Source organism: Chanos chanos, chromosome 7 (assembly GCF_902362185.1).
Source record: "Chanos chanos chromosome 7, fChaCha1.1, whole genome shotgun sequence".
NCBI classification, from domain to species: domain Eukaryota; kingdom Metazoa; phylum Chordata; class Actinopteri; order Gonorynchiformes; family Chanidae; genus Chanos; species Chanos chanos.
Window position 1 is genome coordinate 20,520,933 of NC_044501.1, and position 60,948 is coordinate 20,581,880.

The 60,948-nt window shown below is 42.0% G+C and overlaps 6 protein-coding genes across 7 annotated transcripts; 1 reads left to right on the forward strand and 5 right to left on the reverse strand.

The window, feature by feature from the left end:
* Window positions 1–4,843: 4,843 nt before the first annotated feature.
* On the reverse strand, window positions 4,844–14,079 carry gtf3c3 (general transcription factor IIIC, polypeptide 3). Its single transcript, XM_030780642.1, has 18 exons — window positions 13,981–14,079; window positions 13,601–13,706; window positions 13,115–13,359; window positions 12,464–12,587; window positions 11,651–11,842; window positions 11,194–11,359; window positions 10,735–10,882; window positions 10,367–10,502; window positions 9,834–9,934; window positions 9,434–9,605; window positions 8,725–8,927; window positions 8,225–8,326; window positions 8,006–8,135; window positions 7,414–7,639; window positions 6,827–7,017; window positions 6,361–6,485; window positions 5,475–5,627; window positions 4,844–4,972 (listed from the first exon to the last, which is right to left on the reverse strand). Exons 1-18 carry the CDS (start codon window positions 14,077–14,079, stop codon window positions 4,850–4,852), a joined length of 2,742 nt encoding a protein of 913 aa, XP_030636502.1. The 3' UTR covers window positions 4,844–4,849.
* Window positions 14,080–14,835: 756 nt separating this feature from the next.
* On the reverse strand, window positions 14,836–20,101 carry fastkd2 (FAST kinase domains 2). The gene is made up of 11 exons (XM_030780683.1): window positions 19,416–20,101; window positions 19,213–19,316; window positions 18,973–19,081; window positions 18,443–18,566; window positions 18,062–18,201; window positions 17,268–17,440; window positions 16,590–16,753; window positions 16,172–16,396; window positions 15,728–15,818; window positions 15,355–15,469; window positions 14,836–15,253 (listed from the first exon to the last, which is right to left on the reverse strand). The coding sequence occupies exons 1-11, from the start codon at window positions 20,043–20,045 to the stop codon at window positions 15,116–15,118; spliced, it is 2,013 nt and encodes a 670-aa protein (XP_030636543.1). The 5' UTR covers window positions 20,046–20,101; the 3' UTR covers window positions 14,836–15,115.
* Window positions 20,102–21,335: 1,234 nt separating this feature from the next.
* mdh1b (malate dehydrogenase 1B, NAD (soluble)) lies at window positions 21,336–25,592 on the forward strand. The gene is made up of 8 exons (XM_030779066.1): window positions 21,336–21,357; window positions 21,483–21,595; window positions 22,728–22,862; window positions 23,196–23,338; window positions 23,967–24,496; window positions 24,581–24,722; window positions 25,061–25,236; window positions 25,420–25,592. The coding sequence occupies exons 1-8, from the start codon at window positions 21,336–21,338 to the stop codon at window positions 25,590–25,592; spliced, it is 1,434 nt and encodes a 477-aa protein (XP_030634926.1).
* A 4,245-nt stretch (window positions 25,593–29,837) lies between these two features.
* Window positions 29,838–44,449, reverse strand: prkag3a (protein kinase, AMP-activated, gamma 3a non-catalytic subunit). Of its 2 annotated transcripts, XM_030779586.1 has the most exons (11): window positions 44,351–44,449; window positions 44,074–44,155; window positions 43,830–43,888; window positions 43,679–43,724; window positions 43,103–43,157; window positions 42,802–42,928; window positions 42,360–42,525; window positions 42,109–42,146; window positions 41,733–41,879; window positions 41,136–41,237; window positions 29,838–31,413 (listed from the first exon to the last, which is right to left on the reverse strand). In XM_030779586.1, exons 1-11 carry the CDS (start codon window positions 44,429–44,431, stop codon window positions 31,393–31,395), a joined length of 924 nt encoding a protein of 307 aa, XP_030635446.1. In that variant the 5' UTR covers window positions 44,432–44,449; the 3' UTR covers window positions 29,838–31,392. The 2 variants fall into 2 exon arrangements, with proteins under 2 accessions (XP_030635446.1, XP_030635445.1); XM_030779585.1 differs by lacking the exon at window positions 29,838–31,413 and having other exon boundaries at window positions 41,082–41,237.
* retreg2 (reticulophagy regulator family member 2) lies at window positions 32,580–39,282 on the reverse strand. Its single transcript, XM_030779584.1, has 9 exons — window positions 39,032–39,282; window positions 38,382–38,485; window positions 38,097–38,127; window positions 37,520–37,649; window positions 36,570–36,654; window positions 35,960–36,097; window positions 34,520–34,608; window positions 33,883–34,018; window positions 32,580–33,500 (listed from the first exon to the last, which is right to left on the reverse strand). The coding sequence occupies exons 1-9, from the start codon at window positions 39,280–39,282 to the stop codon at window positions 32,752–32,754; spliced, it is 1,713 nt and encodes a 570-aa protein (XP_030635444.1). The 3' UTR covers window positions 32,580–32,751.
* Window positions 44,450–47,117: 2,668 nt separating the features above from the next.
* Window positions 47,118–54,017, reverse strand: cnppd1 (cyclin Pas1/PHO80 domain containing 1). The gene is made up of 8 exons (XM_030779834.1): window positions 53,895–54,017; window positions 53,186–53,288; window positions 52,379–52,460; window positions 51,942–52,062; window positions 51,539–51,667; window positions 50,887–50,948; window positions 50,176–50,293; window positions 47,118–49,967 (listed from the first exon to the last, which is right to left on the reverse strand). Exons 1-8 carry the CDS (start codon window positions 53,955–53,957, stop codon window positions 49,371–49,373), a joined length of 1,275 nt encoding a protein of 424 aa, XP_030635694.1. The 5' UTR covers window positions 53,958–54,017; the 3' UTR covers window positions 47,118–49,370.
* Between the last annotated feature and the right edge of the window lie 6,931 nt (window positions 54,018–60,948).

Consider the following 60,948-nt stretch of genomic DNA (forward strand, 5'->3'; position numbering starts at 1 on the left):
GAACTGGCAACAAATACTGCTGGTTTCAGTTTCAGTAACTTAGTGAAGCATTATTCTGATAGTTGATTGGTCAGTCTCCTACAGTGAGGAGTCCTGCATCAAAAATACACAAATACAGAAAGGCTGCTTTCCATATCCGCAGTTTAAATGTGACAATTCAGTTTAAGAGACTGACCCATCAGCTTTCAGCAAGAAGTTAAGCTTTCACTGACACAGGTAATGGTACTCTTAAAAATGCTAAGCTTCACATCTCAGTGTCCTAAAAGATCTGGCGCCAACTGGTCCTTGATGGGTCTACTCCGGCATTTACCCTCCTTACCCATCTTATGATAAAACAGGAAAGAGGAGATGGTGAAGAAAGGGAGGTGAAGGAGGAGAAAGCTGACAAAAGTAGAAGGATGGACAGAGATGAGGAAAGACTCAGATGAGAAACGGGGGAGGGACAGAGATTTGTGAAGAGGAACAGCATTGCTCTCTGCCATGAGGGGTCTATTTCTGGACACCAACGATCCACATTCCTCTCTTCACATTCTTTTCTTCCCAACAATCCCCACCTCTGCCTTTCACTATCTCCACAGTGCTCTCTCTGATGTTTCTACACAAATCTAAAATAAGGCTCCATTTGTGTGGTCAGAGGAAAATCTCAGATTCTCGCTTTTAAGCTGCCAAATATTACCTGAATCTCTCTCCAGCCTAGAGGGTTTTTTTTTTTTTTTTTGAGGGGGGGGGGTGTCCATTTGCTTTAACTCCAGTGCTGCTTAAGAGATCATGCCAGGTAAAAGTAGACTGTGGCGGGCTGACAAACCTTCTAATCCCTTAAATAATCAGGTCGTTTATCTGAGTCCAGTACATTTGAACCAGTGAGATTTCTGACTCCAACTTGCTGGTTCTTAATGCCCCTATTAACTGATCCAGAGTCAGTGTACACATTTTCCTTTGTGATGATTTTATTGAGTTGCACAGTAGAAAAAGCTGGTCCTGAGTCAGATCTGACAACAGTTCAAAACCTCTGACAAGTGGTCACATCTTCTTCTGTGTGGCCCTGTCTTGGCCTCACAATCACTTCCTTAAGATAAGCCAAAATCTTGCCAAATCATCCAGCTATTCGTCTATTTAACCTTTCCTGTCTCTTTTCCTGAAATTTCATCTTTTCATCTTTCCTGAGTGTGAGATCATAGGCAAGCAGAGTGTCAGAGAGGAATACAGAGGCAGGAAGAGAGAGAGAGAACAAGAGTGCTGGCAGACAAACCTGACGTTTTCACACATAGAAGACTTAGTCTCGTCACAAAATTTGACACGTTTTTCTCTAGTGACAGGAATCCACAGAGATATGAAGCAAGAACGGAGCATTCAAATCCTTTTCATAGGTTCTTTAAGCTATAGTTACATGGTAATAACCGACAATTACACTAATCCAACAACTTTCCCTATTTTCAAAAATGCATGTTTTTATTATCAATTATGAATCCACGAGCTGTACATTCTCCCTCACAAAATCAGCTGTCATCCGGGAACTGTAAGAAGATTACTAATTTTAAACTGATGAGCAAGTCATATAATGAAGCGTGGACCATGACTAATGCAGTTCCAAACAATGATAAAACCTGTGAACTCATTAGCCCAGGAAGCAGGCCATATATGTGACCTGCATTCAGTACTTAGGGTTCTGAATCCGGACATGGTTCAGAATATGAATATCATCACTAATTGGAGCTGCCAGGGAAGCAAGTATACGATCAAACAAAAACCAGGCCACCCTGAAATTGAGTTTGTGTCTTTAGATCTGTATCAGTGTAGCATGTTTAAATCAACAGAAGCAGAGCTGAGCCAAACCAAATCTGTGTCATTGCCTGTAAAACGCAAGTGAATGGCTAACTTAACTAGCACGTCCAATGCATACTATATCAGAGAAAAAGCAGGCAGTCACATTTAGAGTATGTTAGTTGCTCTGATAAGGACCATCAAGATGTAAGGTTGTCCAACTGTGATGGGCCAAAGTGGACAAATGCGTGGACAGGCTTGGATGAGATGTTTCAATAACAGAAGGACTGAATGGATGTTTCGGTGTCACATAAATGCTGTAAATAACCAACATTCACAAATTAAAAGGTTGATCAAGTTTCAGAATGGCTACTGTTGAGAACGGCTAGAAAATCCCCTAATTAACTAAGTATCTTTCTATGGGGGAAAGCAGATCTAATCAATGGCAGTCTGTGCAGTGAGTGATGAAGATAAGAGCAGTGTAAATATTGGTGTTCAAACTGTGCTGTTTAACGTTGTGGTCACATTTTCTCTTTATGGAGAAATGGTGTGCACAGACATCACATGTTTACAGTTTGTAGTTAATTAATAATTCTGAGCTGACCTAAATCAGGTAAATAAGCTATTCACTAACCAGTGATATTTTCTGAAGTTTTTTTTTTCTTTTTACTTTCCCAAGGGTAAGCAGTTGAACTCCCTATGTTACTTTGACTACTTCCAGAAATTCTACATAAAAATGGAAAATATCCCCATCCCATTTTTGTGGGTAAAAAACCATTTCTAATCGTGATTTTAAAGTTCAGTTGTAACATATTCATTCACACTGACTGGGTATTTAAACTGAAACCGATAAAATTCCTCAGACCAAAGACACATTGATTATCTGTTGGAGGGGAGAGCATCCGTGGCGCCAGAGGTTGAGAGATGTTTGAACTTGAAACCAATGTATAGTATTCTGACGGGATGGTGCGAGGATAAGCTATATGAGGAATGACCATATCAAGTAAGGGAATTCCCTGTCAATTCAAAAGACGATTTCACGCCCCAGAATGACAGGAACCACTTTATACAAGTTACATCTCAAATCTTTTTCAAAATGAGGGGTTCCATTACGCGCAAGAATAAATCTGCGTCTTTGGTCATTAAAATGCATATTCGTACATCATCCCCATATTCAGCTACACAAGCCAATATTAGAAATAATTATATCATAAACAATTATATCATACCTCTAAAAACCCAACTGACTTACGTAAGCACACATCTCATTACTTACCGTCAAATTACTATCAAAATATTTGCTCAAACCACGGATATAAAGCGTGAGTGTCGAGTCCGCAAACACTGGTCTCGGGAATTAACTCGTCCACAACTATAATCCGAAAAAGAGGGCCAAGGCCCGCCGCCAGTCGATCGAAATTCGGTAACGTCGGCAGCGGCTCTCGTGTCTGTCCTCTCCCCTCTTAAATGGCTTGCCTTGACGGCAGCGGTGGATATGGTTAGGTCCAGGGATGCAGTTCGTCTTTTACAAGTAAAGAGGAGGAATATTTTCTGTCTTAGATGAAGTAACGTCGTACCGCTTGCCGTGCAAGTCTGGATAAAACAGAGCTCATCTCTTATTTATCTACAAAACCCCCATATCCGCCAGATTGTTTCCGCTCCTGCAACGACACAAGCTTCTTTCCTGAGCGTTCCATGCCATCTCTTTCTCTCCTCCTGACGAGCTGTCTAGCTTCTTCTTCGCACTGACATAACTATGAGCGAAAACATAGCGAAAATATACCCAGATAGTGGCTGTATCGGGTATTATTTTGCGTTATATCCCTTTCAAGCGAAGTTTCTTTCGCGTTTTGTCACGGTTCTACTGTGCCCAGCAATTTTTATGAGGGGTGCCTTGTTTTGACTGTGGGCAGCAGTTCGCTCGCGCACTGTTGATTGGAAACAGAGACGACGAGGGAGGCGTTCACTCTGAGGGGGGATCAAGAAGGGCGGACAAGGATTTCTAGAGACGAATTCTTTCTGTATCCTTCAGTCATACAGAATACAAAGAAAGATCCATACTGTGTACCTTATAGGCTTTTGGTGTGCACTAAATTTCGAGCACGGGTCTCAACACGTCACACTTTATTTTAAACAGAATGATTGTGTTGACACATTTTATTAAAAATGGAATATTCTTACATTCTTACATATTTGACAAGGTGTAGCTATCTGCACATGTTTGAATATCGTATGAAATATGACATACAATAAGCATTTCAGTTTTACACGTTTGGTTATTTGTAGAAGTGAGCGAATTTAGCCAAAGCCGCACAGTTATGGATCTTACGACCCCCAACTCCAAAGAAAGGCCCCGTTAGTCTTGTGACTTCGGACTGCCAACGATATGAAAGCCGGGCAGTCTTTTGAGTACACAGCTATATATTGTAATACTTTTAATAGTGTGTTGACACCCGGCTGACATTGTTTAGAATGCCATTAGAGCTGTTTCTATTATTACAGGACACTATCTGATACCCAAAAAACAGCCATCGCACATTAAATTAATTCAAAACACATCGTTTTCCAATCTGTGTCCAAGCGCTTGAAATGATGTAATCGGAACTGCTGCTTTATTTTCACAACAAAAATTGTTGAACAAAGGCACGCACTATCATTCTGTAAGAACAAATATTTAAAGACATCAGTAAATACCGTTTTTTCTACACGGCTGTACTTGCTGTGTGATTTTTACTGAAGGTATTGCATGGAATTGAGTCATTTAATTCCTGATGTTAACTAGTCTGTGCTAGTGACTCCTCGTGGTCAAGTTTCACACAACCCACGGACTCCCTGCTGTGAAAAATCCATCCAAAAACATCCAGTCATACAGCACAAGCGGATGAATTATTTTGAAGAATTCATTTAAAAAACTAAAACAAAAACATTTTTTTTAGTTTACATATTTAACACAAATATGTTTTCAGTCTGCCATTCAAGATCCAAATACTTAAATGTGAACATCCCTGATGGCCAAAAAAGCTATTAATTTAAACCATTTACTCACACACACACACACACACACACACACACACACACACACACACAGTCAGACGGTGCAGTAAGTATAGATGAGACTGCGTGCCATCTCTTTGTTTCCACTGGACTGGTAGATGAGGGCCAGGTTGTAGGCGATCTCTCTGCGCAGGTCTACCTGGTCTCCATCAATCCCCTACAGCAGGAGAAAACCAGCACAGAAAGGAAGGGTTAATACACCTTTATAACAACACAACTACACGGCTGAAGTCTGTGTTATCAGAGATCTATACCACATCCACAGGGTTTCACATCTGAATATGAATGTATTGTTGAATAGTGCAACAGGCCTCGAAAGTCCTCAGAACATGGCCATTGTTGGTGACACTTCAGCCATTACATGATGCGCAGTAACGACTATGTTTTCCCATATGGACACTGACATGGGACTCATCCATGACAACGTGGCACAGGTCAGTGAGACAGTCAGTGTGTGTTCAGAGCCTGAGGCCAATGAAATGGGAATGACATGAATAGTACATTAATGCCACCTGAAACAACGGCCACCTACTGAACTGTTTAGAGCACAGGTGTCATGTTGTGTGTGTGTGTGCGTGGGGTTGTGTGTTCTCTGTGTGTGCTGTGCATACGTTGTGTGTTTGTGTGTGTTTTCATGTGTAATGAGGTGTAGCATGTACCTCCAGTGACGGAGGGGAGAAGTCCAGGGCTTTCTTGTAGTAGTGAATGGCTAAATGACTCAGGCCCAGCTGCTGTAGAGCTCTGCCCAAATTATACATACTCTCCTGGCACTCTCCCCTCAGTTCCACATACCTCCACAGGAAGGAGAAACCCTGCCCCACACAGATGGAGAGAGATAAAGAGACATCCAAAGAAACAGGAGGTTAGACAGACAAACAGAGAGAGAGGGAAGCAGTGAGAAAGGAGAATGGGAGAGAAAGAAAGGATGGAAAAATTACAAGGGGAGATTTAAGAGGACAGCTGCAACATTCAGTAACTGGAAGCAACCAGATGAAGCCTAACCAGACGACCTGCGCTCAAACGGAAGCGCTGCGGTCTGTTCTAACTGGGACATGTGTCACTGCATGTCTGAATGTTCTCTTATCCAAACCATCATGACAGTTAGCTGACTGAGTTACGCAATCAGCAGCTTTTCAAGGTGTTTTCCGTTCTTCCAATGTATGTCAAATGATGAAAAATACAAAATACAAACAACAACAACAAAAAAAAAAGCATGCCACCCATACAGTGCAGTGGTTTTTAACACTGTAACAACTGAACCAAACTTTTCATTCTATCAATCCAATGTATCGACTTGTTGGTGCCAAAGACCTTAATTACATACACACATTAAAGACAAGTTACAAATAATGGACAGCAGCATACTACTACATAGTAGTACTGCTACTACTGCATATTACATATTCCAATGGTTATGTACCACAAAAAAAACCAAAAAAAAACACAGGTTCAGACGCACACACACACACATCCACACACGCACACAGAAGCCCCAGTGGATGGTGTTTTACGACTAAAGAAAAACACAGGTCCACACACACACACCTGCAGCACCAGTGGGTGGCGTTTGACAACAAACTTCTGTGAGGCCATGTGGAAGAAGGTGAGACCCACACACAGACTATGGAGAGGATCATTAGGATGAGTCCTGAATGCCTGAATGTACTGACCTGTCAGAGAGACAGAGAGAGAGAGAGACACAGAGAGAGAGAGAGAGAGAAAGGGAGGGAGAGAGGGAGGGAGAGAGAGAGGGCACTGAACTGATGAATAAGCCAAGTTGCCAACTGAAAGAAAAGAAAGAATGAAAGCAAGAAAGAAGCCCTATTTCAACTAATAAATATTGAAATCCAGTAATACACTGGCTCAATATTCAATGAAACAAACAGAATAAAAAATTCTTGGTACAACATGGCCAACGTCCAATACTTCAACGTCCAGTTCAGTCACGCATGATCGGCAGAGCTGAGCTGTACAGACCGATAGTCTGTGTGAGGCATGTGACGGCTCGTACCCAAGGCGTGTTTGAAGCTTCCCGACACCAGGGAGGCGTGTCCGTTGAGGAGACCGAGGGCGTGGTTCTCAGGGTTCTTGAGCATGAGACGCAGGCAGAAGCGATGATGTCGTACGTCCTGAGAGTGTAACGTCACCTGATTAAACACGTTCCACAGCTGGTTACACTCCACGTTGTCCATCAGCATCAACCTGAACACACACAGAAACACCCAAACACACACACACACACGCGCGCGCAGAAACACACACACGAACACAGACACACATGCAGACACACACATGCACAAACACCAAAACACACACACAAGCGCACACACGAAGAAACGTACACACCCAGACAAACAGAGACACACACGGAGACAGACACACACGTAAATACACGAACACACACAGAGCAAACAATCAAAACTACATAGAAGAAATGCCCAAATAGTGAGTGCCATGCTATAGATTTGAAGCATTTAGCTACAGGCAGCAAATCTAGTCAAAGCCAAAACAAATCTATAAATCTTTGATCCACCCTGAAGTAGCACAGCTAAAATCAAAGCCCTGGAGTTAAAGGTGAGTCTGAATAATCCCTCTGACCTGATGTAGTCGTAGGCTTTACGGAAATTCTTATCAAGGAAGGCGGCGGACAGCCCAAAGTACTCCAGCTCTTTCCTCTTGACCCGGTCGTCATAGAAAGAGTAGAATTCCAGAGAGGAGTCGACCAGCAGCTCTGCCTCACCATACCGACTCATCTCACACAGAACACGGATACAGCACAACAAGATCTGCCACCAGTCCTCACGAGTCAGCACACTTGTCTTACCTCCAGACAGACAGACAGACAGATGGAGAGGGAGAGAGAGAAAGAGGAAGAGAGGCAAAGAGATGGAGAGTGAGAGTGAGAGTGAAGTGAGAGACTCTGTATGGAATGGTCTGGTGCATTGGAGTTTTATAAAGGGAAGTATGTGAGTACTCAAACCCAGGCAGTGGCATTACCATATGATGCATCTTTACCATTGATTTCCCATGCCTGACTGAACCATTATGATGACTACACCATTGTGACCAACGCAGATCTCAGTTTAGAGTCCAAAACGCTGCATTTTCCACCATTTTAACTCTGCCATGTGGAAATGAGTGAATGAGGTGTTGAATGGACAGATGGATGGAGTGATGGAAGGCAGAGTACCTGTGACGTCCAGGTAAGCAGCCTCCTGGTCAGCGATGTCAGACAGCTGTTCCCGGGACACTTTGAGGAGACTCAGGTGCTTGGTAGATGAGTTAGAGATCAGACACACCTGTGCTCTGTTCATGGCCACCTGCAGGAAGAAAGAGAGAAACAATAAGAGAATGAGAAAGAGAGAAAGAGAGAGAGAGAAAGATAAAAAGAGAGAGAGAGAGAGCTTACCTTGAGAAGCATGGAGAGCATAGTTAAGAGACTGTCCAGGTAGTCGTCCAGCCGCCCCTGGGCACGCAGGAGAGTCGAACGATGTAACAGCAGCTTCAGTTCCTGAAAGAAAAGGTTTAACACCAAAACACATGGGTCAAAAAGATTTAACGCCACACACACAAAACACATGGGTCAAAAAGGTTTAACACACACACACACAAAACACATGGGTCAAAATGGTTTAACACCGCACACACAAAACACACGGATCAAACACAGAGTGTCAGTTCTCACAGTGTTAGCTGCATAGTTGCATTTGATGATAAAACATTACAACCAACAAAATCACTCTTGAAGGAGAGGTGTTTGCTGCCACCTCTGGCCACACTGAGTACTGCACTTTCCATTTTGTGGCTTACCACAGCTTAGCCATAATAGCTTACAATAATAACCATTTTCTCAGTAATCGGTTCAATAACAGAACTGATAGCATTAACAGACGGGATTAGAGAGCAGACCTGCTGGGCGGCGGCAGAGTCCTGTGTGAGTGTATCAGCGTCATGCATGGGCTCCAGAGCCTCCAGGGCCTTCTCAGGCCGCCCCAGCTGCTGCTGCAGGGTGGACAGGGCCAGGCGAGCGTCCAGATGGAGAGGAGCCATCTCCACCACCTTACTGTAGCTGGTCACTGCCACTTCTAAATGTCCCAGAGCCTTCAGACACTCTGCACACGCACGCACGCACATACACAAGCACACACACACACACACACACACACACACACACACACACACACACACACACACACACACACACACACAAATATTACACACACTTACTTTACACAACCATTTTACTCTGGTCACTGCCAATTCTAATTGTTTCATAGCTTCACACACAGAACACTTTTTCAGAGACTTTCACACACAAAGAAAGTTTTTACTCTGTAGGTCAACAGTTGTCATAAATATTCTTAATCACACACACACACACCCACACACACACACACACACACACACATACTCAAACGACTCACTGGAAGTGTTTTTGAATGAGAAGTGAAAGAGAGAGTGCGTGTGTGTGCGTGTGTTTGTGTGTGCATATGTGTGTGCATCTATGAGTGTGCGTGTGAGAGAGAGAGAGTGTGTGTGTGTGTGTGTGTGTGTGTGTGAGAGGGAGAGAGTGTGTGTGTTACAGAGAGAGAATAAAAGATTATCTTTATAGCTGTACCCGCGTGGCGGAGCCACACCACGGCTAGGTTGTATCTCTCGGAGCAGACGAGAGCAGAGAGTAGAGGCAGTGCTGAGTTATACTCTCCCTCATCCAAAAACGCCTCAGCCACATCCAGATACAGGTCCCCCAACTCCTCTGGGCTCTGCTCCATTAGTGCTGTCAACATGGGCTAGAGAGAGAGAGGGAGAGAGAGAGCTTAAGAGAGACAGAGACTGATTGGTACACTAAATTAAACATCATTTGCATTTTTTTTATCTTATCTTATCTAACTGATATACTGACAATTAAACTAAAAATGACAGGAGAAAAGAACAAAAGAATGGGAGACAGAGAGAAAGAGAGAGAAACACAGAAATACTTGTGAATGTGTGTGCGTGCTTGTGTGAGAGACACTCACATCAAGGGGTTTGTAGATGTGCTGGTGGATCAGACAGACCATCAGCTTCACACGAATATCCACTGGTACTCCATCAGGCACCCCCACCTCCACAATCTCCCCTACACACACAGGCATCACCATATTTAACTCTTAGTTATGACTCCATCTATTATCTCTGTTTCCTTCTTAAACACACAATAGTTCTCCTCTGAAGTTGGGTAAGTAAGAGAGTAAGAGAGAGAGAGAGAGAGAGCGCGCCATTGGAAAGGCTCTGACCTCGTGAAAAATACGTTATGTCTTTCAACATGTCATAGCATGGGCGATATCGTGAGACATGAACATCTTCATTCACCTTCCCCATCACCTCCACCCTTACCCCCCTAAACTAACACTCTCAGAGTTTGTTTGATTTCCTAAACTGTGTACTAGCTCTGCTCCACTGGCTGTGCACACATCACTGTTTATTTAAGTGTTACACACTGACTTCACTATCTGTGATGTTTAGTGCCAGTGACTCTTGTTGTGCTGGTAAAGCAGTGAGCATCTCTCACCCTTTTGTTCTTCTGTCTCTTCATTCTTTTTGTCTTTCTTTTCCTCTCCGTCACCTGTTTTCTCAGCAGACTCCTCCTTTGTTTCCACTTTAGACTCCTTTCTCTTCAGTGTGATGTCACAAAACTTCACCAGAGCCTACACACACACACACATACACATGTACACAATGAAGTAGACTTTCATAAACACCTTCAGGCATTTCTTAGTTTCCACTGGCCTTTCAGACATTCTTATTCTCACTCTACTCACTCACAACACTGACCAAAGCACCACAAACACACATTTATAGTGCTGAAATCAGAAAACATAACAGTCCCCCTGTGTCTGTGTCTCTCTCTCTCCTTCTCTGTCTGTCTCTCTCTCATACCTCCAGGGCCTTGCCGTGTTGGTGGTTAGCGATGTACAGTTCGGCTGCCATGTTAACACACTCGTGTGTCACCAGCTCTGGGTGGCGGTTCAGGGCCTCCTCCATGACCCCTATTGCAGAGGACAGCTCACTGCTCTCATAGTAACTCCTGAGACAGAGAGGGGAAAAGACAAGATCTGTCACCTCAACCGCTGCAAACCGATTCACACACTGGACATCTGAGGAACAGCACTGTGCTAGTTAAATTCATCACAGGTAGGTTTATAGTGACATCAGCTAAACTGCATGTGACTGCAATACACATTAATGCAGATCAGAGTGAGGCACCTGTGTGAGTATGTAGATGTGCAAGTGTGTATGCATTATCTATGTGTATGTGTCTGCTACTGTGGACTAGAGTGAATTCAGTATTTACTTACATGGATGGGGGTGAAATTTGTGTGTGAGAGAGAGACTTACTTGGCCATGTCTCTGGAGAGCTGCATGAACTGTTGTCCGTCGTGTGGGGGGAGCAGGCTGAGAATGCGCCGGTAACCATCCATGGCCTGTTTATGTTCCCCCACCTGCTCATAAAGACTGGACCTCTCCCACAGGTAACGCACATTAGTGGGTTCATACTTAATGGCTACACACACACACACACATACACATGCAGACACAGACACACAAAATGGAAGTTGAGAAAATGTGTGTGATAACACTGAATCACATAAATAAAGCAACAAGTATCTGTTAATAATTAGTGCGGTGAGGCAGAGATGTGTTAAGTGAAGTGAATTAGTGGAGAACATAACTACAGTGCAAAGAAAAGAAGGAGCAGAGGATGGAGAAAAGAAGAAAAGAGTGCAGTGCCGTAGGAGAGCATGAAGAAACCAATGAAAATCATGACGAAAGAGTGAAGAGCTGCAGTTCTGACCTTTGCTGTAACAGAGGATGGCTTGTTTGATGTTGTCCTGTTCCAGAGACATGTCGGCCAGTTTGACCCACTCCTCACAGTCACTGGGGTTGAGGTGGGCAGCGATCAGGCCGAACTGGAGCGCCTTCTCCATGTCTCCCTGGTCCTCATAGATCATTGCCAGGGTGGAGAAAGGCTCGTACGCCAGTGGAGCTGCCAGGGGCGAACAGGAAAACACATACATAAAGGTCGTTTTTTTCCTTCATTATCGCAGAATCCACCTAAGCAAAGGAACCTGCTCAACCTTTGCTAAGTGCTGGAAGCTTTCATGTTGAGAAATACTGATGCTCTAAAAAAACCGACCTTGTTCTAATGGCTTATTGCTGTTTTGAGTTAACAGGGTGATCGATTGATTTGGCCTTTTATTGCATTGATTTCTGTCACCCCAAAAGGCTGGCTTCTCACTTCACACATGACATTACATAAAGAGGCCAACGTCTTATTAAACTTCTGTCCTATTACTACCATTCCAAATATAGCAATATTTTTCTTGAAAGTTGTTTTTTATATGATATATAAGCACATATATATGACAACCCATTCTTTGGTCCTTTTTCATGTCTGTTTATGAACAGGGCTCCAGACTACATGCACAGAGAAGACACATTACTTACCTCTGAATGTTTCACTGAAAATTACTATTCTGCCTGACGTCCGGGGCTTCTTGGTTTGTGTGTGTGTGTGTGTGTTTCTAACTCTAAGTGTAAATGCTGACTTTACATATGATTAATAGTGTAGTCTGCTGGTGATGTTGCTGTAATTCTGAACTCTCACCCTGTCTGATGATCTCCATACACATTAGGATGGCCTCCTCTTTGTCTCCACGAGCGTAGCGGATGTTGGCCTCTCCCATCAGTCCCCTGAGAGCACGGGGTAGCTTGCTGCGTGGCCGTCTCTCCTGAAAAGAAAAAAAAAATGACGCAGAGCCCCTTTGTGTCAAACTGTGTGTCAACAGTAAGCACTGGTAGTGAAAAGCAATATAAAAGCTGGCTTTTTTTTTTCTTTATGTCTATAATGTGTAACTCTCTGTTTTCCCACTGCTGCCAATATGAGTCCTATCACCGAATTTGAAGATTTCACTGGAAACATAAAGTTTTCTTTCTCAAGGTGTTTTTTTTTTCAAGCAGTCATGACAGCCAATGACATACATCCACTTTTTTACTTTTTTAATCAACCTGACACTGTATGGAAGTCATAAGCTTCACACAGATTGTCCAATTACATCCATAATTACATCCAAAGTATAATGTAGGAAATCTAACATCAGTATTTTCGAACTTTACAGTAAACTTCACAGAAAATCATTTTGAATATTGAAGATTCAGCAGTGCTGTTACTAATGAGAAGCAGTAATTCTGTGTGTGTGTGTGTGTGTGTGTGTGTGTGTGTGTGTGTGTATGCTTTAGATTCAAAGTGAAGTCTAACCCTCATCATCTTTTTGTTTTCTCGGTTCAGTTCCATCTCCAGTGCGAATACGTCCCCGGCCGACACACCCTCATTTCCTCCTTCCTCCTCCTCCTCCTCCTCCTCATCATCATCTTCCTCTCCATATTCTCTCCACTGATCTTCATCCTTGTCATCATCTTCATCCATGTAATCCTCCAGGGCCTCCCCAAGCATAGAGGCAAATGCCTTCTGCAAAGAGGGGCTCACTCCTTCTTCACAAAGACCTAAACACAGAGGGGGAAAAACCACACCGGACTGTTTCCATGCCAGTGACTGAAACGTTACAAATGCCCTGACTAATCACTGGACATGTAAGTGGCGATGCGAGACCTACAACAATTTGCTCATGTTGATAGAATCACTTCGATTCGAATTTGCGACCAGCGTTTTCATTCACGTTCTACGGTACTGGGTCAACACATATGAGTAATGATAAATATACCCAAAGGGAGGACCAATCCTTACCTGTCTGGCGTCTGTGGGTTGTCCTCGGACTGACACCCGAGGTGCTTGGTACAGCATCGTCTTGCTCCGCCGCTTCATCCTCGTCTGAGCCGGTTTTGCCAGACTCCTAAATCCAAGAGGTTCCATGAGTTACTAACGACTGTTATACATACCTTGTAATATTTCTTTTGTCTATTTATGTACGCGCTTATGCGCCTGACAATAATTAACAGAAAAAAACATGGATGTGATGGTTTACATCAAACTTGGAGCAAATAAAAACTGGGTTCAGGGCCAATAACACTAATTACATATTACCGTAAACAGAAGAAGTAACCAAATGATGCGACAACACCAATTTGATGTGGTTAACATCTTAGTGACAGTCTGTGAAACATCACCTTTTCCTTTGCTTTTCTTTCTTCTCTTTGTCTTTCAAACTCCTCGAATGAAATCTTGCCCTCCAAGTAGTCAATGAGTTCGGGAGTGGATTCCGACATTATGAGAACATTTTGTTGTATACTAAACAGGATGAAACAGTTTTTCGCATCAGATTGTCCAAGTGATAAGCCAGCATGCAGTATGCGCAAACTGACCAAATGACTCTAACCACAACATTAGTTCATCGAATGAATTTGCTCCATTTTCTTCTTTTATGGATTCTCGTTACCTGCAATTCGGCGGTGTCCATACTACACCGCCCCCTAGTGCAATCAGCGTTGCAGAACTATCCAGGCTGTCGACCCGAAAAAATACCAACATACGCTGAATCTGACGTAGAAATTGTTTTTATACATGTTTGACAGAGGTTGTAAAACCCAGCGTATATTTTGCACACCTTATAAAAGCTGTAGACCCTTAAGGAATAAAATGAAGATGGAAAAAGTCTTGGAAAACTGCTTATAGGATTTTATTTCGGCAAACTGTCGAACATTTATACTGTGTATAGTATATTCCCAGTATATTCCCTCTCCCGGCAGATTCTGTGAATTAACACCTAGTCCATGTTTACAAGTCAGATGAATTCATATTACAACTGTATAGAAACCAAAAGTCAATTGGCTTTAGTAACGCTGTCTCACTGGACAATTTAGGCAAAAGTTTTAATAACTATAATCGGCATTATCTGCTGGGGAAAGCCCAGTAATTTGATGAGGGTTTTACTGCAAAACCTTAGCACACAGAACAATTTAACAGTTAGAATCAGTTCTCAAACAATTCTGATTTATTCAATAAATAAAAAAATACATTTAGAGAGTGATAAATGTAATGAACAGAAGCTTCCAGATCACAGAATGGCTCTTCATCATTCCCTGTCCTACTCCTGTTAACACCTCCTGTCCACAACATGGTGCGTTCTTTCACTTGATAAATGAGGTACTGTTTATGTAAAATATACAACATATCACAATGCTCTGTAAAGTCCAGAAATGATATATTGGCTGATATGAGCAGTGAAAGAATTCGGGTCCTTATGGGACAACGTGACCAGTTCCCTCAAATGGAACTTTGTTAGTGTGGGCCCAGTTGCCAGTCTCACTCCACTCTCAGGCCATCATTATTGCTTAATGACAGTCCTTCCTTTTTCAGCTCCTCATTTTCTGGGAAAATTAATCTCTTCAGCACGTTGGTCCTCTCTTCCTCAGTCTGGGCTTGTAACTCATGGACAGGCACCTGAAAACACATAAAGGATTAGGACGAACAAAGAACAACGAGATCGGAAGAAAAGGATGAGCGAGCATGTGAAAAGTATGATAAAAGTAACTCCTATTTACCAGTACAGGTCTGTACTGTAAGGCTCTAAGGTGGCGAAGCTTCAGAGCAAGGTTGCCACGGGGATGGAGAGAACCAAAGCAGAAAGATGTTGGGGGAGCACAAAGCACTGCAATCCTGAAATCACAGAAAATTATTAATGTATTTCCTATTTTTATCAGGCAGTATCCCTTAGTTATTTCAGCCTGGTAAACCCCGCACAATATCAGACCCAGGTTTTTCATTTACACAGAAAAATCAACAAAATGAGCAGATTAATGGTTGTCTTTGTATATGTAAGATAATAAGATTCTTTAAGTAGTTTCAACCGCAAGTTCAAGCTACGGTTCAGTCTGGGAGGTGTAATGTAGTCAGATTTGAACTTGTTGAAATTACCGTTCTGTATGAATATCTTCAGATGAGAAAGATTCTTCCCTCCCAGCAGAATTAGCCTCTGTAGTTTGAGCAGGTAATCTGACCACACAGTCTAAAAGACACAAGACCACATATCACACAATAAAATCTCGAATCCATTCTCATCTGCAGTTCTCCTGACCTGTACTCAGTGTAATCTCAGTGTACAGACTCAGTGTGACAAACAAAACTGTAATGTGTTCTGCTCCCTTGCATTTGTGAGACTCACAAATTACAACAACTTTCCTTTGAGGAACAAAACAAACTATAATAGGTTCCAAGGTTGCATTTTGTGATCCTTTCACAACCAGATGAACCAAAAACAACACAGACATAATCATCGTTGATAACCAAACAAATAAACCTCATCATACAATACGCAACCAAATAAACACTTAAATCCCATTATATGTACTCTTCACTTACCAATAAAATAGACATTCTCTACAACCACTCCCTCCTCCATTACTGCATCCCCTACTACGCTCTTCAAAGTGCTGACCAGGCCTGGGTTTACTGGGAGCTCAGGTGGGGCGAGAGAGAATGTGTCTGGAAGAGATGGGAAGTCTGGAGGAAGAGGAGGGTCGTCCAGGCGCAGACAGAGTGACACTGTGTGTAACTTCTGTCGGAGACCTCGGTGTGACTGGCCATCTGAGAGGTGATATAGCAGATTGTTATTACTACAATTCAAATGGAGAAAGGACAAAAAAAAATAGCTTTCTCCTCTCATCTTCCAAACAGAAGACTCCTTGCTCAGTCTAAGACAAAGGATGCTGTCAGCCAAAGTGAATCAACTGTAATGGACCATTAGAACTGTTTAGAGGTGGTCGAAACTGATTCTGACCTTTGTCTAGGAGCTCCTTCAGCACCTCCCTCTGTAGGAGTTTCTCCAGCGGGGCCAGTGGGAAGTGGTCCATGGTGCACAGACAGAAGACGGCCTTCAGCAGATCTGCTGGGGGTATCTTGGGAAGGTAGGACTCCAGCACGCTGCTTACACTGTCCAGAAAGCTACACAGAGACACACAGCACATCAACAAAGCAGCAGTATGGGAAACAACCATGTGAGTTTTTATACTCAACAGGCAACATGTTAAGGCCACAGAAAGGCAAACACAGTTCAGCCTTGCCAACGGTCTCTTGAAAACATATTTCCCCTCGTATGGGCACTATGATATGTGCCAGGACCACATTAAATAGTTCATTAGTGTTTAACTGAATCAAAGACAAAAAAAAATATTATACCCCTCTGACAACTATAAATAACTAAAATGTCACACAATTCAGTCTGTTGACCTGACGGATAAAAACCATAGAAGAGATTATTAAAACTGCATAGGCTAACAGATCCAAACTGCCCAGAGACAGCTGTTGAGTTTGAGTTTACGAGTTTGGTTAGCAGAGCCTGAGGTAAAAAAAAAATAAAAAATTGAGGCACAAAGAAAAGTTCCATCTATTTCTCTGTCAGCTTGCATTTTTTCAGGGATTGAGGAGACTGGTGGGGGAGTGTTGGATGGAGACTCACTCTTGTCTGGAAGCTTTGAGGTCATGATTGAACTGTGAGTAGACCTTTAGAACGCTCAGGATGTCCTTGAGTTTTAGAGCGCCCGGGTTCTGGATCACTCTGTCAGCAAACACATCCAGCATTTTGACTGGACTGAAGTTTAGGTTCTCAAACTCCAACAGAAGCAGGACCACCTGGGCAGGACAAAGGTAGGGTGAGTGAAGTCCAATTTAAATAAAAAAAAATAAAAACAGGACAGATGTCCGGGTCCACCAGGCACTGCAGCATGATGAACAAACAGTAAAAACGAACAGCACTTAACACAGATGCTCGAGGTTTCGCCCCATGAACAAACCTGCAGCATCAAAAAGCTTTTGACTGGCAATTAGCAGCCAGCCTAGCCACTGTGCTAGTGTGATGGTTGAAGGAAAGAGGGGCATCACTTTTGCAGCACCTTTGGGACAACTCAAGGTTAAGTGCCTTGTTCAAGGGCCAAATGACAGCTGCTAAAGGGAGGTCAGGAGACATTAGAATAAACAGCCCAGCAGTCCTAAGTCAGGATTCCCATCACTCCACTGCTTATCCATAAACTACACCGAACCCATCAGCTCAGAGCAGGCAGAAGAAAAACAGGTCCAAAACCTAATCTCTAAATTTAAAATTTTAAAAAATCAACCTAACATCAAAGCCTAAATTAGTTACTATATTGAATTGTTGCACTTCTGAACGAGAAGGCACTTGGCTCATTCACGTGGATCTCATTTCTCCTGTGTTTATTTCAGTGAGGTTTAAGTTGGCGGGAGGGTAATTCTTACTTGCTTGTTGCTCCACATGTCGAAGGTGGAGGCCACATACTCAGAGATAGAGGAGAGCAAAACAACGCTCCTGTAATGCAGCTCCTTAAAGGCCTTCAGTACCATCAGCAGCCTGTTAAAGGGCACGCTGTGAACGTTGTCTGGGAGAGAGGACAAATTATTACAAAAAACATGAGAAAACTCATCAGCCTTAAACAATCACTCATCTTATGAGTGGTTCTTCTCCAAGCTAAAACCAGTGTGAACATTCTGCAGGGTTTGGTGCATTTGGCTCTACTGGTTTATGACCAAACTGATTATCTTCCTCTGTTTACTCTGAGGACACTAATGAAATGAATGCTCAAAAGACAGAGAACTGTTTCACCATGGATTTTCTCTCACCTGCTATCCTTTTGCTGCAGATGTCCAGGAGTGGTTTGGAGTTCAGACCCATGGTAGCCAAAGTGGTGATCATGTACTGGGCATTGGGAAGGGTAAAATCATCCGCCATGGAAAGAGCTTTTTGCTGTAACAACCACAAAAAAAAAATATGTGAATTTTGAAACAACTGATGGCTATTCAAATGTCTTTATTTATCCCTTTCTGGCTATGTAAAGTTGTCAGCACCACCTGAATGGTTTAAAACCTCCCTCAGTATTAGAGCTTGCTTCCTATCCTCTAATTTCACAGATAAGAGAAATAAGAAACAAATTCAATACATCTGAATACTGAATTATATAATGTAGATGCCTACAGAACAAAACAAGAATTGTCTGTTTCTCAGAATTTTCTCATGTTCGTCACACTGGTATCAGATATGAATCCAATAACTAGCCTAAGCCTTTTTTCTCAGTCTTCATCTGGTGAGAGAGGTTGCGAGGTAAACATGTGCTATGACCACCTTTAGTAAAAGAGAAAAGCTATCTGCTCACCTCCAGCTTCTTCTTCAGCTCAACAGGAGCTTTCTTCCCCACCATACGCATCATGGTCTGGAGAGGGACCACCCTCTGGATCTTGGGAATTCGGTCCTCAAGGATGAGGCTTTGGGGAAAGAGGAGACACACGCCATTCAATAACCAACACTGATGCTGACCAAGAGCGTGTGTTAGTTCACGCAGAAGAAGTACCGCACGAGGCTGAGGAGCAGAGGAATGAGATTTAAGGAACCAAACCTGAAACCTTCCTTGAGGGCTTCAACATTTGGGCTTCCCTCCATGTCTTCCAGACACGCCGCCAACACCGAGAGGGGTTTTTCATCAAACTCATTCAGGTTTTCCTGCAAGACATGAATGACCAAACACAGATTGATTGGGGACAGTGATTATAAAGACGACTATATAAGCTGTAAGGAATGACGGAATCAGGTGAGACTCACCTGGACGACTCGGAGAAGCGTCTGCACGACGCGACTTCGATGTGACACACCGAGTTTAATGGTTGCCAGCAGGCTGTAGGCTAAGTCGTCGTTCCGCATGCGGTGCGCATCCACCACCGCCCTCTGACACAGCTCCTCGAAAACTGGATGTTCAAACATCAGCTGCAGCTCACAACGCCGCTGATCCTCCGTCATCTTCTTGGTGGTCACCCAGATTCGAATTAAACTGTTACTGATCTGTGTGTGTGAGTAGGCATGCTCTCCAGCCAGGTCCAGTACGTCTGTGGGTGATGAACACTCCTGGAGCATGTCGTAAAAGGACAACTGCCTCTTTGTGTGAGCAGAGGTATGCAAAGGTGTGGGTTTGACAGTGGAAGAAGGGTCCTGGACGCTGACTGGTTGGCTTGCCAGTCCTTCGAGAGCCTGTCCATGTGTTTCACCATGAGAGTAATATCTGAGACCTGTCTTTGCACATCCTGACAAAGGCCTCCCCCTTCGCAGAGAAGTAAATGCAAAGATATTGTTAACAGGACTCTGGGCCAGAGAGCCACACTGTTTCCTTAACGATGAACTCTTGCCAATGAGCAAAGCCCGTCGGAGCAGTTCCTCCCCTGACCGACAAAGGTTCATGATCAGGTTGAGATGTGGTATGACTTCAGCAAGGTTTCAGGCAACGGCATTGAGTTTCAACCTGAGGGGAATGGGAATATTTTATTCCATATTAACCGGTAATATATATAAAGGAGAGAAAAACGTCCACGCTGGCTAAAATCACATCAAGGGCAAATGACCAAACTAACTGAAGGAAACCTCTGATTATTCTTGAGGAGAAATGTCCGTATTTACACCGTTTCAGTGAATGAGACCGCTCCGCGCGTTACAGCCAATTTCCCGATACAACCGACACGGGGAAGGGGGGGGGTGTTCTATCGAGTTGTGCTACCTATCGATATGTGCTACCTAGAGCACAATCTTGGGTTAGGGTTAGGGTTGGGGGCGGGGTTAGACTCTGCTATCGTTTCGCGCTATGGTAGCATTTCTCGGCAACGTAGCGCGACTCGTCAGAACACTGGCACATACTGTACACAGTGTACGGAAAGGGAATTAGTCCTGTGTTTCACACGAAATTAAAAGGAAACTCACGAGACACTTCGTTTTGCCACAATGAAGCATTAATGTATTGATTAAAATTACAATACTAACTGTGTAAATTATGAATTTTGTCTTGTTAGTACCAAGTGACGTTTCAAGCAAATTACACAACAGTCCTTGTAAAGCAACCTACATCGAATTAGCGCAGCGAGTTACCACTAGAAAAACTGTAAAGAGGATAGGCTAACCACGTTTTCGGACCTTTCGCGTGTAGTTCTGTCTTGCTGTGTCTGTTCATAATGAGTAATATGCGCTACACGTGATTACGGACAATATTACGATGACAAGTTTCTCATTTCACGACAATTAAACATCATGACAACTAAAATCCTGCATTACCTCAGCATGAGGAGATGTATTCTTTCTTGTGTTTACGACCTATCACCATAGCTGACAATGACTTCCCAATAACAGACATAAGACACAAAAGATGCTCACCCTTCACTATGTTATCCAACCCATTGCATTCACATGCAGGTCGACATTGTGTGCAATCATAATGGGTCTTCGGAGAGGTGTTCCGACAAAAAGGTTCCCCTTATTTTAGTTCCGACAACAACAATAAAAAAAATGCTTCATTTCATCTAAACAAAGTTTTATCCCATGCATGGGCGTGAAATGATATAACCTTGACATGTGTTCCTGACACAACCTGACACTTTAATATGGTTTGCGATGAAAAAATAATATAAATACATTTCCAACATAATGTCACATTAGGAACGCAATTCGACGGGTTACCTAGCAACAGGTGTAAACTAAACAAACATGGCAAAATTTGTTCTTGCAGGTAACGTGCCTAGCGATCGAGAATACCTCAAAAAGACAACTTTCGGTATCTCACAAATGAAGCTACTGCTGCATCAAAATATGCTGAAACCTAAAAGGTATACTGCCCGTTTTCTCACTCCGCAGGGAAGGCAGATTGCCCCCACTATGCCAAGGCTGAACATCTAGCTGACATGCTGCAAAGGAGCTTACCAGATTTCCGAATTCACAAGATCTGCGTGCATCCAAATGACTGGGAGGTCGGTAACAACACGTTATGTTCAATCAGGAGATAATCATGTCCAGTCATATCCATTCCACTCATGCTCCCAGCAACACTAATCAAAACTTAGAAATACAAACAGAAATGTTGCTTTTTTGTTCCGTTCTCAATGTTCAATTATAAACTTATGCATCTTAGAGCGGAAAGACTGATATTGAACGGAGAAATAGCTACACAGTAAGAGTGTTTGGTGTTTACAAGATTGCAGCGCCATCTGTTGGTTACAATCTTGTTTTGCATGATTTAGCACGAATATTACTGCCATGCACAGTTTCTGAAAATGTCGACCGAAGTGCATCAAACTGGTCCGAACACATACATTCTGAAGCACGTATATAATATATCTAATCTGAATTAAGTGTATCTCATCATAAATAGGTTCCTTTAAACCACCAATCACAAAAAAACTCAATCAAACCCCATCAGCAATGGGTCAAAATCTACTTAAGGCTGCAAGGTCGGTTAATCTTTTCAAATGTCTAGGATCAGATGAAATGTCTAAACATTTTCTTGTATTTGGCTGTTACAATACCACCGAATGAGCAACATGTACCCCGTTTGATATGCTACTCTGTAATAAGCCCAGGTGATAATTTTTCATTTTTAAAAAAAATTAAATTAAATTAAATTAATGATGCAAATTTAAATGACACAAATGAGTGGGACTTTGGGACATCTGAATTCTAATAGCACAGAAAAAATAGTTGTCCTTTTTTTTGGTCGCACAGAGTTATGGTGCAAATATTTTGCGTTTTGTGCTTTATTACCATGTCTGACCTGGGACAGTTAAACAGGCTGCATTTGGTGGCATTAAGATCAAACCTGCAGAGTCTTAAATTGCGCTAATTATGGTTTTTGCTCTGTAGACTTCTATCGTTATTTTTATTTCATGGAGTAAAAATGATCAAGAGCCATCACTGCTTGGAATTCCAACATTCCAAAATGACAATATATTCTAAATACTGCAGTAAATAACTTGGGATAGGAACTTTATTTTACAGCTAATTTTGACTTTGCAAGAGGAGGGGCAGGTGGAATCTAATGAGCCCCTTTTGGTTATGTTATCCAAGACCTTATGCAAACATTTCCGCTTCTGAACTTTTCCTCAGAGGTGGCTCAAAGACACTTGCTCAGCCAATGGCTGGAGACACAAACGCTCTCCCATAGTGTGGAGAGAACTGGTTGACCGTGGAGGTAAAGGCATGCTACTGGGAGGCTTCAGTGATTTTCTGGAGCATGCACAGGTGTGGCACACAGTAATGTATTATCACTCATCATATTACTGCTCATATACTATTATTTTTATTTTTGTTGTTGTTATTATTATTATTATTATTATTATTGTTATTATTATTATTATTTAGACTCAGAAATGCTGATTTGCTTACGAAAGAATGGGGACCCTGTATTGACTTAAACTTATGTTGAGAATCCCAGATCCTATGGATTAATGAACCCAGAAACCCAGATCTATGTCTGTACCAGACATCTTCTACCCTCAGTACTAAGACTATCTGACTGCATACCTTTCTGATGCAAACTCTACCTTGATTTTAATTGTCATCCGCACCTCTCAGGGTTACTATGGCATCACTCTGGATATGCAGACAGAGATGATGTTAAAGATTGCAGGAGAGAATTTAAAGGCCAAGGAGCAGTGTATGGAGGAGGAGATCCACCTTCGTGACAGACTAAAGCCACTGCACATCTGGATCAGCAGGTACAGGGTCTGGGTAATGTCTGAAAACACTTGATGCCACATTACAAATTGTTGAGTTGTAACCCTTGATTAATAAAAGTTTGTCATATATGCTAATTACTTAAGCAAAGTTGATTCTCTGCCTACCAAATATTTATTGTTATAATATTTATAACTAATTATGATAATAATTATGATATAATTCATCTAATTATAATTTATTAGCTGTTTGCACTTTATCTCTCTGTATTTGGCTTTGAAATGCATGTCACAGTGTTGACTACTGGTTGTACTGCCCAGTCTACTTTTATTTTTGATAAGCCAGTGTGGTATTAAAAATGTACTGGTCATAGTCATTTTCCAAAAGCCATGTTGAATGTGGGTTGTTCCGCATCATTACACCATGTCTGTAAAGATTATAATTCTGACACTTTTAACTAAATATTGGGAATATGGGATATACTTTACCCAATCAAAATGGACAGGCCTTAAAGACAAAGCCAAAAAAAACCCCAAACAAACATTTGCATCAGGTGATTTGTTCTCTCTGTGTAAAACCCTCTGGAGATGGGAGCTAATGTATTCCTGCATGTCTTATTAAATGCATTGGTCCTTAACTGGAGACGAACCTCTTTTATGTGCCCGGCAGTGCTCTAAATCCCACCTGCTATAATCTGATTCCCCTGCTGTTCTCCACGGGCCTGTTCAAACAGCACCCCACAGTCTGTCTCCATCTGCTGGATCTAGACGGGTGCCAGCAATCTCTACATGGACTCCAAATGGAAACAGAGGATTTGGCCCTGCCTCAGCTCCACAACATCACCTACCACTCCACCACGGACGAAGCTTTCAGTTATGCACATCTCATCGTTTTCCTGGACGACTGGCAGACGAGATCGAAAACAGAGGACGAGCGAGGGGACGAGCGAGAAGAGGATAAGAGAAGCGTGGTGCGGGGCATCGTTGAACGTTTTCGACATTATGGTCAGCTTCTTGAGGAGAACGCGAGCAAGGACGTCAGAGTCGTTGTGGCAGGAGACTCCTTCATTAACTTGAAGTGCTCGCTACTGATCGAAAATGCGCCATCTGTCGATCCCCGTCGCTTTGTCGCCATGGCAACACAGCTGGAGTGCGAGGCGAGGACTCTGATTGCTCAGAAGCTGTGTGTAAAGACTACAGGTAATAGTACCAGTTACTCACACCTGTCTTTCAAAACAGCATTTCTGTTTGTCCAAATTCGCTCTTCTCTTCATAAATCCATAGACGTGGCTGATGTGATCGTGTGGGGCAACATCAGTGGCAGTTTCCACATTGACCTACAGAGGGCTACAGTATTTAGATATGAGGGTGCCATCTGGGGACCAGCAGGTTTTTCCCAGCCTGTATTGCACATGTTGTACGACAGGTAATCTGAAACACCGTGCTTGGGTTTGATGATAACACGCAGATGTCAGGACAGGGTTGTTTGACTAATCCGTAGCACTTATCAGTAAGTTAAAGTTACATTCCACACTAGTGCTCCTTCCCTTTGTTATGTACATTGACCTTATTCCTTTGTGAGCCCTGAAAAGATATTCTTGGCTAAATCTTTGATACTCAAACATAGTAAAAATCCAAAGGGAGATTCTTGTGTGGAATATGTGAGGATGACGGTTGAAATGACATTTTGTCCTGGAATTGCATTTCCACTCACACCTTACAGGTGAGGTGTCTTTCCTCTGTTCTCATTCATTTATTTTGAAGGAAATGGCTGGACTCAGACTTCCTGAACCTTATTAGCTCACGACGAGGAACAGTGGCATCCAAGTCCAACAGGAGTGCTGCCATTTCTGCAACCAATGGCATCATTGCAGTTCTGAGGGCCTGGAACAATGACTCCAACCACAAGAAGATCCTCTCTCTGGGTGTGCTGAGTACAGGTAAAAAATAGTCAACTGTATCCTACTTAGACACACTAAATGGCTTTAAGACCAAACTGATGCACAAATAAAAGCTCCGGTTTACTGTGATACTGTTAGGGGACCATTTCAAGCATACATAAGTGAACTGTATCTGAGGAGTCTCGTTCATTGACCGTGGGTCTTCTCCTCTCCCATCCAAAGGGCAGTTTGACATTCCAGCTGGTCTGGTTTTCTCCATGCCGGTGATCCTCCAGGCTGGAGAATGGTCAGTGTGTTCGGATGTTGTCATCAGTAAAGAGCTGAGGAAAAGACTGGAGGCTTCCATCGAACAGCTCAGAGAGGTGGGTCATCGAAAGCTTACCTTACCTATATAGTAGGCCAGACGGATGAGCCCCTGAATGGAAGTTCGTGGAAATTCCTTGAAAGGTTATGGTAGAATCATAAAGACCATTGAGTTGTGCTGTGGAGAAAGAGTGAATGAGGTTGAGAGAGAGAGAGAGACAGACAGAAAAGTGCAGATGAAAAACTGAGCCAATCCAAATCGTGACTTGCATAAGACCATTGGCTTGATGAATGTACAATCCTTCAAAGCACTATTTCATTTTAATTGTTTATATCCAAAAATATCAAAACTTTATTTCAAAAAAAAGAAAAAGAAAACACTCCATTCTCCAACATTGCTCCTTTCAGACTGGCCTCACTTAAATTCTGTTTTCATTGCTTGGTTTTGTTTTTCAGGAAAAAGAATTTGCAGAGTCAGTGAGAAAGGGCAGTAGATGAAAAGCTCCCTCTACTCTACAGCCACTCTATCATCTTCAGCTCACTTTATATCTGCTTACACTCAATAAACACAGTCACTGCTTTTGTTATTTTTCTGTTTTGTTTCATTTTGGTTTGGCTTTGAATATAGTGCTGCAACCGTTTCGTAAAATCACTACACATATGCCATGATAAGAATGTCGCAAATGTTGGACTAGATGAAACAAACTAGCTGAAAATAACAGCTTTGTTTACAAGCACTGTGTTCTAGATGTGATGCAACCACATTCTTCACTGAAACCATGTAATTGTATTGACATGCTGTTGCCATGTCGGAGGAGAAGAGGTTTATTACATGTCTAGTCCAGTAATGCAAGGCATGTGAATAGCTCTGTCCACCTGTTCCTCAAATACTTGTCTCTGATTTATATCAAGTGGATCTTGTGGTTACTGAGACAGAGAAAAAAAAATCACTTCAACAATTCCCGTCTTGTTTTACTGACTCGGCTCCCACTGAATGTGCACTACAGTGATGTGACTGGTATATCATATACTTCTCTTTGTTTTTATCTCACGATTTTTACCTTTTCAGTTATTTATAGTTTGCTTGAAGGATAGTTTTTTTCAGTTCAGTGTATGGAGAAGAAGCTTACTGAAAATGCGTAAAACGAAAATGTGACTGTTTATTGTGTAGCATTTAAGAGCTTTAGGAACAGATCTTTTTGACTTCTACTCCAAATACTAATTATAATGGTGGGGGAGTCAGCTAGCACTTTACCGTAAACTGTTTTTACAGCTGTAAACTGGCTCATTCAGTGTGGGCCAGTGATTGTAGCTTATCAAGTATGCCACATTATTGCATTATTGCCACATGCAACTTCCATTAGACACAGATCAGTGTGCATTCTAGTTAAGTGGCTGGTGCATTATATAGATTGATATTGTTTTAAGGCAGCTAGACAATTCGAATTTCTTTAATAGCATTACAAACATTCTGTGCCCCAGCAACAAATATACAGTGCTGTAATGCAAAAATTGCTGTCATTTTATCTAATCCTCTAAGGCAGGGGTTTTCAACCTGTGGGGCCCGCACCCACAGTGGGGCACGAGCACCTGTCAAGGGGGGCACAAGATTAGGAGATTTTTAGACAAAGGGGGGGCACATGTCAAAAAGGGTTTAAAACCCTTGTTCTAAGGTATAGAGTGTTGTATGGTCCTCATGCCAGACCTGGAACTGTGCACCATAGGTTCTGCACAATCTGGTGTATTTGCATAAATCTTTCATCCTGATAATATTGTACTGAGTAAGCATGAAGCTGCCTCTTGGCATGTAATTCCCTAATATGAGTAATGGACAGATGAACCCAGACTGTTGACAGATTCTTTTCCAATTAGGGGATTAATTATGCTTTGTGACTGCTAGCTTGTTAAATAATCATGCTCTGAGCCTCAAGAGCAAAGCACTGCTGCTAACAACTGAGCTGAAGGATATTTTGACAGAGGAACAGAACTGGTCCATTTCGCACTAATGATTAGCTTTTCAGTGAAGTCAGTTGTGCTGGTGCTGGGGTGAAAAAAAAAAAAAACAATGTGCAGTGCATAAAAACCCTGAGGAACAGATTGGGAACCACTTGTCTAGGTCACACATTCCTTACGAGCGAGAAGACTGCAGACTGAATCATGAACTTCAACAGTCTTCAGCATAGCTCTCTTGCCCAAGGTCTCCAAGAGGGTTTTGCAAGCCAATTTTTCTGCATTTCAACTGGTGCAGACCACAGCCAGGGTCAGTCACATCATTAACAAAGTTCTGTGTGTATCCCTTTGCATACTGATGTCCAACACTGCCATCTGTGGAGATATCAGCCTCTACTCATTAACCATCTAGAGTACAGTAACCACCTCCCCACACGTACCATGTCAGCCCAACACTGACAAGTTAGTGTCAGTTAAGCATAAATATGGCAAATTTCTGCCATCTTCACCTCTTTATGCAGGGCTTTGCCTTCTTCACCCAGTTTATCTAGTTCAACCAGCTGAGAACGTGATGGCTTCCCACGATGATCCACTGTCTGAAGTGGTTAGTTGGGTGTGAAACGAAAACATAAAAGGTGGTTGAGTAGATCCTGAATGACCGGGAATGAGATCAGTGGCTACTTTGATGAGCAGATCCCCAATGACCTGAAGATGGCAGACTGTAACATTATAAGACTGATAGTGGCCAGTCATCCATGAGACCACAACCATTCAAGAGACATTTAAGCCAGTCTCAGAGCAGTACATGACACTGGCTCAGGAATGGTAGTTTTTTTCTTCCCCACATCCATTCTTTCAGACCCAAGCCCACAGCTAAATCAAATGTTAAAGTATAAAACTTATGAGACTGTTACGGTTTGCATGCAGGCTTGATTCAGTTTTGACCTTTTGGCCTACAAATATTTTAGTGCTGGTTTGCTGACAAGTGATATGCCTCTTTTTTTGTGTGTGTCTCTGGGTCTGTTTTTCTTTTTAAGATTTTTAGCAGATATTATAAGTCATCACTATGATTTTTTCCTTGAAGCGTCTGGACTAAATCTCTTTCTGATAACAGGCTTCATAGGCATCTATCTCTTTTTTTCATTTCCTGGTTACTCATCAACTTCCATTTTTGGCCACTTCTGCTTTTAGTCTACGTACCATTTCTTGCTTATCAAAACTTTTAAGACATTATAGTCTGCGAGTCTTCAAAGTTTGACACAAACTAACAAACTTTGAATGCATCTCATTTATAACTTGACACATGAGTATGCTTGCTGTGTGGCAGCTTTTAAGAGCAGACCAACTGTTTTATGCATATGTACTTTCATCATTGTAGCGTACATAATAACTTCCAAAAATGAGGTCTTTGCTGTCTTAGTGTCAGCAGTACCAAGGCGCCACTGCGTCAGGATGAGGGATCTGAGGAGACAGATTCTAAACTACAAAAGGAAAAAACTAATCCTTTGAGAAGGTGCTTCTTCCAGAGCTTCTTTGGATCATTTCAACACACAGGACAGCAGGGTTACAGCATCAACTTGGGTAAATCTTTCCAACTGTATACTGATTTAATGTTTTGCTTGTTTCTAAATGTGAATTGTGGATGCTTCTTGGTAAGATATTGGAGAGAGCCATGAGCAAGGCTGTGTCTCATTGTACGCAGGGTGTGTCCAATGCGTGTGATTCATCCCAGTTGACTGATCTGCCAATGCCTAGGAAGTGCTCATTGTACACAGGGAGTGTCCCATGCGTGGGATTCGTCCCAGCGGACTGACCTGCTGATGGCAGGTGTCAGAGCCAACACAGGGCCTATTTTTTCCTGAATATTATGAATCATGAGAAACAAGTCACAGATGGGGACTTCTAATTACTTAAATGGGCTAAGTAGCTAGTCTCACTACAATTAGCTGATGAACGAATGAATTTAACTGTCTCATTTAATTTGTTCGATCTACTTTTCCTCAAGAATTCATTAAAAAACTATGGATAGCTGAATTGCAACCTAACTCCCATATTTTCCTCACACCAATTAAAACTGCTCACATGGAGGCCTTTGACTGTTGCAAACAGCCCCTTTTCAGTTTTCCAGTGCCTGTGCACAAGCAAGACTGTTGGTGAGGTCATGTGACCACGGAGATGGAGTTAATGTAAAAAACTTGAACCATACCTGGTGGCTATTCACACAAATTTAGTGAAACAGACACAGATTTAGTGTGTGTGTGTGTGTGTTGGAGGGCGGGGGTGGGGTTAGAGTTGTGGTGAAGTATGTACATTATCAGGAAATGTAAGGGTTAATATGAAAATACATCACCTTTTCCCACTGAACCCCAGTTAAAGTACATCTTTTATAGATCAAGACGCAATAAAAGCATGAGCAAAACACAATATATCTATGGCATGTTAACATAAACCATCGCTGTAAATATTGTCTCCAAAAACAACATTGCTGACTTGTTTCATTTCTGTCTAGCAGGACTGTAACAGAAAAAAAAAAAAAGATCTTGCAATGAACAGAAAACAATATAGAACGACTGCAGCACAAAACAACATTTCCTTCTTCTGAGGACAGTTAACCATTTTGGGAACATCTGAACAGTTAAACATAACAGACTGATTGTATTTGTATCAATGTGATTTTCAGATTTCTACCTGAATAGTTTGAATTCTTAATATTTAAAATTAATTTTCCGAGAACACAGTACAACCCAGAACCTGTAAAAGAATTCAGATGAGTGCTAGTGAGGCTTCAGTCAGCAGAATTATAAATCTTTCGTTTTCATATTCACAATCTCAGTGCACAGGCATTTTTCGTCAAATAATTACTACTAATTAAACTAAAATAAAAAAGTCGATTATCCTCTCCCCCTTGCCACGCCATTCTTTACAATGAAACATTTTTCATGAGCTGTGAACGAATGAAAGAAAGAAAACACAACAGAGCTATCACCAGAATTAAAACGTCCAACATTTGTTACCTGTACATTAAAAGCATTACATTGTAGTGTGAAGAAACAATTGTTTGAACAAGGTCATTGTACGTGATTTACATTTACATATCAACAAGTTCATTTATATTCCATAGCAATGTCTCCTATCTGCTCCGATAAAGATCTTTTTTTTATTTAAGTCTTAAAGTGACTTCCAAAGACAGGGGATTTTTTTTTCCTGGAGAGCAGTAGTACATGTAATTGTGAGACGCCACTCAAAAAAAAAAAAAAAAGAAAGAAAGTGAAAAACCGGTGTCATGCAATTTTCTGTTTTTCTTTTCACTTGCACACAGTATTATGTAAATGGGATGACTAAGGAACACTTTCAAGGGTCCATTTGATTAGGTCTGCTCATGTACCAGCAGACTGCCAAACTCCCCACTCAGTAAAACATCCACTGTGCTAAAATATTGCGGTGGCAAAAGAGGACACTGTAAATCTTGTCTGGGTGGGGAGGAGAGGGGAGTCGGGGTGGGGTGGGGTGACGGGTTTAAGAAGTGCTTCCAAACATTTACAGGCTGACCGTGACCTAACCCCAGAGTTAGCTGTATGGTCCTGTGGTCAAAATAAGTGCGAAACTGGAGACGACCTCAGTTCGTTAATGCGAATCTAAGCTGTTAGACTTCTCGAAAAAGTGACAAAAAAAACAAAAACAAAAAAACAAGCTACAGTTTCACAGCAGGGTTAGTTTTTTCCAGGATATATTTTTTTTTAATGTGCCATAACTGTGCATGATAAAATGCTGTAAGGATTATATTGTTGTGAGTTAAATGGGGGAAGCCACGCAAGTTTTTCTTTTTTTTTTTTTCCCAAAACATCCCTAAAAGCAGACAATGGCACATCCCATTAACCCTCTGTCAAAAAACTAGACTTACATGAAAATCTGTATATGTAAAAAATACAAGATGTATTCAAATCATGTTTTGTTTTGTTTTTTCTTCCCCCCAGTTTTCACTGGTTCAATGAGTATTTCATGACCTTTCCATCCTGCTCCAAGGTCATCAAAAAACAATTCTTACCATTTCCCATCGGTGTCTAAATAACATGCAGTACATCTGCTGATAGCTATTACTACATACAGACCAATTCTATAAATGTGTTCATTTTCCTTCTCCCAAAATTATACACAACTGTATGTGTATGTATAGCTATATATTAATTACGCATAAAACGTCTCTTTTTTTATTAATGTCTCTCCGCTATCAAAAATTATATTAAACTTCAACCTTGCCACTCCGTCCTTCATTAAGGATCTGTCTTTGCCCCCCTGACTAAACCATTCCTCCCAGAGCAACACACACACACACACACACACACACACACACACAGAATCCATACCCAGCCTGAATGGCTTGTTCCCTTGGCTAGACTCACTACGACCCTGTAGGACAAAGTGTGCCATTAGAGGCTGAAGCACAAGGACTACCGTTACAGTGTGGGAGTGATTACAGAGGAGGGCTCTGTTTTGACAGTGCCAAACGCATAACGCAAACGTACTGGCGTCAAAATTCCACGCTATCGGTTTTTGAAACCTCAGACAACTTGTTTACCTGCAAAAGGCTTGTGTGACTGATGGCATGGACGGAGCTGAACAAAAAGAAAAAGCTGATGACCAGCTTATCGATAGAGTAATTGAGAAGAAGGTGGTTCAATCCGAGATCTGCTGTCAAAAGCTCTGAGGAAACATGATAGTGTCCTACGTGATGAATTACAGTCAAACTAAAGGCTGCTGGGTGGAACACAAACAAAGCCTGCACATGTCTTAGTCAGGAAAAGACAGCAATCCAGCAGGTTTTACACATGTTCACTTCAATCATTCTGTAAAACAGGCTGCATGCTGAAAGTTGCTCCACGAGAAATAGGGGAGAGTCATATCTACAGGGTTATCATCAGCCTTCGCCGACGGAACCTTGTGACGTTTCGTAAACATTTAGACTGTCCACGGCCCTCCAAATCAGAACGTCTAAGTGTGAGTTTTTATAACTGGCCGTTAGTTTATTAGGTTTCCACAATAATGCCATGTGTGCTCTCAAAACAGAGCCCTGAAGCAGTCACAGTGATCTAACTCCCCTCAAAACACACACGCACACACACACACACGCATACACACACACGCGCACACACACACGCGCACACACACACAGACAAAACCCACTGTAACTGGTCTACAGATCCTTCTCGTAAAGCGTACATGTCAGTATATGGTATATTATCTACACATGAACTATAAATAAAAGGGAACAGTTTAGGACAGACAGACAGACAGACGGGAGAGCTAGGATTCTTCTTGGTGCTGGTCGCTTTGGGGTGTGTCCGTCGACGAGGACCCGCCCACCCCCTGTCCGTCAAAACTCAGGCCAAGTCCCTCGTCCATCTGTTCCAGTTCGCTTTGGTCCAGTAGCTCAAAGTCCTCTTCCTCGGTCGGCATGAGCGTGACATCGGGCGGCTCCTCGATGCTCGTCTCAGTGACCACGTCAACGTCCTCTTCGTCCAGACTCGTGCCCTGAGAGAGGGGCGACTCGAGAGGCAGCTCCATGGGACAGGGGGGCGTTTCGGTGGGCATGAACTCGGCCATGGAGGGTGCTTCGCTGGCCTCAGACGAGTGCAGCAAAGCTGACAGAGTGTTCTGCACCACCGCCGAAATGGCCGTGCTAACTATCTCCTCGCTCAGAGCCTCGAGGGAGGACCGACCCGATGCCCGGGAACGTTCGCCACCCCCCTCTCCCTCCCTCTGAGAGCCCGACGCGCCAAGGTTGGCCCCCGGGGGTTGCCCGTGCCCATTGAAATGCGTATTGACGAAGTGTAGAGGGGAGGCCAGATGCTGAATGAGGAGGCTGGCAGGACTCTGGGGCTCCTCGCGGAGCTCCGCACTGGGGCCTTCTGCCTGTCCAGATGTTGGTATGCCCAAGGGGAATTGGAAGAGGCCAGGCTCCATGGACGGAAAATCGTCCACAGATGGGAACTCTGGCAGGTCCCGAGAGAAGGTCTCTTCTGGCTCACTGTTAACACTCTGTTGGTCCAGGTCTGTGAACAGGGACAGGGAGATAGCACAGATCATCTTGATGTGAAAGAAAACTGAAAATCGATGTGTAGTTCATGTCTAGAAACATCCACAAGGAAAAGGAAAGGAGCAACAGCATCAAATATCACATTGGCCAAAAGTATCGAGAAAGTGAAAACTGGTTTGTCAGACACTTATGCGGTTGATTTAAATCTAAGCAGTGGAGTTTCATTCCTTCTATGTAATCCACAGTCAACCAACAGATGGAAGATCATTTCAAACTGCACAAACATTTCAGCTGACATGGCAACACTACTGAGCACACATGAGCCCAAACCAAACATCACAACATCATTTTGGCTTGATGCTGAGGTTAACAGCAGAAAAAGGCCTGGAAGTGGGTACCTTCAGAGACGTCTGTGAGCTGGGGCGTAGTGGCTCTGGATACAGAAAAACCTCCACTCTCCAAGATGGAGGCCTCCTCGTCAGACAGCTCGGAATCTGTGATGGCCATGGCCAAGGCAGTGGTCTTCACATCCACCTGGTACCAATCACAAAAACAAAAAAAAAAACAAACAAAGAAAAAAAAAATCAGTCAGAGCTTTGTGCTACTCACACACCAGTCAAGAAGATACAAGATGCATCTCAGACCAAAGAAGTTTAGGCAACACGGTACATTACAGTACAGCAGAGTGCGAATTATACAACGTGAATGGGGTGGGGATTGGGGGAGGGGGGTTGGGTGGGGAGTCAGACCCCCACCCCAATCCCCCCTGTAATTCGAAGCCTGTAGTAGAGTGCAGTACAGTAGTGGAAAAGTATCTTAAATACAATAATAAAAAGCCTACTCTGAACCGTGCTGCATACAATAGAAGGAAGTGGTTTCGACGGTGTGGATTTTTTGGTTTTTGGCAGTGGTTATGTGTGGAATGTGTTTGGATCCCAGAGTAGTCATGAGTCAGCTGAGCTAATCCTCTCTCCTTAGCCCTCCTGTCAGAGCAGGAGGCGCAGACTGTGGGCAGGAGGGGAAAGGGTTACTCACAGTGGGAGCGAAACAGGACAGCTCCTCCTCGCTCTCGCTCTCCGTCTCCGCCCTCGGCTCATCTCCTTCCTCCACCTCCTTCTTCACCTCTGCAAGGACAGAAAACCAAAACAAAAACACAGTCACAGTCAGAAACGTAGTCATCATGCAATATACTACACACACACATAAAATTTCCCATTATTTCCATTTGCGAATCACTTTTGTCTTTCTAAGCGTTGGGACTCGAAACCTGATGAGGTGTAAAGCACTCTTAGCTGTGTCTCAAAAGCTGGGCACGCCACTAAAATACCGAGGCGTGCGTCAGCCAACTCAAACTTCCCAGACGTCAGAAGCATGAGTAATGGTCTCCATGGCAACACCAGCGGTCAGAGGCTCGAGCTATCAGGTGTGTGTCTTGGCATTTTACCTCTACCTGGAGACAGAGTGAACTATGCTAACAGTGGTCAGAGTCAGCTGACTGATAGCAAAAAATCTGACCAATGGCAAAAAAAAAAAAAAAAAAAAATCAATCAATGCAGAGCAGAGAATTGTGAAGATAAAAATCCATTTTTTACTAGGGCAATTTACTGTCTCAGGGGTACCTGTAAAGTAAATGACAGATGTAGTCTTGCACACAGGCTATGTCTGAACATCAGTGAACTTAAACCTGATGACTAGTGTATTTGAATGAGGTGCTTCTTTCAGAATAGACTGTTTTAAATAACAGTTTGCCTCAATCCTCAGTGCCGACTGGAGCTGCAGTAACTTTGATTCAAAACTCTCTGCAGACTGTGCTGTTCGGGTTCCATTACTTTTAAATGAAAGTCTTTTTCTTCAATAAAAGCCAAAAGGAGGCCGGGATGGGGGGAGGGGGAGAGGACAGAGAGGGAGAGAGAGAGTGAAAGAGAGATGGAGAGGGAGAGAGAGAGAAAGAGACAGACAGAGACTTTTTAAAATGTGCACTGTCTATTTGTTACCTTCTTTCAGACTGTATGTAAACAGGGAAATGAAACACCTACTTGAAGTTAATCTAGGTCAATAATGTGATGGGGAAGTACTGTTAAGTCATTAAGGGAGTATCAGGTTCTTGGAATGCTATGTTTCATTCAGATCACTTCAAACTTTGGATCTTGGTTCAGTGGTCACTTCCAGAGAAATGCAGAGCGTCCTTCCTACAGTAAACATGTTCTAGAGATCCAGCAGCACTTAACATGGTCCTGCCAGTCCTTCCTCCAGACTTTTTTTCTTTCTCCTTTTTTGAGCAGCTCGTTTTAAGAATTAATGTGCAAACTTCTCATCTTTAAATAACTCATTAAAGCCAGAAAGAAATTTCAATAAAAAGTCATCAAGCAGTAAAAAACAACTTAAACTCTTATGGGAACAAAAGGAGAAGAAGAAGCAGAAGGAGAAGAAGAAGACGAGGAAGAAAAAGAAAAAAAAAAAAAGAGCTGTCCTCACTCCTCTTGTCGTGTTTACGGTGTTGTGTGTCTCCCTTCATGCTGTAGTCCAGCTTCATCAGAATGGGCTCCAGTCCAGTATACATCTTCTGAATCAGCTCATGGTACACCACCAACGGCCAAAGCAGGACACTCAGCACTGGACACAACACACACACATATACGAAAAAAAAATTACCCTACAAAAAAAAACCACCCTGTAAATGTGGAACAGAAAATCTGAAAGACTAATACCACCCTCTTTGTCATCTGTTTAAAGAGAAGCATACCAGTTTGGTTTGACCCAAACTCCTATGTGGTATGTTTTTTTCCCCCTTGGTTCCAAGATAGTGGAGCCAAGGAAAATTGGGCACAAAATTCAGACATGTTTACTGTCACTTCCTGAAAGTAGGTTATAGTGATAAGAAAGACCTAACACTGGTAACCCAGTAACACAGCTGATAAAGAGTTTCAGTACTTTGAGCTTGGGTTTGAATTATGAAATTATCCGGGAAGCCTGATATTCTTGCGGCAGCATGAGAGTCCGTGGATTGGAATGAACTGTGCACCTTCTCACAAAATCGTATTTCTTGGGGTAATGATGTGTGTATATGGCGGAATGGCTTACTCACGTATAATATAGGAAATCATAATTCCTGGGATGTAATGTCCAACAACTGCCATGGTGAAACAACCAAAGCACATCATCACACAGAACTGGGGAAAGAGCAGAGAGAAGAGCCCAGGATCAATTTCCAGGTCAAAACTCAAATGTGCCAAGTGTTTGATTAAAGAAATGTAGGCCACAGTATGGCCTCTTCTCTGAGTTATTTGTTTGACTCCAAATATGCCTGGTTACGATTAAATGATTAAACTAGCCAAAGAATGAGTTTCCTGTTTCTTCCCTACTTCTCTGTGTTGTCTGATTAAAGCATTCATACTTTTACCTACCTCTAATGCCCAATAAACCAGAAATTCTTAAATAATCCTGCCACGGATGTCCAGGCTGGTCCTGATTTTCATATGAAGTAAATAATGTTATATCTGTCTTAAGAGTTCATAATCACATCTCTCAAAAAAACAAAATTAGCCTCTCAATATGGGAGGACTCAGGAGAACTCTGGACCAGTAGGACTGAATTTTAAGAACTCTTAGATAAACCAATAACATGAAAGATCAGTGATTTAAGTATATTCAAGAAAAGAAAATGGTCAAAATCAATGATTTGGTAATATTTAAGAAAAGACAACCATCAAAATCAGTGCAGAACTAAAGGATTTATCTTTTATAAGAGCTAATTCAAAATTTCCATAGATGGTAATTCAATTTTGACAAAAGGAAACTGTTGTTATGAACTTGTGCAGACTACTGCAGGCTGCCTGAGCAAAAAAAGCTCAACATCCAGTCTTGAACACTACTCTGTCCTGAACTTCTCCTTCAACACATGCAGAATTGACTGTGTGCGTCTGTGAAAGGGGAGCAGCTGGTGGAACCACCTTGCCATGGTTCTGGGATTTGAATTGACTCTGTGCTTGTGTGTGTGTGTGTGGGTGTGTGTAAAGGGAGCAGCTGACGGACCCACCTTGCCATGGTTCTGGCGTTTATACTGCAGCATCTCCTGGATGTAGAGGCTACAGGTGAGATAGCTCTCTGCCAAGTGGTGGCTGAGTTCTGCCACGCTGAGAAGACGAGGCTGCCCTGTCATGGTCTCTCTACAAACAGGCAAACAACAACAAAAAAACACCAGTGAGAAACCTAGTGAGAGAAATCATGTAAAATCAACAATAAAACTAAGAACACTGTTTAACATTTCAAAGCATCAATGATGTATGTACCTTTATATGGTTTTAGTGCAACATTTCTGTAGAACAGAGTATGTTCACTCAGTAAGTTTTTAAATACACTAACAGCAGCTGATATTGGAAAAGCAAGACCGGTCATTAAAGTACCACATTTTCCATTATAAAGCTGTGGTCTAAGAGCATGGCAGTAAACTCTAATGCTTAATAAATAAAATATTTGTCCCCGACTTAATGTATAAACATGGGAACATGTTTCCTACCACAACTATAAGTACAGGAAGTATAACAACAATAATACCCTTTAACTATCACAAAGCATGTAGTTAAGAACCACTTAGAACCATGACTAACGCCTACCTTTCAGTCACTGGAGCCTCTGTGTTCAGCACTGTAGGGAACACAAAGAAAATAACTAAGTTGAAAACGTTAAATACTGCAGTTGAGAGAGAGAGAGAGAGAGAGAGAGAGAGAGAGAGAGAGAGAGAGAGAAAGAGAGACTCTGGCTAATTACACTTTAAAAAATTATTTGAGGATTTCAGGCATTTGGAAGCAGCAGGACTACATGCCTTTGCTGTGCCAGAGACAAACCAAAGCTCAGAGACTTCGTAGAGAAAGTCTTAACGTCAGGTATCCCCGCATTACCTGTCATTTTCGGTAACTTGTCTTTCCATTTTTCCAGCAGGGTAAGTCCGAGGAGACATACACTCAGAAGAAATAAGGGTCGCAAAGACGTTGACGAAAGAAGCCTTCAAAGGTAATGTGTGTGAAAGAGAAAGAAATAGAGAAATTTCAATATGAACACTAATTTGTTGAAAAATTATTTAGTCTATATTCTCTTAACAGCCACAAGGCAGGACGTCCATGAATGAAAAACTGAACAAGCTGATTAAGGACCAGCGAGAAACTAAATCAAAACATTCACAGCTGTCAAAGCCTACATAATAACACACGCGCTAATTCCTGGTTACGGTGTCAAAATATGCCGTTTTTTGTGTAATGACACACACGCTGTACTTGAAAGACAAAAAAGGTTAATCAAACAAGCAGTTCTGCCCCAAGCTGAAAGCGTCAAACACGACGGAGAACTTCGACCTGACCAACTGGAGGGCCAGCGAAAACACAAGCTCACACACAGCCTGGCTTTCATGGAGAGCTCATTAAGGAGCTCTGCTGTCTTCAACGGAGGATTAACACCGGTTGTCACTTCTTCAAGGACTAAAATCTATGACTTCTTTATGACTACTATTACTGAAATACGCCGAAACGCTGATTTCTGTCAATTCGTCTCTTACCAGAAGACTGTATTGAGGGCAAGAGCGACGATGATGCTGTGCAGCGGCCTCTCCCAGACGAGGAGGCTCTGCACCCACAACACTACGGGCTCGTATTGCGACAACCACCCTTGCAGTCGCTCCCGAAGTCGCATTAGCTCTGGGTTACCATCTCCGCAGACTTGCTCGGATCCTTCGGCTGGGAAAAGGGCCTCAAGACCGACAGAAGAGGAGCAAACAGAGGGGCGTCTCGCCTCCTCCCCGCTCGCCATTTTCCCCACTTTGTTATGTTGTGTGTCTCTGAGATCACGGGGTATGGCGAGGTAGAGTCGTCAGCCCCGTCATGGATTAGAAAAAACACTGCGCAAGAACCGATATTACAGGCTCACCGTGTCACGTGTTTCTTGTTTACGGCACTCGAACCGAAGAACGTTGCTCATTACTGACATCTACCGAGTAGAACTGGCATAGCCCGAAGATTTTAAAGCAACTGCTTCAACTCAGTAACATTTTTTTATTTAGACGCACGCATTTGTTCTGTGACACCATATATAAATATAGATTTTTTTGCGCCACAGTGACAAGAGTCAAAATGTAAGAAATATCAAAGACATGTTTATTACAAAAAAAAAAAACATAGTAGAAACAACACACAATACAAGACCAACAAAAGTTTGGGTTTATCAGTCGAAACAACAAAAACAGACCTCCTGCATATGTGAGACGAGACACAATGCATCATGCATTCTTCTCGTCCTATACTCAACAGCACATGAAACTTTTTGTATGGTTTTTACTTGATACTGTACAATTATAGTCAAAACTAATTGGTTTTATGAGACATAAAGAGATTCCTCTTGTTCTCTAGGTTATTCAAAATCTTAGTGGTAAACATGTCAGTAGGTGACACAAAAAAAAAGCTGCAGAATGAAAAGATGTAGTTCTGGACGTCACATCTGGAACAGCAGAATTTCACTGTAACTGCCACAGCTGAGCACATCTATGAAATCAAAGGCATTCCCTTAATCCATGGCTTGTCAGTGTCACTGTGGTTATCTGGATGCAATCTCTGCAAAAACAAAATAATACATTGGCATGCAAAGTTCATACAGTGATGCTTAACCTACAGTGTAAACAAAGAGGCATAAATTATGCCCGTATTTAGACGGCTTTATCTTCGTTGCTAACTGTGCCATTGGACACCAGAGTATTCTAGAATTCTGTTCAGCTCCATGCACTCATCTGTCCTGACTGCACTGATGGAGCTGGTGCTGGAAAAACAAATGTAGATATTGAGTTTCTCTCTTTTGTTACACACACACTAGATAGATACAGGGTGGTCAGGGGAGCTTACTTTTTGAAAATATATCTTGATTTGAGGAGAAATATATGATCCTCTGAGCTGAATTTAGTAAAATTGTCAGAACAGTAACGGTTAAGGTTTGCACACTGTCAGTGTATGGACTTCCTGAGAATCTCACACTGGCAGAATCGACCCTTTGAAACTGCAGGAAAAAAAACGGTTTATATTTCAGCATCTAGTCAGACCAGTTGTGAACATGGTGCCTACGCAGAGAGAAGGTGCAGGTGCGAGAACAGAAGGCTATTGTCTGATTATGTGGCTGTGTATAACAATGCCATGTGCTTTCAATGACAATACTAACCATACAAAAATACAGCGCAGCACATGGTCTTGTTATACACACATTCAAACAAACACAAAAATGAACTGAAATAATCATTTGCTTTTACTGGAAATGATGATTTTGTTTTGTTTACTTGCAATATGATTGTGTTTCATAAAAATGCTCTTTGTGACTTATGACAGAAAAAATGATAAGGGCATGAACCATACATGTGCATTTTGATATGTATGACTTATCTGAACTATTCGTATGTACACACAGTATATTAATAATGTTATACAGGCTTCAGACAGATATGTTGGATGAGATGGTAAGTTTAGGAGAGGAGCTTGGGATAAACTACTGGTAGAGCAGAAGCCGTGCAGTGGTTAGGATGGAGGCTAAGACCATACCTGAGAGAGGAAGAGGTTGTTAGATGAAGGAAGAGGAGGGATGGAGAGAGAGGGGCTGTATTTCCAGGCAGGCTAGGAAAAGAGGGCATCAATACCTGCTGGAGACAGTACCAAGGCCTGCAGCAGGTCTGAAAGAGAGATAATCCCACAAACCACGTCATCTTTGTCCACCAGAACCAGCCGATGAACCTGGGAAAGAGATGAGGGAGTACAGAATGAGAGAGAGAGAGAGAGAGAGAGAGAGAGAGGAGTGTCAGCTATGCTTGCATTGTTCAAATATAACAATCACATTATGTGGTCAAATATTGGAAGGAATTGGTAGGAACCTACAAAACAAACATTGAAAATTCTTTTGAGGGCAATGGTTTATTTAACTAAACAATTTTAATGAGGATTTGGCTTTCAAAAGAGCTAATTAATTTTTTGTTTGTTAGTTGGTATGTTTGTTTCTGTTTTCAGTAAAGAATCCATTGGACTGGCCTAAATAAATCAAGTTAAATTTATTGGGTTTATCCTCAAGTTGGATGAGTGAATTTCCCACTATGACGAGAGATTGGCTGGCGTTCTTTCTTTTCTCTTTTTTTATGTCATCAAATTAAGGTAACAAATCTGGAAGGTTCTCATGCTTTTGAAGCAGAGAGAGGTTTTTGACAGAGACTGGGAACTGGAGGGACACGTGCTTACCTCTGCCTTAACAATGCGATCGATGATGGTGTCCAAGGTCTCATCAGGATAGCACTTAATTACACCCTCCACAAAACACGATCGCCTTCTCACTGCCTCCTGCATCGTCATGTTCAAGTTGTTGTAGGTTTTCTGTGCTGCCAGGTTCTGTTCCAGGCCAATTAAATAAAATAAAATGAGCTTGATCAGATCATTATGACACATCTATATCAAAACTGTATAATAACATTAACATTTGAACAGTGCAATTCACATGAAATTACAGTTATAACCAGGACGGGTTTTCTGTGAAATGTGAATTATCTCTGATCTGTATGTATGGAATTTTATCTCATAAATGGATCATAAGAGCCCAACCCAGTGACTGTTCACTTACAATTACATCAAATCTGGAATAAAGTGCAACCACCTTCCCTGTAACACAGACAGAATACATACGCACGTTGATGTCAATAACAAAAGTAGACCACTTCACACACATTCTTGCATTCCTCATCAAGCTACTTGGTTGGCATATACCATTAATAGTCCATACAAGCGTTTAAAAATGACTTGTTGTTAAATCCAAGGTAGAATTGGGCTGTGGTTAGTTTGAAACACTGAGTAAGGCTTGTGTGCAAGACTCACCCCCCTCATCAACCACTGGGAGGGCAGACACACGCCTCTCCACAAACACAGACAGGGCGTCATAGACCGTGGCGTTTTGTGACACGGTGGCGATGTTTTTGAACGTCCCTATTCCCACATCCTTAATCTTCTTCTGCAGAAAACCTGGTTTAGGAACCGTCCCTCCCTGAAGTTCCAAATTAGTAAAAAAAACCTGTATGTTTGTTTATTGACGATGAAACACTGAGGTTTTAATGTATGAAAGTCAGAGTTGACCATCACATATTAAAGCTAATTACACTCTGAAACTTATGAAATGAATGCTTTGGATAATATACACAGAACGGCAGAAAAATGATCAACATGTCCATATAGGCTCAGCGAATTTATAAAAAGTGTTTTTTGGCCAGAGTCATTATATTATAAATACAACCAGATATGGGATAAACTCTTTCTCTCTCACAAATATATGAAGGAACTTGAGGATTCGCTTGTGTGTCAGGATGTGCAACACATTTCCTGACTCAGGGTCGATGACCGGCAGTCTGTGAATCTTATATTTTAGGAGGGAGTAGATGGCATCAAAGAGGCTGCAGTCAGAAAAGGGAAAGGGAAAGGGAAGAGAGAAAGAGAGAGAGAGAGAGAGAGAGAGAGAGAGAGAGAGAGATGACACACCTACACACATTTACCCATGTATAAACATACAGATATGGGTACATACTGCACATAAACATAAACATATTTCATGTACATGCAGTTGTTACCTTGCATCTGGAGTGATGCTAATGAGACAGTGGTTGTAACACTGCAGATATACATCTAAAGAACCAGAGAGAGCGAGTGAGAGAAAGAGAGAGAGAGAAAGAGAGAGAGAAGAAAGAAAGAAAGAGTGTTAAAGGGGTCGTGCTATCCTCAGTAGGTGAGACTATAGGACGACGAATGTGGAAACCTAAAGCTCTAAGTGAGTACCTAACGACATCAGGGAAATATAACAATCACATACAAGACAAGCTCTGGGGGTTGACACTGTTTTCAGGCAGTAATAACATTACCATACCATACACAAGTGCTCTCTGAGTTGCTACTTGCTTTAGATGTTGTCCTCTGTTCACGTCACTGATTCATATTTTACATGGAAGAGTGTGTGTGTGCATGTGTGAGTGTGTGTGTGTGTGTGTTTAGCTGGGTCTAGCCTTTGCTAACAACGTGCTAAAAATGCATTAGCCCATTAGACATGTAACAAACATATGCTAAAGGCATGAAGGAAATGTAGTCTGGTGTGTGAAATAGGATCTCATGTTGTTTGTATCTTTTACGTCATTTACTTTGAAATGAATCACCTCTCCATGTCTCGATCTTGTGTTCCTCAAGTTCATAGATCTGAACCTGTGAAGACCAAAAAAACATGTCATGGAAACAAATGTCATGGAGACATTCTGAAAACCATGTTTGACCAGTTAACAAGGAACTTAATCAGAGAAGGTCACTCACCATGGGAGATTTATAGTAACGATGGAGAATGTTTATAAAATCAGTGATTGTCAGCATACCTGTGCAGAAATATGTGGGTATGTATTTGAGAGAGAGAGAGAGTGAGAGAGAGAGAGAGAGAGAGAGATGGTGAGTAGGTGGTTAGCCAGTTAGACTAAAGAGCAGCTATCTCACAGTGCCATAGAATTAAAACTAGGAGTGACAATTGTTAGAACAGTCTCTAAATATTCTTCTACATTCTTACCAACAAACCTCTGTAACTTGCTGTCCCAGAGTGGAGCAGCTCTCAGGCCATTGGCCACCAGAGCAAAAAAGGCTTTCTTTACCTGTGAACATACACATACTGAATTACACACACACACACACACACACACACACACACACACACACACAGAAACACACTTTTTTCCCTTTTAAATCTAGTCCCTACTCTTTACTGCTTAGGTCTAAACTTCTCACTCCACAATTGCGGATCTAAAATTGGAATTGCAGAATTGCGCAGGTTTGCCTGATGCCCCCACCTGTAATGTGGTGTCAAAAATCACGAGTTTGCAGCTAGTAGGAATAGCGTCATAACAGCTGTGTTTCTTCATGAAGTTCATATAGGCCTCTGCATCTGGGTCATCAGCTGAGGGAGAGATAGGAAAAGATATGCCTCTGTAAAGGCACGGATATATATATTCATTTATATCCATCCAGCTTGCCTCAGAGATAAGAAAACTGAACCACTGTTCTAACTACATGCAGGGCTATTTAGCACTATGGCAAACGTATTTCGGTAATTTCGAAAGGGATCATGTGGGCATAAAGTATCGAGGTTTTTGTCAGGAGAGCAGAAGTAGAACAGTGAAGAAAAAGGACAACGCACTCGCACTCACGCACACACACATAAACAATGAAGGTATCTTACATGTACTACCCATCGTATTTACATTATGGATCGCCTCCTGCTGAAGAGATGAAAATCAAAATAAATACTCAGGTTGAAATGACAACTGTTATTAAGACAACTGCAGCAATAACTCGTTCGTCTTTTACGGCTCTTTGGAACAACAATGTTCGGTCTTCGGAACTGTCAAGCCGACTCTTTCTTCGTTTTTATGTTTTGTTCGTTCGTTTGTTTTTCTATTAATGTCTTTTAATTATCCGAAGTGATCACCTGGGCCGTGCGACAAAATCTCATGATAGCCTCTAAAGTCAGTTTCAAAGCATGATGAAAACATTAAACCAAGCGATTATTTTATCCTACACTCCGCGGTCAACAAGCGGCTTATATTCGAAAACCGACACTTCGCATCACGTATTGAGCTGCTTATCAACTATTCTGTCACCTACCTGCAGGACAGGGTCCATTGTGGGTATGTGCGTAATTACGAAAACGCCGTGTTCACGGGGCAGACACGGCCACTGTTCCCGGGACTGAGCATGCTCGTACAACCCGCTCCCACACACATCTGACGGCTCTATATTAGGAGCAGAAGTCGGCCATGGTATGCTGAGGGGATTGATGTATAAGTAGTACGGTTAGGCGCGCTCGGGCTGCTTGTGTCAGACGTGGGGTTGGGATATCCGACCGTGTGCGAAAGCTCAAGTGAACAAGGAAGGCAAAAAGGTGCAGTAAAGCTGTCTGCTTTGAGAAGTCACTAGGCTACAGGCTGTTGGAATGTCCCAGCGAGCGCAGTTTTTTTTAAAATTCCAAATTTAGCTCTTGCCCTCAGGGATATGCAGCTCCGACATAGCACCTTCCGCTTGGAGCTATAAGCGTTTACACTCAGCATAGAAGTTGCTGTCTTTAAATTGTCAGACTGCTTAAAACTGAATGAATTTTGGCCTTGGGTTCTTTTCTTTACGCAAGACGATATCAATTATGAAAACAAGTTGCTGGGATGGTTCCAAAAATACTGAAATGTAGTACTGGCTGAGCGCAGGTGTGTGAACGACTTACCTTAAATAACTGCTCCAAACGGTTTACCTTAATAAACTGCTTATACACGCCTAAATATGACATCAGTTTGTCGAGACTTGAAAGCTGGAGATGGCAGCAATAAAAAGGCCGTCTACAGCCCCCCCCCAAACATTTTTTATATTAAGAGAAATTTGCATTTGCATTTCAAAGAGATATTGTCACTTATACACAGTACAGAACACAATTTGCTTAATGAACCTGATGACGGTAAGAAGAAAATTAGACATAACACAATGAACATACTGGTCAAAAGACCTCAGAGCAAATGAGAATAACTCAAATTTTACAAGTTTAAGAATTATTTATTTGCTTGTATGTTCTGTTCACTGTACATTATGTTTACAAAATGAGAAAATAGTTGTTTCACCATGAGGCAGTCTGCTTTTTCATAATAAGAAACTTTTTAATGCAGATGGTTTCAATGACCAAACATAGGAGGTACATCCAAAATCATCTTCAATTGCAATCTAAAAAATATGTAGCTGGTTTACTGACTGAATTTTATCCCCCGTGTTCAAATCAAAACAAGTGCTTGATATCAAATGTTTTGAAAACAACCAAAGTAATGATTACAATCTGTTAAATCACAAAACAGACACACGTTAGGGGTCTATGTCTCACCAAGGCCCTGTTTACACTTGGTTTTAAAATGCGTCTTGGGCGATCAGATCATAGGCATCTCCAAGGTGTCCAGCTGACCACTTGCGTCCGGATTTCGTTACTGCTACGTCACTTTTGCTAGAAGGTTATTACATCAGTCTCTGTCGGGGACGCATCAGGACGCGTTAGCATTTACACTACAAAAGATATGTGGTCAAATGCATCCCAGACCAGCTCGGCAAGTGGTTTGAGTGACTGGATCACATGACATCTTGGTGGTCGTTTACAGGCGCATATTAAAACCACGTCTAAACAGGGCCTAAGAAATAATCTCTTCAAGAGTGCGTGCACACACGCGAACACATACAAATTATTCAAAATAACCTTCCAAATTGTTTGTCTTCAAGTGGCAATTAACTGCTGCATGTAATAATGAAACCAACTGCAAAAAGGGAGAAAGTCCACAACTTCACTCACATCTGAGTGAATATCCAAAACCAACATATTTTTTACGTCACATCAGAGGATAACAAAATTATATAGCCAAGAATGTAATAAACTAATCACTGTTTTCTAGCAGATGCTATTCAAAGAATTGAGTTCTCAAGAAACTGCTGCTTTTGCACTGTAAAGCTGACCACGTGGCCTGACACACGACTTCAGCTTTACCTTTCATTTACTTTAAATGAACAACATTGACAACAAAAACAAATATTTAAACAAACAAACAAACAAAAAAACGCTCTTAAAATGTTGAAATCTAATTGTGCATTGGTGCATTTTTAAGCAACCATGGTTCTTTTTTTTTTTAAACCAATAAAGTGTCAGTTTGAACAGAAATCTGTTAGAGGTATGTTTTGGGTAAAATAATTCTGTTCCATATTTTTGCTTGTATCAGAGACAAATTTCTGATGATTGTTTAAATAACATGCATGGTATCTTGCTAGAAACAAAAGAAACTTAAGCCTGACTGGAATATGAATAACATGGATAGACGTGTCACATGACATGACCTCAGCAGTTACCGGGTTACAGTCACTGACGGGTCTTAGGCAGTCATGAGTTCTGATGTCAATATGAGCTGAAGTACCCAACTTTACGTCATAATGATGTGTAGCCAAATGATGTCAACTATCCTCAGATTTTTCCCTCGCTGACATGAACCGTTTTAAGACTCCCTGACCATTAACGGCAGTGACAGGACAATGCAGATGAGCCTAAGAACTGAAAGGTGAAGTATGACCCAAATGCTCTTTTTTCTAGGAATGGTCCATAATAAAGTTTCTTCACATACAAGAAATGGGAAAAAAAGTTACCTAGAACAGTTCTAGGTCAAAAAAACCATGCTGAGGTACGAAAGTTCAGTGGAAACATTTGAGTAGGAATATGCCTTTTGAAATGTATCACTACTGTTCAGTGCAGGGACAGTTTAATATCATGTTAGCCTGACATACTGCAAAAATGTGGAATATGCATGATCGCCAATGTTTTCATAAATGTGACCTAAACAAAACAAAGAACACCATCACTTCAGCTAAAAAGAAAAAATCCTCATATGGTAAAAAGTTCTGCAAACAGCTTGAATATGATGCTAGCTTAACGTTCCAATGTTGTGAGACCATCTGTAAGGATAGAGATGCAGAGGTGGCAAAACAAATGAGTGAATCCTGTCCAATATTGTGTTTACCTCATTATAATAAAGGCAAAAACAACAACAACCCCCCCCCCCCCCAAAAAAACCCACATAATTGCTAAATGTCAGCCCCCTAACTGCAGGTTAAGCAGACTTAGCAGTACAATAAAGCTTTTCTTCACTCCAGAACATCATGACAACAGCACACATTACTGCTCTGCTTTCCTTATCACTGAGCTGATTTTCTATAGTTAATATGTGCTTTTATCAAATATTGAACTACACTACAAGTTTCGCTCAACATCCAAAACACACAAAACACTGTACTACACTTCCAAGTATTCCCTGCTCAAAGCTGAACAACAAAGTTACACTGAGTTACTGAGACAGTGCTCCACAGTTCATCAGTAGGTACAAGAACTATGAACAACTTTTTCTCTGATTGTTAGTCCCCCCCCAAGCAGTAAACAAATTACAAGTTTTTCTGGTGGTTCTCTAGAACTCTTTAGTTGTCTCTCCAATGAACTACTAGATGGAACTAGCTTTCTTATGGAATTAAAGATTAACTAAACCACCATCAAAACCAGGTAGCACTAATAACACAATGTTATCCCCAAACCACTGCTCTTGTCTCATCCACTCTCTTTTTTTTCCCTTTTCATTTTTTAATAGTGAGAGATCCCCGCTAAAATTAAAACATGTGACCAATCCCAGCTCCTTCAGCCCTTCTTAAAAAAAAACCTCCACTATAATACCTTGTTCAAACATTAAATGCAAGTAGCAATAAGTGCAACACAGATGAACAAACCCTCCCATTTCCAAACTCAAACCTTCAGTCCAACCTGGAAAATTCTCTCAAGACTTGCCATATCACAAAGTGCCCAGAGATCTTCGAAACACTGCACCATTTTTTTTTGACATATCTTCTGTCCCATCTATCTCAACAGCATTTCTGTTCATTTTTAAGAGTATTGTTTTACAATATAAAAAATATTAATAAAATATGTTCAATCTGTTATTTAGCTGTCAGCAAAAAAGATGCTTTGTGATGAGAAGGGCAAATATGGTCACAACTCCACACAAGTTGAAAACAAACAAAACAAAATCCTGAAGCTGATCAAAAGAGTTACACGTTTCCAATTTCCACCTGACCTTAGAGCCCCATCCCAAACCTCAAAGTTACAGACAAAAGCGTTCATATTATCTCCAAGTTTTTTTTTGTGTGTGTAATTACACAAAACACAGGGTTAAAAAGGTGAAAAAGCGTCAGAATAGCTTGCTGGAGACGAACTCAGCTGTATTTATTGTGTAATACAGTGTAGAGGTATGCACACTGGGCTGTCTAGCTGGGAAGAAGGAGGGCTGGGGCCTTCCCAAAGGGTAAGCTGGTCTGTGGGCCACATGGCTGCCGCGTCAGGGGCCCCATCCCGCTGAACAGAGTCGGGCCCAGCCACGGGCCCACGAGGCAGCTGTACCAGGGGGGATGGTGGGGGCTGGAGGTGTTGCGTGCTGTGCACTGCAGCGGCGGGTAAAGGTCCAGGCAACTGGGAGAAAGGAGCACAGAATCAGAGCAGTCCTGTTGACTGACGGGCTGCGTCGGTTCTGAGTGGACCAGAGCTGTGAAGAGGGAGCTCCAGACGAACAGTACAGAGTTCTGAGATGAGGTGGAGGTGGAGCCGCGGTCGTGGTCGGGAAGCGTGGAACGAGGCCGCTCGCTGTCGTTGCCCTGGACACAGCAGTGGGGCAGCGAGGCTGGAGCTGAGCTGGGCATGTCGGGTTGAAGGTCCAGGGAGCGCGCGGAGGACTGGAGGCCGATTGTATCCATTGGGACGAGGGGCCGGATGGTGTTGCTGGGGACAGTGATCTGGTGAAGCACTGCTGAGGCTGCGATCAGTCCGGCCACACTGGTTAGGTACAGGAGACCCAGCATACAGGCCATCTAAAGAAGAACTGCGGATTAATGCTCATCTTCAATGTCCCCCACACAAACGTCTCAGTGCTTCTACACTTACAGACATATCACTCCACATTTCAGCATTGTCGCAACCTCACTTATAAGAAAGTACTCATGTGACCACAAACACTCAAAAAACAAAACAAAACAAAACAAAAAAAACTCTCTCTACCTGAAGGGACGACACACCCACCTTTGCAAAGTGTAGGTAGATGGAAGCAAGGGCCTGTCGCCACGCCGACCGCTCCATCAGCACACAGAGATCAGTGTAGGTGAACCAGCCTCGCTTCATCCCTTGTCGCTCCGCAATGCTGAGACACCCCCAACAAAAATACTCAGTGAGGTATCAACAACACGACATTGAATGAAGCTCTGAGCTAATTCACTTACAAGGCACTGCTAATTCCTAACTGTACTGACTCCAACAGTGGGGATTTAACATGCAATATGACATTTCAGATCCATAGGTCAGTAGGAACTTCATTAGCTGGACCAAAGGCCATATCAATGTTTGAAGAAAAGTATACTGTATGTATATGTATAACTGAGAAGGGGTTAAGAGCTGAATAAAGCCCGAGATAACTATGGGATCAAGAGGATTAGATTCAGGTAGCTGGCTGACTGGGGCAGGCTGATAACACTGTCAGTGCCTGATGCAAGAGGCTAAGAACAGGTTGCAGTTGTATTACAGCGTCAGGAGGCAGGCGGGTAGGCCATGACCCAGAAACAAATCAGTGTTGCATGAAGAGAAAGACAGTGCTACTGGTTGAGTTAGTTTAGATTTCACACAGTGCCGCTGGATAATTCCAAGTGCCATTCACAAGCACAGTCATATAGACAGATACAGAGAGTCTTGCCTACATGGCATAGAATCATATAGACAGATACACAGAGTCTTGCCTACCTGGCCTCCAGTTGAGTGAGAACATTAAAGAATTCGCTGGGCTCTGTAAAGAGGCTCCATTCCTGAAAAGGGAAAGGGCCAACATCAGAGTGGAGATTAGCAAACTTAAACACACAAGAGAAGAACACATGAAACAACTGGGGGAGATAAGTTCCCCAGTAACAGGACGACAGTCATGCTATCTCTCTTTAGCCCAAATGTTTTACAGATGGCCCACATTTTAACGAAGATAACACAAACATAATATATTTGTTGTCCACTTTCATCATGTAGGTCAGTGTGCTCATAAAGTGTGTTAAATCTTGGCAAACCTCCTCTGATAAAGTTGTCTGTTGACCAAGAACAAACATGATGACAAAAAGAAAAAAAAAAAACCTCACATCTGTGAGCATTCTCAACAGAACTTACAAAACCAGAGCAAACACTGTGAACAGATCCAGACTCCACACAGCTTGCCCCATTTTTTACTCTCTGTGTTCCTCAATTGAAACAATTCTCTAATGTCCTATTCCCCGTGTTCCTCAACTGAAACAGTGCACCCAGTGTTTCCTAAATCCAGTCCTGCAAACCACTGGACAGAAATTTTCTGCTCCAACTCTTCACTAACACACTTGATGTGACTGATCTTATCAACGGGTAGGAGTAAACTCACAATGGCATTAAGGAAATTCATCTCCAGTGTGTTAACGGTTTGCACGTCCAGCTTGCCAGCTGCTCCCCATTCGTCATTGAAAACCTCTTCCTCCTCTCCTTCATCGTACAAATACTTACTGGCCACCATCTGGGAGAGAGGAAGAAAAATTACATGAGAACAAGAACTTTAAGAAGGTCTGAAAAAAGACTTACAATGTATTCAATGAAACCCTACAGTTCTTTCTACTGGAGTTTAGACTGAGAGGACGATTTGCCCTTGCGAGGAACTGACAACTCTTAATTTGTAAACCTACTATAGAAATCAAAACCTGAACATCATCCACAGATATCAAACACTGTATACAGACCACACACATCAAGATCTACACATCTACCACAGACACTGAAACCTGTATACATACCATAGATATCAAGAAAAGGTCCGAGGAGGAAATCTGCTGCAGGTATTCAGGGTTTCTGTGTCGTAATCTTTCAATGTAAACCAGAGCCAGCATCATAGCACAGGGGGAGATACAGGCCTCCCTGAAGTAAACACAACAACAAAAAACAAGATTACAGTAACAACATCCTCACCACGTTAGTACATAACGATTACAATACCTGTGAGTTTAAATGGCAAGTATAACACTGCATTCATTTCAGCTATGAATCCTTATCCTCAAAGGATGAAAACAAACAAACAAAACAAAAAAAACAAACAAACAAACACGGGGGACAAACCAGACCCCAGGGCATCCATTTCTTGATAATAAGTTACAGTCTTAGACCCGTTTGTGAGTAATACTGTGGCTGTGTTTTATCAGTAAGCCACAGCAGACCAGGGAAGACCCTGTCTTACCTGGCCACGTGTGCCGCATATTTCTTATGGAGTTTTCGGATTGGACTTGGGGCAGACTTCTGGAGCAGTTCCACAGCAATATCTGAAGTACAAAAGAAAAAGCATCTAGTGTCAAAAACTCTCTCATAAAAGGGTTTTTTTTTTTTATAGAGCCCTTAGTCTCAGTTAGTCACAGAACTTCAGTACATACGGTTTAAGAGGTCAGGATTATTAGGACTTAAGATGGGAGGGAAGAATTAATGTATCCCAATGGGTAATCGTGGCTTTTGTAATAATGCTGATTTACATTATGTTATCTCTAACAATCTCTGGCAGTAGTGGTAAAATGTGTCACAGTTCAAAACTTAATCAAAAAATACAAATAAATGCAGGTCTAACTGTGTAAAACTAAAAGCACGAAGCGCAAAAGCCAAATTGTTCATCATATTAGCCCTCCGTTCAGTATTTCTCAAATGAAAGTTAAGTACTAAAATACGTGTTTAATGAGTGTAGTTTAAAAACATAAGTAAACCAACCCCATAAGTAAACCCCAGCTAGTTCTAACGAAATAAACTCGTGAGCAGTACACATGACAGATGGAACAGATAAAGAGACATGTTAACAAGTAGCAACACAGAGACAAGCCCATACATGTCACTGTTGTGCTGCGATATATTGGGTTTTCCACGTCATGTGGAAGTGACAGAGCAGTAAAAGCTAGTTACACATACAAGTGACAAGCGGTCATCAGTCTGATGCATCAAAGTGAACATGATTCTGAAATTAGCTTCATCATGTAGTGTTATCTCGTTATTTAAGTGAACTCACCTGTAACCGGACATGATAGTTCGTCTAGAGAACTGTCTTGGTCGAGACCATAGTACAAACGCTTCCTGACCCGCTCCGACAGTTGCTGATGTCCGGGTAAAAACTACGAAGTATCGGAAAAGACACCAAACAATGATTCCGTGACAGTGGAACAGTTTGTCTTGCTAACCAAAGCCCCCGTAAATAGCCGGTTCGTGCAAAGATAAACATTGGCTAGTCAAAATGAGGCTGATTTCTTTACAGTTTTTGTTCAAGTTTTGAGGTGTCTCTGTAATGCAAAACACACAGGTTGATACAGACTTCCTTATACCTTATCCCACGCTACTGAATTGGCGCTACACAAGACAAGAAATGCTGCTCTAAACAAAACCACAATAACAAGGCCTTTTCAAGCCCCGCTCTAAATTAATAAGGCACTGCACCAGGAGCTGCTAAAGTCGGGTAGCTTACGAGCAATAGGCCCGCTGTTAGAGTTCCCCAGCAAGCTACTAAGTTTAACAAATGCTTAACTACAATCCTCACACGACAACCAACTTTTTCACCTATTTCTGTCTGCTAAAAACAGACAAAGAAAACTTCTTGGTTCAAACTCGTTTGGCAGTTTAACGAACTCCTTAGGCTGGTCTACTTAACCACAAGCAGGATATGCTAGTTCTCTCGACCTCTTGCGGACTTAACCAGATCCAACCGACAACTTGCATTCACATACCGTAAACTCCTGAAAATCGGAAAATGGAAATGTCCGCTCGTCGAACAAGTCGTTAAAATCCATGGTACTTGTCAAACGTTGACATTAAAAGATAGAAACCCTGGTAAACGTACAGAGCGGCGTTGTTAGGCGCCGTCTCCCACTCGAACAACAGTGACCCCTATAGTGTAGTGTGCAGCTGAGCAGGCGGATACAAAAGTTACGCAACTAGTAAACTATGGCAATAGAGAACATTCTGTACATAAATGGTACACTCATGTATGAGTGGCTGATACACATGGCGTGCAACTGGAAGTCCATAGTGAGGTTCAGTTAACAAAGTAAACAGCCCTTCATTTAAGCGCTTTTTATTAGATCTGAAAACAGTTAAAGAAAAAAACATGGGTAGGTAGTGATACTTGTGCAAAACTGACAATTTAGTGAACAAACCACAAATAATGTATTTTTGTTGTTGTTGTTGTTATTGCATGTCCGTCTTGAACACTTCCGATCTAGTTTGCATTTTCGTGGCATTTAGAAGCAGCAACACATGCTTGAGTTCAGTTGTTTTTCCATTCAGTAGAGAGAGGGGCTTAACTTTTCTTTAACAAGTGTCACTCAGTAGTCATTCGTTCCAAAGGAAATCTTCCTCTGATTGATGACAAGGATAGACCACAAAGTGAAACAACGCCCTCCTCTGTTCACAATTGGCTGAGACAACATATGAAAAGTGACTGTAACCTGTGGTATCACACAAAGTCTGAATTTGTAACGATGATGATTCTGCTGCCTCTAACTACTGTTTTTCTATCGATATCGACTATTTTACCGATTAGTCGATTAATTTAAACAATTGATTTTCCCACAAAATCAAACTGACCGTTTCATTTAAGTTAATTTTATATTGACAACAACAAACTGAATCTCACACTTGCCCACACTTTACAGTAACTTAGCAAACCCACAGCTCTGGGAAGCCAACAAATTTAAAGCTAGCTGCTTCTGAGAGTTCACTGAATAAAAGTGGCATTTTTATGTAATTAACCCTTAAACCTTTTGGATATGTGGAATATTCTTTCAAGACAAACCAAGTGCTTCACTTTTTTCTCTTCAAGTTTTAGCATATTTTAAAAGTAATTTAATGTCAGACATAATTTGAGAGTATGCACGGGGGGAGGGGGTATTTCTAGTGAAACAATGCAAAGTGACATTTGTATTGAATTATCTGAAAGAGGCGAAGTTCTGAACCACTCTGCTCCTTCATTCCTTGGTTCTATTTTTCTCAGGAAATGCTGAGGTGGAAGACTAGGTCTGAGGAGGCCTAGCTTGTCTGACAGGCTGTTAGGAGAGATGTGTGGATGTGTTATAATCTGACAGGCTGTTAGGAGAGATGTGTAAATGTGTTACAATCTGACAGACTATTAGGAGAGCTGCATGGATGTTATAATCTAACAGGCTGTTAAGAGAGATGTGTGGATGTGTTGTAATCTGATGGAGCCAAAACAGCTTTACACCCTGTTTTAAAGGCTGATCTTGAAGATTTTGGATTGTATCCTTCTTGTGAGGATGAATGTGAACCCTAGGAGCATTATTTCACAACATTTTCCTTAATTTTGCTTCAATGTCTTTGAATATTTCCTGTGATATCAACCCATGTCCAAAGGTTCACACTGTTCTGATGTAATCTCAAGATGACACGAGCAAATTAATGTATATTATTATGTCTATGAAAAATAAACATGTGATATTTTATTTTATTATGTTTATGAAAAATAAATGTGTAATATTTAAATAAAATAAATAAATTGTGATATTAAAACAACTGACCACAGCTGAATGAAGTTCTATTTAATGTTTAGAAGACTGCAAGAAATGCAGACCATACAAATATATGGAAATGTATAGAAATCAATACATATTATATAAAAGAATGTACTATATATTATAGAAAATAATGAATTCTAAAGAGCAAAGCTGGTAGTATGGAGTCTCAAAAGATGCTGGTAGATGTTTTCGGTGTTCTTGATCTTTTCAATCGTCCACAGCAGCAAAAGAAAATCTCCCACCAACTTCTTTTCTTTTTCAGGGCTGGGGAAAAACAGGGGGTAATTTTAGAGTGAGTGACAGCTTCATCTAATCAAGCACCCTAGAGGGTAATGACAAGATGTCAGAATATATGAGTGAACAACAGTTGGACTAAGATATGAATATAACATTTTCTCAAAGATTTCAAAATTCTCACATGTAAAAGACGAAAATGGAAAACTTACCACTTTTCTCAGAATCTCTGTCTCTCATCTGTTAAACATGAGAAATGTCTTTGAGTGTGTAATGATAATCATTTTGATAAATGTTGGGTTGTGTTCTCTTCTGAATAATTTAGACAAGACAGTGTAATATAACACTATAACAATAACAATGTAATAGAACAACATCCAATAAAACATTGACAAATTTACACTGCTTAGGCACCACAGTCATTTCCTAAAGACAAATACAGGTTGACTGGGAATGCTAACATTGAAAAGCAATTAACCACATGTTTGTCTCACCAGTTGTTGTTTTTCCTGTTCTGTCAAAGGTCTGTAAAGTTCTGCTCGGTCCTCTTCTTTTTCCTTCTCAGTCAGTACTTCCAGGCTAGTCTTTGGTCTCTGTGTTTGACTGGTACTCTTCACTCTGACTGCTGGAATATTGACACAGAATGGGGTACAGTCCCCATCTTTAGTGTCCTCAGAGAAGCTGACGACAGGTTTCAAATGATCCACCATGTGTTTGCACAATATTTTAAATAATTCCAGATTTTCAGACATGTCGTCGTACAAATTATATCTCAAGAAAGGTCCCTCAAATTTATCCAAGCGAGGTATGGTCTTCAGTTCATCGTGTAAAGAGAACTTAACATGGCAGGCGTAATCTCTCATGCTCTCTGGGTCTGTCAGCACCTTGTCCAGGTTACGGAGGAACACTCTGTTCTTCTGATACTTTGCCAATCCCTCTTGTAGCAAAACGCACAAGTGTTTGACAAAACTGTCTTCTCGAGATGAGGGCTCAATGTTTGTGTCAGTGAGATTGAAACGCAAAGCTATACGTAGGACCATCAGTACAACATCAAGAGGGACAATGCAGTTTTTAATCGCACCATTGTCTGGTAAATCACTCACGTTCGCCAAGTTGTTTTGGCCCTTAATTGGAAAGTTTACACCAGCCATCGCATGTCTGCTGTTCAAAACACTGTGCCCAGGACTGGAAGTCAGCACAGTCTGCTCTTTCTCCACATCTCCAAAGATTCTAGCTCTTGGAAACTGTCTCAGGACAGCTGAAGGGCTGCAATCCATAGCTAATGGGTTCTCACTTTCTCCATTAAGCACATCACCGTCATCTTCATTTCTTAATATCCCAAAGGGAATCCATATGGCATCACTTTTGTGATTACCACGCTCAGCGACTCTTTGTAAGACATGCTCCATCTTAGGCTCTGGGTTAAGACGGTATGCCCTCCTGAAGGTGCTAAGAGACCAGGGACGGCTGGTATAAATGGGCTAGCAGGGCTAAGCCCTCCCTATCTTTTACAATAAAGATGAGAAAATTATTGTTAAAAAACCTTATAACAGACTGTTTTACATTTTGGTGGAACCTAGAGCGGCAACAGCACCAAACAGTCGCAAGAAAAACGCAGGATATACCCAAATGGGCTTATTTTTTACAGCCCAAACAGAGTAGAATCAGCTACCATTCATCTTCGTAGGGTCAAGTGAGTGACAGGTGTCATGCCACGCCCCCTTAATTTGCTGATCATTTGGGCTAAATTAATTCAGCCCACAGCCCATTTACTTTTGACCAATGACAGCGAATGTACAGGCGGTACATACAGTGAGGTGCTACTGTAGCACCTACATGTATGAGAGTGGGGAGAAAGAAGTGAGCGACTGTGGCAATGGTGGGCGTTAGCATGAACGAGGCGGATTATTTACTTTCACATCCCTTTTCTTCGATGTCGTTGGTGGAAAAATTGGAAGTGAAGAGACTGGGGACACATCGTCTAAACGACGTTCAAATAACACAAAAGGACAAACGACAAAATCGTAAGTTTTGAAACTTGGTTTTAACGAAAGGACTGGCTAGCGTAGCTAAGAATTCGCTTTTCTGTTTCCCATGCTTGCTTTTTGGAGGAGACACGGCTTGGACCGTGAATTCCTGTAAGTTTCAGCTTTGCAACCGCACTCCCTGCCAGAACCCAAAGACTCATTGGTTTCCTTCACACTGCCCGGCGGGTTGTAGGGGACACCGCGGGATCGCGGGTTGGCATTGTTTACGGTCGAGACTAGGATAGTTTCTGATCGTCTTCGATCCTCCAACTTTCGTTCTTGATTTACGAAAACATTCTTGGCAAATGCTTTCACCTATGTGCAGTACGGATGGCCCTGGCTGTCCCTCTAAATCATGGCCCTGTGTTGCAAAACGGTTGCGATAAAAAAAAAAAAAAACGACAACAGTTGCAGTATCTATGGGCAGTCATTACAGTTGGAACACGTTTTGTACTGCATCCCTAGGTAGACCCTTTTCTGACATTGTAGGCTGACATTGTGGAGCATTCTGTTCTATCATGCAGCCTATCATTCCATCATTCTTGCATATTTTGTTTTTGTTAAAATGGCATGTGTTAATGTGTACAGAGGAAAATAGTTAAATGGTATGTAGCCTGAGTGTGTGTGTGAGAGGAGGGGGGGAGACAGATACAGAGTTTGTTGGCCTCTCTATGGTGTTGTTGTAGAGCACTTGCTATAACAAGGTATATATTGGCCTTGCTGTGACTTGGTATCTCGGATGTGATGCTGCTGTTGCTGCAGTGTAAATTACTGATGGGTATAATCCACTTGTTAGCCCACCCACCCAATATCACCACCAGCCGTCACTGTAAGAGACCGTATCCATAGTCCAAATTCGTTGTACATGTCCATTTTCATGGAATCTGGCAATGGTGTGGAGAACAAATCCTCCACCTTCTCCTCCTCCATTTTCTTAGCCGACTCCGGGAAGCATCCATCATCTGAAGGACACTCATATAACTTCAGTATTTCGCTGATCACAATGCTTGGCAGGGTAGCTAGCACATGAGGGTCCTTGGCCGCTACCAGTTTTTTTACCTGGATGCTTGTGCCAAAGTTTTTAATCATGGCACTCTGAAGATTCAAGGTGGCTCTGTGAAGGGTCAAAGTTGGTAATGCTGCCTCTTCATTCACCTCAATATCAGGAATTTTGGACAAAACGTTATGTGTCATTGCAGAGACTCTGACACACAATGCCAAAAGCTCTTGTTTTGGTAACTCCCGAGTGCCTCTTTTGTTGAGAGGATGAAGTTTCAAAAGTAGTCTGGTCACCAAGTTGTCCACCAGTTCACTTTTTACGGTAAACCTTGCTGGAAATCGAGCGGACGTGATTATAGTTTGTGTCATTTCACAGTCATACCCCAATGACTTGTCTGACTGGTAACGGGCAATGTCTTTTGCAACAAGACGAGCAACATGGTGGACTATGATTCTTGACCGGATCCCCACTTCTGCTTCTTCAAGTCCGCTCCATGATCCTGACAAGCCTTCCAGTTTCTTCACTACACATCCGGCAACCTCAGGGGCAGAAGACAGGTCCTTCAAAAGATTCGCAGAGTCCTCCACTCCAGTCACTTGGATCCAGGGGAACTTCTTAAGCAATGTCTTGGTCTCATCCACAGTGGACCACACAAGCGGAGAATTACTGCTTGTTTCGGAGTCGTCTTTTGGCCGGAACAGGACCCGATCAATTATGTTTGCAATGGTGTTTTCACACACTGCAATCTGCCTTGGGATCCATGTGCCTTTGGATGCAAGCCTTTTCAGCCTGAATTCCATGTCTTTTAAGGCACTAATAACAATGGACTGATCCAAGTACCTTCCCATGAGTGGATCGTTCTGGGCATTCGTCCTGGAAATCTCGGCAATCTTCAGGAAGACTGCGTTTATGACATCTTTAGCTTCGGCTTTGGAATTAAGGAACATCTCCAGTAGTTTGGTGGTGGGGGATAATCCATTGCATTTACAGAGGTAGTTAAAAATCTTTCTTCTCACCTTCTTGATAACTGCTGATATGAGTTTCTCAGCATTTGAGAAGGGATCCTCCAGCTGATTCGAGACCCTCTTTGGCATCTCCATTTCTGTGTTGCTAAAGGTAGGCAGGTTAAAAAGGTCCCTCATAGCACCACTGTTCTCTCCAGAACATGTTCTGGTCTTTATCATTGAGTTGGGACTGATCAGAGGTCCCATAACTGTCAGCTGCTGAACTGGATCATCTAGTAGGCACTTAATCATTCTGCTGCAGCTCTGTAATATTATGGAGGCCTCTGGTGATTTGGGAGAGACTCGTGGAGGGGGTGCTGAGCATGGTCTATTGGCACTCTGTACTCTTGGTGAGCTCTTCAAATATAAGAGGGAGAGAAAGAGAAAGCAAGGAATAGGAGAAAGAGAGAGAGAGAGAGAGAGAGAGAGAGAGAGAGAAACAGAGAGGGAGAAAGTCTAGACTACTGGGCTTGAAAACGTTCAAAATAAGCAAACTTATCTAAAAAGCACTTACCTCTTCCTGAGACCCAAATAAAATTGGTGTGAGGATTTTGTTAACAAGTGAGTCCAGGGCTGGTCTGAATTTCTCAATCAAGGCCTCTAGCCCCTTCAAGGTCATCTTTACATGGGAGAGAGATTGTGTTTTCAGAATGTTTTCCAAGTGAGTACAAATCAGCCAAATGTTTGCTGTCACCTAATGCATCATCCAAATGCATCGATATAAAAAGTAGCTCTGGTTTATGGCCATATTACCGTCAAAGTGAATTGCTGAGAGAGGCTTAGTTCCGTGCAGACCTCACGGAGCACTTCCTCCTCAATTGCTCCTACCTTGCATCGGCTTTTAACGACCCACATCTACAGATTGGTTTAACAGAGTGTTCCATTAAAATGTCATCCAAGGAGGCAAAGTCACGCAGGTACATTTTTCTTGCTAATTTCCTCATTTAATACAGTATCTAAGCCAACAAAATGCTTGTAGACTTGAA

Excerpts from the sequence above, each read along its gene's own strand:
- mdh1b (XM_030779066.1), top strand. The coding sequence starts at position 21,336 with ATGGCAAAATTTGTTCTTGCAG. Across the intron at positions 21,596-22,727 it reads TGCATCCAAATGACTGGGAG|AGGTGGCTCAAAGACACTTG; the intron begins GTCGGTAACAAC and ends ACTTTTCCTCAG. Across the intron at positions 24,723-25,060 it reads TTGCACATGTTGTACGACAG|GAAATGGCTGGACTCAGACT; the intron begins GTAATCTGAAAC and ends TTTATTTTGAAG.
- prkag3a (XM_030779586.1), bottom strand. The coding sequence starts at position 44,431 with ATGAACTTCATGAAGAAACACAGCTGTTATGACGCTATTCCTACTAGC. Across the intron at positions 42,929-43,102 it reads AGCATCACTCCAGATGCAAG|CCTCTTTGATGCCATCTACT; the intron begins GTAACAACTGCA and ends TTCTGACTGCAG. Across the intron at positions 42,147-42,359 it reads CCCAGTGGTTGATGAGGGGG|GGAAGGTGGTTGCACTTTAT; the intron begins GTGAGTCTTGCA and ends TCTGTGTTACAG.
- fastkd2 (XM_030780683.1), bottom strand. The coding sequence starts at position 20,045 with ATGAACCTTTGTCGGTCAGGGGAGGAACTGCTCCGACGGGCTTTGCTC. Across the intron at positions 19,082-19,212 it reads GCCCTCAAGGAAGGTTTCAG|CCTCATCCTTGAGGACCGAA; the intron begins GTTTGGTTCCTT and ends CTTTCCCCAAAG. Across the intron at positions 17,441-18,061 it reads ACATGTGGAGCAACAAGCAA|GTGGTCCTGCTTCTGTTGGA; the intron begins GTAAGAATTACC and ends TGTCCTGCCCAG.
- cnppd1 (XM_030779834.1), bottom strand. The coding sequence starts at position 53,957 with ATGGATTTTAACGACTTGTTCGACGAGCGGACATTTCCATTTTCCGAT. Across the intron at positions 51,668-51,941 it reads ACCTTTTCTTGATATCTATG|ATGGTGGCCAGTAAGTATTT; the intron begins GTATGTATACAG and ends CCTCTCTCCCAG. Across the intron at positions 49,968-50,175 it reads TCTACCTACACTTTGCAAAG|ATGGCCTGTATGCTGGGTCT; the intron begins GTGGGTGTGTCG and ends GTTCTTCTTTAG.
- retreg2 (XM_030779584.1), bottom strand. The coding sequence starts at position 39,282 with ATGGCGAGCGGGGAGGAGGCGAGACGCCCCTCTGTTTGCTCCTCTTCT. Across the intron at positions 38,486-39,031 it reads GCCCTCAATACAGTCTTCTG|GCTTCTTTCGTCAACGTCTT; the intron begins GTAAGAGACGAA and ends TTACCTTTGAAG. Across the intron at positions 38,128-38,381 it reads CAAGTTACCGAAAATGACAG|TGCTGAACACAGAGGCTCCA; the intron begins GTAATGCGGGGA and ends TGTTCCCTACAG.
- gtf3c3 (XM_030780642.1), bottom strand. The coding sequence starts at position 14,079 with ATGTCGGAATCCACTCCCGAACTCATTGACTACTTGGAGGGCAAGATT. Across the intron at positions 13,360-13,600 it reads AACCCACAGACGCCAGACAG|GTCTTTGTGAAGAAGGAGTG; the intron begins GTAAGGATTGGT and ends CTCTGTGTTTAG. Across the intron at positions 9,606-9,833 it reads ACATCTACAAACCCCTTGAT|CCCATGTTGACAGCACTAAT; the intron begins GTGAGTGTCTCT and ends CTCTCTCTCTAG.